Below are 72,089 nucleotides of genomic sequence, written 5' to 3'. Positions count from 1 at the left end.
TATCAGTGGGTGCTCCTAACCTCTCTCTCTCTCTGTTGTGCCTAAGTGACCACATGGTAATACCTGAACTATTCCGAAGCAATGTTTGCACTTATTTGTGGTTTTTGTATCTCACACCATCATACACCTTTATCGTAAGAGTTCGATCAGAAGAAAATATGAAGCTGGTTTTAAATTAAAAGTCATTGAAGTAGCGAAGGAAATTTGTAACTGCGCTGCTACAACAAAATTCGATGCATCTGAGAACCTGGTGCAAGATTGGAGGAGACAAGAAGATGTAAAAAAAAATATATATTGAGCGTTGCATTTTTGAACAGGCATATAAGTCGGGTTCTGATTTTATGATTGATTTTTTGTGACCCGACTTAAACATAAGCATATACAGTAGTGCTTTTGTTTTTAAATAAATTACTGGTGTTGTCTTATTCCCAATTTTAGTGACTTTCAACTTTGGTTCATGAGGTTTTTCAACGTGCTTATATACTGCATAACTATAGTGTTTCAGTTCATGGTCCTGCTACTTTTTTCACCATTTTTATTCCTCTAAAAGTAATCTGTGTCGCATTTAAAACTGTGTTTGGCTGCCTTTCTCGCCTAGAATAAGGGAGGGATTTTTTTCTATTTCATATTATAAAGGGCTATTCATTATTTCTCATTTTTCACCTTCTTCCAATAATACAAAGTCAGGACATGGAAACAAGTGCACACTTTTGTATTCTTTGTTGTGAGCAGTTATTTTTCACATTTATTTGATTTTCCCCTTCTCTTTGTTTGCACACTAATAAGACAAGTTATATTACTGAAAATGTCACTGTTTGCACTGCACGTAGCTGTACCTGTAGTGATGGTGTAAATGTCATTCTTATACATGTGTAGACATAGTAGACTTATTGGTGATGTTCAGTGTTCTAAAAGAGAAACTTATTTGGGATTTTAACTAAATGGTCAATAAAAGAGAATTTGTACACACTTATCTTACAATCATTATTTAAATTATTTTCCATATAGTAAAGTAGTTAATTTACAAGCAATTCTGTGTGATGAATTATGCATCTCTTCATGGTGAGAGCCTCTTGTGAAGGCTGTGAACTGGGTCTTGTTCTTTACAGTAGGATGGAAATAACTCTGATGGAAACCTAGTTGACTTCAAGAAATCAGATAATGTAATTAAATCCTTGTCCAATTTGAGGTTTTAATTTTCTTGCTTAATGATTCACTCATACTTTTAATTACTGTGCTCACTTTCTTCCAAAGGAAGCAATACCGCTTGCCAAGAAATGTCTTTATATATCAAGACTTCACTGCAAAGATACTAGATTTTTAGATGAATGCTGGCAAAATGTCACAGCATAAATTCTTTTATCCCAGAGAAGTATTTATTCCATATTTTTATATTTATTTCTATATTTAATTCAGTTCAGTTTTGCTTAGCACTTTACACTAAGACAGGCTCTGAGTGGTGTAACAAATTCACAGATAAATTCAGTTAAAAATGCAGTTTTACCAATTACACTTTAAATTCACATAAATAAACTTATTTACTTAAATACAAAGAAACAGCTCCAAACTGATTAACATAAATGGAACTGTGGAATGGAAAAATACAGCTTGTCTACGTGACATGTAGCAGCTACAAAATGTGTATGTGACATGTCTGTGTGTAACCTTGTGTACGGAAGTACGGGGGTGCTGGGTGAGCAGTTCAAAGGAATCTGCCCAGCAACCAGTCTTTTATTATAGTTCCTGTTAGTCTCAGAATCTGCTCAGTAACCAGTCTTTTATTATAGTTCCTGTTAGTCTCAGAATCTGCTCAGTAACCAGTCTTTTATTATAGTTCCTGTTTTTTTAGTTCCAAATAAGCTGATTTTTTTAAGAAATATGTACCGCCTCTATTTTTGGTATAATAATGTCATTTTGCTCAACTCTGTAAGCTATAAAAGAGCAAAGAATTTCCTGTATGAGGGCTTCTCTAGTCTAGGTGCAATAAAGTGTATATTACTGATTAATTTTATCTGGTGTGAGACTCCTACTCTGTCCGGGAAATAATGAATAGAAAGAAAAATCGTCCACAGTTTTTTGGCGCCCAACGTGGGGCAGGAGACGATCGGCTGACTCCTTGATCGGTACCCGCCTTATGGATCTGTCTTCTTTGAAGCAGACTGCCGCTAATGTGTGCACCGGCAGCAGAGTAAACAGCTCCGATAAAAGTTAGGACTGTCCTGTCCTAGGGCGGCTTCTGAGTGAGAAGTCCCGGTCTCCTCCTGACTCGAGTGGAGTACTCTGCGTTAGCACCAGACTAAATGCCTAGACTAGGGTAAGTACCGTCGGGGGTTTCCTTGGTAGTGGGTATAATAAGAGTGATAAATAATTGAGAAAAAAATGAAACTAGCGGCCCGGAATAGTAAGTATCTACTCGAGGTTTATTAATTAACTGTTGGGAAAGGATGTAGGAGTCCGAACTGGGATATTAGTGGGATAGGCATTGGGACGGTTACAAGGTGCGTGGCACACCTAAGGAAAAGAGCCCATTGCCCGTCAAAGGTCAGTAACGGACAACGACGGTTAACAGTTAGGAAATTCAAGAGAAAAGGAAATCGAGTAGGAAAAGAACAGTGTACACTGAATATAGTTTCAGGAAAAGAAACTAGAAAATAAAAGATATAGTTTCAGGGGAAGAAACTAGGACAATAAAAGAAAATGGGTTCCGCTAGTAGTAAAAAAGTTAAGCAGGGGTCTGATGGGTCTAAGTTTATACTGGAAGGACTGTTTTCGGAGGATCAACAGACGTCGCGGAAAAATGGGTCACCAAGGAAACTAATTGAGAAAAAGACAGGCTTAGATTTTAAAAAGGCATGTAAGAAGTGGAATAAACAGAGCGGTGGGCGTTGGCCATTAGAAGGCACCGGTGATTAGAAGGCACCTGAGATTCAGGAAATAAGGAAAATATTGGTTGTTGCAAGGGAGGTCCGTATCGCATGGATATGTTTGATAGATGGGAATTGGTTATAAAAGATCGAAATTTAGAGGCGATCACTAGACAGAATGAGGTTCTGAGAGCCAATGAAGTTAAGGCCAGAAAAGAAAAAGATGAATTGCTTTTAGTTTTACAAACAGCCCAACCACCTGACACCCATTCTAAAAAGAAAAGAAACGTCTATACCCTATATTCTATGGTTCTGGGACTCAGGCTCCCGAACCTCCACCCTATGATTCTCCAGGAGGTTCAGAAGGGGAAGAGGAGGTAGAGGAGAACCACTAGAAATAAAACCCGAGCCCCTTATCGGACACAAGGGAGTTACCACCAAGACAGGCTAAGACACAGGCACCTTTCAATCCCTTACACGATGACCGACCCCATGTGTTTAAATCCTCTGTTCCACTTTCCCCCACTGCCCCTGACCCCGAGTTCCCTCCATCTACTTCTTTCCCATTAATGCAGATCCCTAATCCCCGGCATAATCCCAATCAACCTACTGGTGACCAGAATCCCTTGACAATTTCCATTTCCCATATTTGGGACTTAAGTGAGCTAAAAGAGGTGGTCAGCTCCTTAGTTGACCCTAAAAAGGAGGGGGGACTGAAATTTATTGAACAATTAGAACAGTTGGACAGCATGTATAAACCAAACGCTGCTGAATGGACACAGGTCCTTCGTCGTAAATTGGGTCCAACTTGGGCTTCTGTTAATCATGGCACTGATAATAATGGACAACCGTGGACTTGGCGTGAGACCTTCCATCGAGGAGATGGTCAGAATGGAGATGCAGATTTTCAAACTCAGTGGCGTCTACTGAAAGCGAATTTAGATGACAAGTATAAAAAGGGCACTGACTGGGCTTTGATTTCTGCTGCAAAACAGAAAAGATGAGACTGTGGATGAGTGGGGCTTAGAATTCAAGATTTGATGGCTACCTATTCGGGCATAGAGCGGGCTGAGGACCGACTCGTGCGCCGTGCCTCCTTCGTCTCCGGTCTCCAGACATTCAATCTAAAGTCCGTATCTCATGTATTGGCTGGGAATCTGCTACCTTTGAAGAGGTCAAGCGACATGCTGAACATGCTGAAAGGCAGACCTCACAAAAGCAAGAACAGAATCAGGCTAAGTTGCTGGCTGCGCAACTAAATTACTACACTGGTGGACGAGGAGGCTTCACCGGTCCACGCGGTGCCCGGGGAGGCTCCCGAGGAAGAGGACGCGGCCGGGGTCGAGGTGGTTTTACCTCTTTGCAAGACCCTTCTCAACAACAACAGCTCCCCACTCCTTACTATTGCTATAATTGTGGTCAGCCAGGCCATTATAAAAGAGACTGTCCAAATCGTCAGATTAAGCCTCTTTTGACTACCCCCGGAGATGAATTTACACCGGTTTCCCGAAAACCAAGGCTGGCCCTAGGAATTTTCAGGGACCTCTAGCCACTCCATGTTTCCCTTCTTGACTGTGGATCCTGAGGATGATCCTCTTTTATCTCTGCATGTTAATGGACAAAAGACTATTTTTCTAGTTGACACTGGCGCTACCGCTCTACTCTTTCTCTGGCTAAGGTCCCTGCCTCGGATGACACAATTACTGTTCTGACAGCCTCTGGACAACCACATTGCCTTAAAGTTTCACTCCCACTCCCTGTCCAAAATTCTCCTTCTGGTCCATCCATACTACACCGTTTCCTCCTTAATTCACTTTGCCCTGTTAACCTCTTGGGACGTGACCTCATGACTAAACTTTCCCTATCGATTACTATGACCCCCAAAGGCTTTAACTGTTCCACCCCTATGATTCTTTTTCAATCCTCTCACCCAACACCTTCCTTTGCAGCTTGGACTCTTTCCATTTCCCCACACACCATTTTATTAAAAGCCCTTAGTTCATTCCCTTCCTGCTTGTTTCCCCATCTCCAGGTCCCTGACACCCTTCACTGTACTGCCCAATACTTCCCTGCTGAAGTTGATACCCCTTGGTTGAAATCTTTTCTTTCCTCAGCTCCCACACCGCAAATTATACTTGTTCCCTGTTTATTCCTGTCCTCCACCAAAGCTGCTACATCTGTCCATCTCACCCCTTCCCAGCAAATTTACTATTTGGGTGACTCTGTCCCTCATATTTCTCTTGCCAAATCGCATGACACCCAGTGGGTGCAAATTGGACCTTGGGTTCAACACTGTCTTGACCGGACAGATTGGCGATATGTTGCCCTGGTGTCTTCGACACCTCTGACCATTTAATTACAAAGGTTGTTCTCCAAACTGATTTTTAGTCAATCGTAGTCTCTGCACACCTTCCCGTCATGTTCTGTTTTTCCCTTACAAGTTACATTTCCTCCATTGCCTTGGCTCGCAGATATCCCATCCTGCCTATGGTCTCAGGATAAAAACGATTTTGGCAGAATAGCCCATTGTGAACCTCTGGTGATCTACCCAAAATCCTCCTTCCGTGCTTTTACTTTTCAAAACCGCCGTTGGACTTGGACTGTTATGCCTCAGGGCTACACTGAGTCTCCTTGTGTGTATGGACAAGCGCTTGCTCAAAATCTTGAGGGTTTTTGGCCAGACCGTGGTTCCACGTTAATTCAATATGTTGATGATATCATGCTCTGCAGTGATTCGCAGGAATCATGTGAAACGGACACAAAGAAATTACTTCTTTTCTTGGCTGAAAATGGCCATAAAGTGTCCAAAGCTAAATTACAATTGGTACAAACAACTGTTAAATATGTAGGTCATGACATTACTAATGGCACAAGAGCTCTCTCCACTAGTCGCATTACAACCATTCAGAATCTTCCTAGACCGGTCACTAAACAACAGGTTATGTCTGTCCTAGGCATTCTTGGATATTGTCGACAATGGATCCTTAACTTTTCGCACGTGCTCAGCCACTGCAAGATCTGGCCAACACTCCGGCCTTCCCTTATCTGGCCACGTTCCTGGACTCCTGATGCTGAGACCGCATTTTCTGACCTAAAGACTGCCCTCCTTTCTGCCCCCGCCCTCGGTTTACCTGATTATTCTCGTCCATTCACATTGTTTGTGGACGAAAAGGGGGGATATATGAATGCCGTGTTGACTCAAATACATGGAGACAAACAAAGGCCTGTTGCATATTTTTCGAAAAAATTAGACCCAGTTGCAGCTGCTCTTTCTCCCTGTCTAAGAGCAGTTGCTGCTGCCACAGAAGCAGTCTTAGCTAGCACCGATATAGTACTCATGAGTCCACTGACAGTTAAAGTTCCGCATGCAGTTCATTCCATTTTAGTACAAGCAAAAACTTCTCATCTAACCACAGCAAGAGCCATCCATTATCAGAACGTTCTTTGCACTCTCTCAAATGTCACAATTGAAAGGTGTTCTACCCTCAATCCGCTACTCTACTCCCGACTAGTGAGGAGGGAGAACCGCATGATTGTCAGGAAGTGATTGCTCGAGAAGTTAAGCGCGATTTGATTTGCAGGAAACTCCATTAGAAACAGGTGAAATCATATTTGTAGATGACTGTTCGTTAAGATTAGAAAATGGAGCTCTCGACCAGTTATGCTGTGGTCCAAGGGGACCACCTACTGGAAGCTAACCGAATTACCTCTAGCCTCAGTGCACAAGCAGCTGAACTAATAGCCCTAACTTGAGCATGTCAGCTGTCAGAAGGAAAAGACATAACTATTTACACAGACTCTCGCTATGCTTTTGGAGTCTGCCATGATCACGGGGCATTATGGAAATTAAGGGGTTTTAAGACCAGTACTGGCAAGCCCATTCAACATCAGAAGTTAATTGAATCTCTGTTGGATGCCATAACTAAACCATCTAAATTGGCTATTGTAAAGTGCCAGGCACACACTGGCAAACAGGATCCTGTTAGTAAAGGAAATGAATTGGCTGATTACTTTGCTAAAAGAGCTGCTCATAATAATGTTCCAGTTTCTCTTTTCCAACAGAGTTCGGAGTCGGTTCTAGATAACCAGATGATTTCTTTACAGAGCTCAGCAACGGATCTTGAGAAGAAGAAATGGTCCAAGGAAGGCTCCTTGATTGAAGGTGTTTGGACCCACCGTCAGACTAATAAGCCTTTTCTTCCAAAGCTTCCTTTCCAGGAATGGCGAAAATAGCCCACGGACTGGACCATGCGGAAGAGATGCTATGATTCAGGATGTTGAGAAGCATTGGGAAGCAGTAGGGTTTTCTAGTTATGCAGATCAATTCTGTAAGAGATGTGCGCTGTGCCAAAGGTTTAATGTGGGAAAAGGCACGCAGGTAAGTCCCGCCGTTACCCGAATCCAATGGGACCATTTGAGCATCTCCAAATGGATTTCATCAATTAACGCCATCAAAGGGATATCGGTACTGTTTAGTAATTGTCGATGTGTTCTCCGATGGGTAGAAGCATTCCCTTCTAAGCATAATGATGCCAAAACTGTGGCTAAAGCGTTAATAAAGGAAATTATCCACGATGGGGTATACCTCAGAAACTGCAGACTGATAATGGGACTCATTTTGTGAATTCAGTCATAAATGAACTAACCACATGGCTCCAAATTAATGTTCACCACTACTGTACGTATCACCCACAGAGTGGAGGTATAGTTGAAAGATGCAATGGCACTTTGAAGTCAAAATTAGCAAAAATTTGTGAGCAGACAAATCTTTCCTGGCCTGATGCCCTTCCACTGGCCCTGATGGGGCTACGAGGGCGACACACTGACAATTGGGGCTATCGCCGTTTGAGATTCTTACCGGTAGATCCATGCCAGTTGGTATGGTTATAGGGAATGTGAACCTACATACTGTGGACAATGATCTTCTCTCTAGTCTTTCAGGTCTCCGAGCCTCTCTGAAGGAGGTCCATGAACAAGTGAAGCAAGCCTGGAGATCCACCCCTCCCTCTGAGGATTCGCCTATCCCATTAAGAACCTGGATCCTGGTTCGTGACACCCGCAGGAAACACTGGCACCAACCCAGGTGGCGAGGACCGTTCAAGTTCTTCTGTCAACCCCTCACGCTGTGAAAGTTGAAGGACTACCTGCCTGGATCCACGCATCTCATTGTAAAGATGGCACCATTCCTCTGTCTTTTGATCCTTTTCCGTTTTGTTCTATCTATCCCTGTTCGCACCGAGAACCACAAGGATTCCGCGTTCTTCAGGGTACTACTCATTCTTTTACCCTGGACTTTTGTTCTGTTGCGTCCTGTACTGGTTCTCCACGTGATTGGACTTCCTCACAAAAATACGTTTGTGTCCCAGAATGTAGCTCATGGAGCGACGTGTTCGCTAACACCGGAAACCAGGACTGGGGGTATAACCCTAGACAAGCTACGCAACATGGTCTAAAGACTCGTTTTCAATTATAAAAGGACACCCGTATGCTGAAACCTGTAAAGGCAATAATCCTATTTTATGCAATCTTTTAGTAGTTACTATTAAGAATGCTTCTTTACATGATTCTGGCATCTACATTCTTGGTGCCTATGTCTCTGGTACAGATCTGTTGGGAAAGTTCAAGATTGAGGTGTACTCCAATTCCCCCACCTCTTCCTCTTTATCTTCTCCTGTTAACGCTTCTTCTTCTTCCAATACTACTTCTCCATTCTCCTCTCTGTCCGTCCTTTCCATAGAATCCACCTTCGAGGTTGAAACTGGGTACGGTGATCGGAACCGTTGGCTGCAATGGGTCCTGTATTCAGCTCGTCAGCTCAATCAATCCGACTGTTATGTGTGTGCCACTGCTCGTCCCCATCTCGCAACCACCCCTTCCCTTTGTCCCATAACTCCTCCAACTCTCTTCCTTGCTTACTTTCCCTTTTTAATACTCCTTCCATTTCTCAATTCCTCCTGCTCCCCTCTCTTCTGTCTTTTCCCTCCTTCTCCATTCTTGGTTCACCTCTATGTTCGGCTCCTGGGGGCAATGGTTCAGATCTATTTTTGTCTCCCTTGCTGTTGGAGTTGTTCTACTCCTTCTTGCCTCTTGCTGCTTACTTCCTCTTGTCCGCTGTCTAATTGCTCGTGTGTTCCATTCTGCTCTATCTAAAGCTTACCTCCTACGTCAAGAACAGGTTCTTCTTCTGGCCCCTGAAAGTGATTCTGAAGTTTGACCTGCCAGATTCCTTTTTCTGCTCAAAGGGGTCGAATGTGGAATGGAAAAATACAGCTTGTCCCTGTGACATGTAGCAGTTACAAAATGTGTATGTGACATTTCTATGTATACCCTTGTGTACAGAGTACGGGGTGCTGGGTGAGCAGTTCAAAGGAATCTGCCCAGCAACCAGTCTTTATTATAGTTCCTGTTAGTCTCAGAATCTGCTCAGTAACCAGTCTTTTATTATAGTTCCTGTTAGTCTCAGAATCTGCTCAGTAACCAGTCTTTTTATTATAGTTCCTGTTTTTAGTTCCAAATAAGCTGATTTTTTAAGAAATATGTACCGCCTCTATTTTTGGTATAATAATGTCATTTTGCTCAACTCTGTAAGCTATAAAAGAGCAAAGAATTTCCTGTACGAGGGCTTCTCTAGTCTAGGTGCAATAAAGTGTATATTACTGATTAATTTTATCTGGTGTGAGACTCCTACTCTGTCCGGGAAATAATGAATAGAAAGAAAAATCGTCCACAGAACCTAACAATATCTTCCCATTAACATAATTGGTGAAACGTGGCCAGTTGACATTGGAAGAGGGGGAAACAAAAATACCAGTTATCAACATCCCTGGAGAAAATAAACGTCTGGAGCGTCCAGGATTAGATAGACAGATTGATCTTCTGGTCAATGAGTTCACCAGTGTGTTCCTCTGTGATGATACAGGTCGGCTCCATGCTCCCGCTTCACCTTTGGTAGCCTCTTGAACGCGACACCATTGATAGTCATGCCCGGGGTGAGCTTGGCAGATTAGGACAAACACACACAAAGTAAGGGGATGGTGAAAATGTGCTTTAGTGCTTTTATTAAAACAATCAAACAAAACAGTTCAAACAGTGCAGTGTGAAGTCTTCAATAAACAAGTAATCTAATAAAATAAAGTGTTCTGTGGAGGTTAAAAAATTATATAAATAGAAAATCCATTAAAACGAGATTAAAACACAGGAAATTGTCTTTAAAAACATGAGCCCGAGTGTACTCCTTTAAAACAGCCGTCTCCTCAGCTTATCCTGACTGGACCTTGCAGCCAAGGAGACAGCTGTCTAACCGGCGCCTACCATTCTTCTACAAGTTTGGGTCCTTGCCACTCTATGGCTATAACAGGGCTCCCCAATCTAGACCCAGGGTTCAGGTCCCCAAAGGCCATGGTGTTCACAATGGGACTCCCAGTCCAAGGGTCACTGACACCTGCTGCCTTCATGGACTTCTGCAGTGAGCCGCCTACACCACCTGGTCACTCCAGCTCCCTGAGCTGCTCAGTTGGTGCGATCCTCCATGACAGCCCCTGAGCTGTGGCCACTCGCTCCCTGAACGGGCTGCCCTCACAGCTGCCTGCCTCCTGCTTCACTCGCTCTCCCTCTTGCTCACACTCACACTAATTATCTCTCCCATCTTCCTGTCTGCCTCTGTTTTCTTTGCTAAACCTATTCTGTCTGCTCCTATCATCTTCCCCTTGTGCTCCTCTTTTATATGCTGGGGAGTAGTTGCACATGCACTCATCTGATTGCTACCTCGGGTTGATAATGAGACAACCAGACCGGCATGCTGGCAAGGTAACACACGGCCAGCTGACCACCTTGCACCAACCCAGAGACAAGCCGTCTTATTAGACAATTCTTCACACCTGCTCCAGTCCCCAGCGCGAGTGTGTCCAGTTATTTATTTATTTAAAATCACTGCAGCACCACAGACCACATGCCACATCCTTTTCATTAAGAATGTACCAGATGGTTTATTTGACCACTACTCATGTTTCTGTTGTCTCTCTAGACCCTTTGTTTTGTTTTCTCTGGATAATGATGGACTGTTTTTACTTGCATGGACAACTCTTTGGACCTCATATTCAGAGTTCACAGTGATTGCTTCCAAATGAAATTTCCACACTTGGAGTCAATTCCAGACCTTTTAGTAGTTATAAGAAAGAATATATAGAAATAATGAGGGAATTGCATCCTTGTGGCTGTGGAAGAGCTTGTGTGTTAAATGTCTAAATAATTTTGAGCACCTGGAAATGGGGGGCTAAGCAGAACAATTTCCCTCATTCCTAAATAGCTCATACAATATTTTTGATAAACCCCTTAAATCAAAGCAGAACGTCTCATATAATGATGGCTTTATTTCAAATCCATTGTAGTGGTGAACAGTCAAAATTATGAAAATTTTGTCACTGTGTCACTGTCCAAATATGTATGGACCTAACTATATATATATATAGAGAGAGAGAGAGAGAGAGAGAGTTATATACACTACCCGCTTCATTTTGCCAGCTGACTGTAAATTTAATCAGGTTAGTGTTAGCAATGCATGTTTGAAAATGTCCCTAGACATAGATGGGTAGAGTAGCCAAAAATAGTACTCAAGTAAGAGTAGCGTTACTTCAAAATAATATTACTCAAGTAGAATTAATTAATTGTAAATTACTCCAGTAATAGTAAAAAAGTATTTAATGAAAAGACTACACAAGTACTGAGTAATTGTTTGAACATAATAAATTATTTATTTTTCAGAAATGTTGTAATAAGACAGACAAAAATATAAAGTAATGTGCAAATTCTGCTATTTCCAAATAATAAAATAAAAAAATGAGTAAAAATAAATAACATCTTTACAAAATAAAGATGCACAAATAACACAAAGTTCCAAATCTCAGTTTTTCACAACAAACCTTTTGAAGCCGATTAGGTAACATGTATGTTTGAACAGTGCAAACTACTTAACAGTGACAAGATATACTATACACTGACGGTATAATCTATACTAATAAAAGGCAAAGCCCTCACTCACTCACTCACTCATCACTAATTCTCCAACTTCCTGTGTAGGTAGAAGGCTTAAATTTGGCAGGCCCATTCCTTACAGCTTACTTACAAAAGTTGGGCAGGTTTCATTTCGAAATTCTACGCCTAATGGTCATAACTGGAAGGTATTTTTCTCCATTAACTGTAATGGAGTTGAGCTGGAAAGACGTGGGGGCGGCGGAGTTTCGTGTGACATCATCACGCCTCCCACGTAATCACGTGAACTGACTGTCAACGCAGTGCGTAGAAAACCAGGAAGACCTCCAAAAAGCGCTTAAGAAAACATGCATTATATAATTGAGAAGGAAGCGAAACAATAAGAAGCGAGCGAGTGACATATACTACCATATTCATGAGTGCTGCTACCTCGGAAAGAAAGCAAGATGTAAACCTAAACTTTAAATTAAGTTCATAGACAGGCTACCGCTGGCATTTCACATGCCCACAGGTAATGCGGGATACAAGTTTAATGAGAGGACGCAGGATATAAACGAGAGTTTGGATCACTTTGTAACTAAGTTAAAATTGTAGGTGAAGGGGTGTGCTTATGCAAAATCCAAGAGACTGTGTTTGTGGGGGATTGACAGTTAAGGCGGGTTGGGGAGTCACGTCATCATCTCCCCTCCCATTTACCTCATTTAGCTCTGAGCTGAGCTCTGCGGCTAACGCCGTCTTCCGAAGCAACTTCGTCACACTAAAACCAAATACTCACAGAAAAATCCACAAGTTAATACACACGCTGTCTCTACAGTTTCTAAACACTTAATCCTCCAGGCACTACTTACAAAAGGTTACATTGACAATCGTGTTACGTTATTTTTAAAATCTTTCCTTTTCTTAGCACAAGCACAGCTGAGAAGCTTCGATGCATGTGCTCCATAACGTAAAAAATAATGCATTTAATCACACATTGCAATAAAATCAAAGGGGAGCTTTTGTCAATGCATGATTTCCTGGTACACTGATTACTTTGATCAGTGCATCCCGATTCATTTTACCCTCGCACCACCTTAGTTTGAGAAGAAGTTTGATAAAATATGAGGTTAACACAGAAAAACAGATCACCAATTCAAGCTTTATGAATAATCGATTCGCCATCAATAATTGTTTTGGTAAAGCCATCCTCCTTCCATTTTATAATTTTTCCGCCACTAGCCATGATTAAATGAACGGTAAAAAAGTAAGAGCGAAGCGAGGGTGACTTATTTAGGCAGGAATATATATGACAGCAACACTCATGACAATGTCAATCATGTTACGTTATTATTAAAATATTTCCTTTTCTTTTTCATTACTTCTTTAACACACTACTTCTCCTCTGCGAGGCGCGGGTATTTTGCTATATATATATAATATATGAATTGCCTCCAAAGAGCGCTGAGACTTTTGATATCATGAACGTGTCTGCAAAAATTGGGGTCTCCTGTCCAGCAAAAGTCGAGCAGCCAGCGCGCGTGCATAGCTGTGCCGGCCTTTGAGACGCTGACTGTGCTTCTGCCTTAAATCAAAGTGAGCACTTTTAATTTTTTTCTTCCTCCCCCTGCGCTATAGCCCAGACAAGTGCAAACACGGGACCCCTTTTCTACACCACGGCAAAATAATATTAAGGCGATTCACACTTTCTTTTGCACGTATACGATTATCAGGTCCTCAGCTCGGATTATGAAGACACACACACGAGTGGAGGACTGACAGTGCCATCACAGCCGATTAATGGCGGGACGTCTCACCAGTCTACACAAGACCCACCGCGACTGTCCCCAAAAGGCGATCATAATGTCAGCGAACACATCTCTCTATACTATATAAAAGAAAAAGGCAACTTTCCTTTCTTTACACTTTTTTTCCTTTTATCCCAAACCAAAGCCTTTCTCTCTTAACAGTGCAGAGGACACAAAAATAATTTTCTTTAATTGCCGGTAAGGCACATTACCAGAGGCACAAATTTAAACGTTCACATAGAAAATGTAATTTCTATACCACAGCCGTCGTGTAGCGCCTTTCAAAAGGGATCTACTACCGAGGGATGATCCATATACATTTTAGCTGATGTTAGTTCTACTTGTGTTACACAGTCTTTAAAATGTAGTTTACCCGCAAACACTCCAGTAGTGCTCAATGTACCTGTACTTCTTAAAACGTTAATGTTTTACTGTTTAATAACTTATAGACTATATTTTATTATTTTTCCCTTGCACTCAGTGACCAAAGCTATACACACACATATAGACACATACAAACATACACACAAGTATATGTATGTGTATATATATGTATGTATGTGTAAATATATATTGTCAGGGATGCCAGGGGCCATGACCCGGCCGGGACGCCAGGAGGGACCGGAAGAGGGTCAGAGCCCTGCCTGGACCACGTGGGGTTTGCCTTCCGGGTTGCTTTGGGGGCCACGGGTCAAGGGCATGGAAGCCCTTCCCTGTAGGGGCCCGTGGTCACCGCCAGGAGGCGCCCAATGCCTTGGGACTTGTTTCCCCAGCACTCCCGCCACACCAGGAAGTGCTGGGGAAGACTTTGGAGGATACCCGGAGAGCTGCGGAGAACAGCGGCACTTCCGCCACGCTGGGCGTGGCTAGAGGAGGAATGCCGGGAACACCTGGGGCTCATCCGGGTCCTGTATAAAAGGGGCCGTCTCCCTTCATTCGAAGCTAGAGTCGGGTGGAAGAAGGACGAGGCAAGAGGAGTTGTGGAGGCGGCCCGAGAAGAAGGCATTGTGGCCAGGACTGAGTGACTGTTTTGGGGTTTGTGCACGTGACTGGGTCGGTGTGACCTAAGTATTGTAAATATTGTGGTTAATAAACGTGTGGTGGTTTGATAACAACATGTCCGCCTGTCTGTGCCCGGGTGCCGTTCACATCTGGCGTAGCCGGCAGGATGCTCCGCCTGTTTCAAGGCGGAGACCTGTATATAACAAATTTGTTGTGGACGGCCCGGCGCAGCGGGACCCCACCACGCCGTGGGGCTGCGTGCACACAGCACCGCGGGGTAAAGGAACCCCACGGACCGCCAGGGGTCCGCAGGAAGGCCGTTATTCCCTGATGCGGGCAGGCGGCGTGCAGGGAGTGCAGCGGTCTCCAACGAGCGCCGCCGTTGCTGGAGGCGCCTGGGGCGGCATGGCGTCCAAGAAAGGCCACGCCGAGGAGGTGTCCTCGGTTTGGCGAGTCCGGGGAGGTGAGTTCCCTGCCTAGCGGCAGCGGCCCATGGGGCGGGCGTGTTTTCTTTATTGCAGACAGGGACTTCCCGGATCCACGTCAGTGGCAGGCGCATGCTGGTCTGCGGGGCTCCGGCAGCACAGCGGCAGCCGCGAGGGCTGCGGAGGAGGAGACGCTGCAGCTCAAAAGGTGCCGGCAACAACAAGGCTGCCGGCAAGCCCGTCGCCGCCGCAGAAGGGGAGCCAAGATGGCCGCGGACCAGAAGTCCCTCCCCCTGACAGGCACGCGATTGGGCGGTGTGTCTTGTGTGCCCGCCGATGACTGCAGAGGCGGGACCAAGGAATGTCCATCACGGGCAGGGGAGACCCGATTGGGCGGAGGAAAAGGCCCACAGGAAGTGGCGGCGTCGGAGGCTGACAGACAGGTAGGCTCCGCGTCGGTTAACTTCCTGTCTTTGCCGGCTGCTCTGGCGGAGCTGGAGGCGTCCCTTCAGCCCGTGGAGCAGCGTGTCTTACAGATGCTACGTGCCCTCCGGGCTGAGGTGCTGGAACTGGAGAGGAAGGCGCTCGCGGCGCTGCAAACGTTTCGATCGACAACGGGACGGGCGCGCGCTGGAATCTCCAGCCGGAGAGGTACGGCGGAGGCGGTGAGTACAGCCGACTCCGTACAGCATGCGGGAGGGTCTGTTGAAAAAGGCTGTGATGATAACGATCAGTTCGAGTAAGCAGCCCTCCGACAGGAGTGCGGCGCCGCGGCTGTATCGCGGCGAGGGGAGTCCGAGGGCGCTGACTGGACACGGGCTGCTAAGTGCCCGGGTCCTAGCGCCCTCCGCCCGAGTGGCTGCGGTCTTGCGCCGCACTATAGGGGCGCAGAGCGGAAAGAGGCGCTTCATTTCCATAAGGAGTCTCAAACCGTCATGGCGTCCCAGAGTGAACGGAGGAATAAGAGGCTGGGTGCCGATACCTCCGATATGTTGCGGACGCAGAGCGGAAAGGGGCTCGTGTTGCTTAATCACGAGTCGCATATCGTCAAAGGCGTCCGAGCGAAGGAGAGGATTAAGCGGCTGGGTGCCGCCTCCTCCAATACAGTGAGACAGCGTTGCTGGGTGCACGCGTGCGGCTGGCCGCCCTCTGAGGGAGCAGAGGGAATCCCTGAGGCCGGCGGTGAGAGAGCAGGCGGTGCCGACAGTTCCACTATCGAGAGGACACGGAAGCGCGGAGAGGGTGCCGATCAGGCAAGTGCGGGGTGCGGTTGGAGGGGAACGCTGCCCGTCGTGGCACGAGCTGGGTGCTTTGGCAGCGGTTCTGCCCCTGTATTCTCTTTTGTAGGGACGGACCCCGGGCGAGTTGAAGGAACCTCTTCGTGGTGGAATAGCCCTCTGATGTCGGGCCGTCTGCGGAATGATCTCTCTGCTGGTGCGCAGGTGCGCTCACAGCTGGAGGAGCCTACGGGGGAACGAGTGGCTCGGGACAAAGGCGTGGAGGTCTCGGAGGGTGCCGATCGAGGAGGCCCCGGGGTGCCGGTAAAAGGGGGGAGCACAACCTGTGCGAGGCACAGGGATGCACCATGGGTTGGTGCTCAGATTGTGTCTCCGCCCCTGTCCCTGCTAGGAGTGCGGGGCCGGACCCCGGCTATCCTCGAGTGGGACCCGTTTCGGGGCTCTGCTGCCCTCGCGGGCGGGTCGCTCTTACCCACGAGTGGTCTTCGCTGGCTGTGGGGCACTGTCAGGGATGCCAGGGGCCATGACCCGGCCGGGGCGCCAGGAGGGACGGAAGAGGGTCAGAGCCCTGCCTGGACCACGTGGGGTTTGCCTTCCGGGTTGCTTTGGGGGCCACGGGTCAAGGGCATGGAAGCCCTTCCCTGTAGGGGCCCGTGGTCACCGCCAGGAGGCGCCCCAATGCCTTGGGGACTTGTTTCCCCAGCACTCCCGCCACACCAGGAAGTGCTGGGGAAGACTTTGAGGATCCCGGAGAGCTGCCGGGAGAACAGCCGGCACTTCCGCCACGCTGGGGCGTGGCTAGAGGAGGAATGCCGGGAACACCTGGGGCTCATCCGGGTCCTGTATAAAAGGGGCCGTCTCCCTTCATTCGAAGCTAGAGTCGGGTGGAAGAAGGACGAGGCAAGAGGAGTTGTGGAGGCGGCCCGAGAAGAAGGCATTGTGGCCAGGACTGAGTGACTGTTTTGGGGTTTGTGCACGTGACTGGGTCGGTGTGACCTAAGTATTGTAAATATTGTGGTTAATAAACGTGTGGTGGTTTGATAACAACATGTCCGCCTGTCTGTGCCCGGGTGCCGTTCACAATATATACACACACACACACCCCTATCTAGATTATATATATATATATATATATATATATATATATATATATATACACACACATACATACATACATACATACATACATACATACACACATATATATAATTTGTGTGTGTGTATGTATGTATGTATGTGTGTGTATATATGATGTAGATAGATATGTATATATATATGTGTGTGTATATGTAGATATGTATATAGATATGTAGATATGAAGATATGTATGTGTATATATATATGTATATATATATATATGTATGTATGTGTGTGTGTGTGTGTGTGTGTGTGTGTATATATGACAGCAGCAATCCAAGCTGTGAGAAAACAGTAAAAAGGAGGCGTGTCAGACGTCGTGGTACATTTTCTGATGCAGCTACCGAAAACAACTTTGTGACGCTGCCGCCAAATACACAAAACAATTACTTTGACAATCATGTTACGTTATTTTCAAAATGTTTCCTTTTCTTTCTCTTTCCTTCTTTAACACACTACTTCTCCGCTGCCAAGCGCGGGTATTTTGCTATATAGATATATATATATATATATAGATAGATATGAGAACAACATATATATATATAGATAGATAGAGATATATATATATATATATAGATAGATAGATAGAGATATATATATATATAGATAGATCTGAGAACAACATTCATATCAATGACAAAACAATTACATTAACAATCATGTTACGTTATTTTTAAAATTTTTCCTTTTCTTTTTCGTACTTTCTTTAACACACTACTTCTCCGCTGCGAAGCGCGGGTATTCTGCTAGTACTGTATATTCACTTTGTGGTGTAGCGGATCCGTGGCTTCAAAAAAAAAAAAAGGCCAGTTTCAAATCCATAAAGCAATTTCATGACAGCAGGGAGTTAATGAGGTAGTTGGAGCAAGTCGCACTTGCACATGTGGGTGCAATCATTTTCAATTGGTTCATTGGCTTCCTATGTGATGAAGGCCCACGGAGATGGGAGTGTATATATACGGGTCGGCACAAAAAAAAGAAGGGGAATCAAAGAAAAGGAGAAAAGAGTTTAAAAAACATGAAAGGAAGTCTTTCGAATGACAATCCACCTCCACCTCGAAGGAGGAAGCAGTGCGAGCTAGGACCCCATGAATAAGGGTTAGCTGTGGCGCTCTAGGGGCTAATTCGCCCCATTGAACATTCGGGTGGAGTGTGGCAAGCAAGGAAGGTGCCCTCACTAGGCTTCCGAGGTGCGACCACGTGAGTGCGAAGGAAGAAGGGAGGAGAGCCGACCTCGGACAGTCTGGCTGTGATGCCTGGAGGCAGCCAAGACGGAGATGGGCCGAAAGGATCTCGTGGCTGAGTCTCGACTGTGTCGTAGGAGGGGTGTATGGGCTTTCCCATCAGTGTCATATTTCAGTTGGTATTTTGCTTTTGGCTGGGAATCGCAGTTATGTTTTTTTTGTTTACAATGTCTAATTTCATGTCATTTATTTGTATTTATGTTTCTTCTGTTTATTATTTACATTTTTCTTTGTGTTCATTTTAAATGAATGTGGCCTTCGGTTGTGTTCATTGTGTGTTGCGGGTGGCTTCCCAAAGGGCAGGACCACCTGCAAATCACCGCCAGGAATGGCCCTCCACCCTATTTAAGGGAGGGCCTCCTATAGTTCATTGAGAATGAACTGTGTGGAGTGTTATAATATTTTTTTGTGGTTTGTGTTTTTGCTTCTTGATTTTCTGGTATTTCAACCCTGGTGCTCTGTGTTTCAACTTTGTCTTTGGATTCTGTTTTTGAACTGTGATTACTGATATTTTGAATCCCTGCTCTGTTTTGACCACCATATTTGTTTTCTGTGTTGGGGCCTTTGTTCACTGTGGATTGCCTTGCTTTTCAGGCAATGCCTTGTGTATTTTAGAACCTTTTGGAAAGAAAAAAATATATATATTTTTATAAATATTTGTTTTAGGCGCTTTCGAGTTGGGGTTTTCATCGGTGCTTTCTCCCACTAGTGGCCAACATTTCAAAGTGTTTTTTGAACTGGTGCTTTAGGGACTCCCTCAGTTTCATAACAGAATGAACCACCTACAAAATTAAGTCTGCTTAGCAACTGTAATGTGCAGATAGAGCTCCAGCATCTCAAGGTTTCACTAACCATAGTAGATCAGCATTTTCACTCTTATTATGAGGCCCGGAGTACAGGCCTATCACCATTACTTTGGCTCAGAAAATATAATGAAATAAAGGAAATAGAAGATCAATTGTCAGAGGCCGTGACATTCTTAGCTAGACTTAACATTTTGGAGGAGGACAATGTTTTTTATGATCTGAACAATGGTGTGGCTTACGCTTAGGATAAATTGTTTGCCTGCTAAATTGGTAGACTATCCATACTGTGGAGAGCCACAGAAACGCAGCAGTTGCAAATGCTAAGCATGCCGCCATTACCTTCCCCGGTAGCTCAAGTCAAGCCTGTGGTCAGAGCAGAGCATATATCCCAGGAAGAAACAAACGTCAAGGTCCATGTTTTTACCATTGAATGCTTTCAGCCATCTACTCCTGTTTTTTTTTTTTTTTTGCTGAGATTTTTGAATTTCCTAAGCCACAGAACACCACTTCTATAATCAAGCCCTCAGTGGTTTTGTACAAAGTTTTGGCAAGTCATCATGTACCTTTTATGTCCCCAGTCTTCACTATAGAATGTTTTGAGCCTGCTACTCCTGTTTTTGTTTTTTTTTTTTTGCAGAGGTTTTTGAATTGCCTTAGCCACACCATACCAGTTTTTCAAATGAGCCACCCGTGATTTTGTCTAAAGCTCAGACTAGTCATCCTGCACCTGTTTAGTGCCCTGTATTTGCTATTTAATGTTTTGAGCCTCTCATTCCAATATTTGTTGCAGAGTTTTTTGAATCGCCTGTCTCAATGCTTTGCGTTAAAGAGCCAATTATCTCAACAAGCATCGCTTACTGCGCCAAAGTCCCTTTGGAGCACACAAGGAGCTCAGAGGCTGTCAAGCGGTGTCTTGAGGAGGATGAAGGTAGTGAAGCTGAAAACGTTTAGTGGACTCCTTCAACAGAAAATGAAAGCATGGATTGGGCAGCTATGAATGTAAAAGAGGATGCTGCTGCCTGTAACCTACTCCAGACGATGTTGCTCCTAGAGTTCAGCAAGGAGGAGATCAGCATTTCATTACAGTCTGGTATTTCAGAAACATTAGAGGCAAGTAAAACCCGCAAACACTCATCTCTTAGCCTTTGTGTTTTAGTTAAGTCATCCCTGCCTGGAGATGTCCAGCTTCCTGTGATAACCCCAGGAAAAGCTACCCTACTCGTGTTGCTGACCGCGATGACCCCTGGAGGAGTCACCCTGCCAGTATTACTATCACAGGATAGCAATACCATCACAGGAGATGGAACTACACTCTGGTTATGGTCAAGAACTTGTTATCCTAGTTAACAGATGTCCCACTGTTGCTGCTGAGACCAGCTGTCCTGTCTGCTCTGCTGAGACCACCAGAAGGTGCTGTACAGCTGCCAATCACTTCTGTCCATTTGAGACCAACAGGAGATGGTGCCTGCTGCCTATCCCATACCCGCCTATCCTGTCAGTCCTTCAGAGATCACCAGAGGGTTGTACCCAGCCAGCTGTCCTGTCTGCCCTGCTGAAACCACCAGAAGGTGGTGCCCAACAAGTTGTTTTGCCTGCCTTGCTGAGATCACAAGGCTGTTTGAATCACTCAGTCAGTTTATTCCCAGTTTCTGTAGGGTTGTTTGTTACTCATTTACCTCATTCTAACCTTGGAAAATTTAGTCTGTAGTTTCTGTAAGATGAGGCAACAACCTTTTGTACTTTCAGCTCTAAGTTACATTTAGTCAACCCTTAAGTTACATTCGGTCCTTTTTCTTGTGTTTAATAATTCATTCTGTTATGGCTTTCTATATATATATATACAGTATATATATACACTTGTAATAAATTGTAAAAGATGACTATATATTAACTAAAAATTTCATAATGATATCTTTTTCTCAACTACTCTTACCTTTTCTCCTATTCTCCTGACTTTGTTCTTCCTCTTATACATGTTACCTGCTCTTTCCTTTTCATTTGCACACACGATGAAGGCAATACAGGCAAAATATTGTGTCTTCAACCTTCTTTTTGAGCATCGAAATAATCGTTAAAATAATCTTTAAAGGCAGCATGGTGGCGCAGTGGGTAGCGCTGCTGCCTTGCAGTTAGGAGACCCGGGTTCACTTCCCGGGTCCTCCCTGCATAGAGTTTGCATGTTCTCCCCGTGTCTGCGTGGGTTTCCTTCGGGTACTCCGGTTTCCTCCCACAATCCAAAGACATGCAGGTTAGGTGCATTGGTGATTCTAAATGTCCTTGGTGTGTGTGTTTGCCCTGCAGTGTGCTGGCGACCTGCCTGGGGTTTGTTTCCTGTGTTGGCCGGGATTGGCTCCAGCAGACCCCCGTGACCCTGTAGTTAGGATATAGCTGGATGGATGGATAATCTTTAAATTTTCAAAATAATCTTTAAAACTTTTTTCTTTTGCAGATACACACTGACACAACCCTGCATTCCAAAACAATATAATGAATGTTCAATCAAATCATTGCAAATTAATTGGCTATCTTTGGATCCTTAGAATGCAACTTCAAAAAAGGAAAGAATAGAAATCTATTAACTAAACATCCCAATTTTCTTTGTACAATAGACTCTGGTTTCAGTAATTGCCAGTTTAAATAAAGTCCTTCTAATGGACTTTTTACACTGATGCTAAAACAGTGTGCTGTTCTCCTGCAGAAAGGGACAGCTAAATACTACTAGCTTTGACAAAACAATACAACATATACAATGAACAGTAAATTCTGCAGCAACATTACGTTAATTTGTTCCATTTTTCATGAAGTATTTAGCATAAATGTTTTTGCTTCTTTTTAGGCACATTTCTGTTATTCACAGTCATTGGCAATTTATTTAAAAATTAAAGAAAATTACTAGCAAAATCAGAAAATGATATGAATTGGGGGTGAAAAAACAAGCTAACATAAATGAAAATTAAAGCCGTTGAACCATAGCCACATATGTTCCATCCACACGGTTATACCATTTTCCTGTCTAATCACATATTTATTGATCCTAACATAAATTAAAGGGATTACAGTGCATTGTCCAGATTTCCTCCTCCCTGTGACAAAAACCATCCTTCCTCTGGCAAAACTCTATTCTACCTCTGCTAGAACAACATCTATTCTTCAACAAAGTCTTCCATCATTTTCTGGCTCCAATTAAAAGCCATTTACTTTTTTTTGTGCCATTAAACAAAATGGTACCCTCCTACCTCAGATGCAGAATGTGACAAATGCAATCGGAAGACAGTTTTCAATCATTTTTACCATCCAACTTGCTACTACTGTCTAAGCATTAGAGCAAAGATAAGCAACTATTAATCTTTATTTCATGCTACACATTTGACTGCATTTATGTGGGTTGCAATGCATATTAGACAGCTAATCACATTCATCCACTGTAACGGTTTTCTTTGAAAAACCCTACAACATCATTACTTTTTATGACATTCTGAATACATAACTTTATTTTTAATCTGTATTTTTAAAGTGTACTTTTTTGTATGCATCATAAATTATGTAAAGTTTTAAACAATGATTTTTACCTCCTAGACATTTAAAGTATTGCCCATTTTCCTTTTAATGTCATTTAAAAGTGGGGTAGAATATTGCACATTTTAGTTTTCTACTATTTTAATCATTTTCAAAAACTTTTGAGTTATTGATTGATATTCATTGTAATAGAATAAACAAATACCTCAGGAAAGAAAAGTTTTTTTCAGATTTTACCAATTATTCCTAAACATTAAGTATTGTATGTTAGACATTATTTACAATATTTATTACATACGTCAGAAACTAACAGACTGCACTTCGTACATGTTATCGCAGTAGGGGGCAGTAGTGCTCCCTTGAACCCTCAGGTACCACGCCAAACACCTGGTAAAAGTGCTACAATTATTCTTTTTATTATAATAATGTGCACCAAGCACCCTCCACTCCACTATATTCATGAACCACAATAACAATAATAAATCAACAATCCTCCACTCCCAGACGCGTTGCCCTCCTACCACCCAGCTCAGCTCGCCGTCTGGGAGTTCCCTCAGTCCTTTTATATTCCCTGACCCGGAAGTATTCCCAGTCCCCAGTCCATGTGATCTTGTATCACTTCCGGGTCAGGTAAAAAGTACTTTTCTTCATCCCGGAAGTCCGTCGCTCTTCCTATGATGAACTTCCGGGTCATAGTGTACAAATAAGTCTTTGGTCCTCCCTGCAGCTCCCTCTTGCGGCCCCTGTGGTATCCAGCAGGGCTGAGAATAAAAACTACATAGTCCATGACTCCCTGCTGGTCTTAGGGGCACCTCCATACTGCAGGGAGGGCTCCATCTGGCGGCTTGGGGGACTTGGCCGGGATAAACTGCCGGGCACAGTCCACAATACTTCTGCCCCAGCGAAAAATTATAATTTTGAGCGTCCTGCTCCGCGAGGGAAGTCTACCTCCAGGAAGATCCGAAGGTCGGGTCCTGGCAATGTTGTCTAGCCTCCCTGGAGAACCTTGGGGGAACGTTATAACGGGCATGCCTCTGATCCCTTGTCCTCCAAGGACAGCATCGCCACACATGACCCCTCCGACGACAGTTATAGCAGATCCGCTGTCCTCCTGGTCGCCCTCCTCCGTGATACTGGAAGCACCTTGGTACTCCTGGCTCACTCCATCTCTCCGCTGGGACGGGATTATCAGCCGCTCTTACATTTTCCAACTTGCCAGGAGACCCCCGTTTTATTTTAGGGATCTCCTTTTTATTCTTGGGCTTATCTGCAGTTTGAGTCTCTCTATGGGAAAGAGAGACCCCTTTCACTGCTTTCTCGCCCTTTAATTTATTTATTGACGGAGGTGGCATCTTTAGCACCGCAGCGTCGCGAGAGACAGCACTTTTCAGCTGCTCCGTTCCGATCGGCGCTTCCTCCCCTCCTTCGGTCATCACGCAACAATCCCTTGTTGGGTTTGCAGTGACTTGGCACCCGGTACTTATTAGACGCGGGGCCAGTTCGCACTGCATCCCTTTATACTCTACGATACGGGAGGGACTTACCTGCGCTCCCGCATCGATCATCTCTGGAGCTTCTCGGCGCAGCCGCTGCACGAATCCCATCAGAGCCTCCAACGGTGCTGCTGCCGTTGCTCCCAACTCATCCATCTGTTTCTTAACATCTGCCAATGTCTGTAAGAAAACATATGCGGGCTCGAGCAAATTCTCGAGATCCCGCAGTCCCACAATGTCATTTATTTCGGCCAAAGGCAAGCTACTTTCATTATTCATCTTACCTTTCGGCCGGGAGCCAATGAGCACGTCCGCTCCTGGGACGTGCTCGGCTGGGTCTTGCAAAGGCTCTTGGGAATTGGAGTTTCTTTTAGAGGGCCGGGGTGGCGCTACTGGCCGACTGCGATCCGCCTTTTCTATTTTATCGTCGGATCGTTCAGTCACATCCCGTCCCTCTTTACTTTCCCGAATAGCTGGCGCTGCTTCGCCTGCCTCCCCCTTCCCCTTCAGGGAGCTTAAATCCATCGCGGAAATGCTGACCTCACCTCTGGACTGTTGCCGACCTTCTCCTTCCCATAATCCGTTTGGATAAATCACGTGCCCCTTTTCGGCAAATGAAAGGTGACCCTCCTGGTCATATGATCGACTGTAGTCCTTTAGTTGCACCCAGCCAGCTCCGGGATAGATCACATGACTTTTTTCGTCAAATAGGATCCCTTGTTGTCGACTCCTAGATGGGCTAGCCACTTCGTCATCGTGGCCATCTTGCCTAGGTGGGAAGTATTTCTCCGACTCATCGTCAGAAACGAAAAGACAGGCCTCTGAAAAACAGGAATAAATCCCCGGCGCAGTGGGCGTTTCTTCAGCACCTACCTCTGAACCTTGACTACGGTTTTTCAGTTCATATAGGTAGTCCTTTGTGTCCGATGTCCAGCAGCCATCCCGCTGCCGTAACGCACGTGCCCTTTCGGCTTCAATCATTGCCCGGTCTTCCTCGCTTCCCGTCAGGTAGGTCCACGTACTCGCGGCATCATCTAGGGGCTGTTCTTTTGGGCGATCCTCATTCTTCCTCCCAGATTTTTTCCCCATGGCGTACCGAGGTCTAGACAGGCTTTCTAATGCAGTGCTCTTTGTAGAGGGTAGCGTTTCTACCGTCGGACGTTCGAGCGGGACCTTCTTAGGGTCGTCTGCGTACACAAAATTTGTTTTAAATGCAGGTCCCCTGCCAACGGACGGCCAGAGAATCCTGCCGGCTACGCCAGTGTCGCAGTAGGGGGCAGTAGTGCTCCCTTGAACCCTCAGGTACCACGCCAAACACCTGGTAAAAGTGCTACAATTATTCTTTTTATTATAATAATGTGCACCAAGCACCCTCCACTCCACTATATTCATGAACCACAATAACAATAATAAATCAACAATCCTCCACTCCCAGACGCGTTGCCCTCCTACCACCCAGCTCAGCTCGCCGTCTGGGAGTTCCCTCAGTCCTTTTATATTCCCTGACCCGGAAGTATTCCCAGTCCCCAGTCCATGTGATCTTGTATCTCTTCCGGGTCAGGTAAAAAGTACTTTTCTTCATCCCGGAAGTCCGCCACTCTTCCTATGACGAACTTCCGGGTCATAGTGTACAAATAAGTCTTTGGTCCTCCCTGCAGCTCCCTCTTGCAGCCCCTGTGGTATCCAGCAGGGCTGAGAATAAAAACTACATAGTCCATGACTCCCTGCTGGTCTTAGGGGCACCTCCATACTGCAGGGAGGGCTCCATCTGGCAGCTTGGGGGACTTGGCCGGGATAAACTGCCGGGCACAGTCCACAATACTACAAAAACATTTATGTTTATGTCAGGATTTGAACTACAGTGTAATGCCTACAATGTTTTCAAACGTGCTCCCACATTTGATTGCATTAAAATGTTTATTTTATCTCAAAAATGTCTTTAGGAACATATATCTGTTTATCTGAGACAGTCAAAAACCAACTGACAATACAGCAAATGGGATGCTGGATTTTTCATAAAATATATGATTTAGTTTGCTGCAGGAAAGTTAGCAAAGCCAGGATAAGTAAGTATTATTGCCACACACAGATCTGTAGAAATGTAACTGAGTCTAAATGTATCAGTTTGAAATTTAGTGATATAAGCACTTCAGAAGAGTTGCAGATAAAATAGAATAAACTCCCAAGAATACTCACTCAGGTGTTGAATAGCAAAACAAAATATAAATTGCATTTTGCTGGATCTTGGAATAAACTGACAAGTTGCCTTCTATTTGGACCAAATTCATTTATTTCTCCCCTTCAGTTTCCTCGCCAAATTTAAGGCTTGTTTCTCTACAAGCATAATGGCAGATGACAAGAAAATCAAATTCCATTTCATGGTCAGCATCTTTTGGAGCCTTTTATAAGCTTTCAGGTCTCATGCACTCTTGTAGTGAACATGGGGGCTGAATGAAAATGCAAATACTGTAGAGCAGTTCTCAACAATTTGAAACCAGTTAAACTAAAGCTAAGGTTGTAAGTTTCTATATACAGTGTATATATAAATGTGAGTAGCCGGATTCCCGCTACATGCTGTGTTGAAAACAACTAAAGCAGGAGATTTTGACTTTCCTTTGGTTAAGATGAAAATATTCATATTCATAAATATTTGTTATAGTATAATTAATGTGCCTTGTGACAGAATGGTGTCCTATCCAGAGGTGATTCTTAACTTGGAACAAGTGCTACTGGGATATGCTGTGAACATGATGCCTTGAATTAATTTAAACTGTCTTGAGGATTCTATGATATACTATGCTATAAAGTTAATGTAATGTGTGATAGACGGCTGCACAATCAGGATGCCTGGGATGTGGAAGGACCAGGAGAGTGCTAATACCTTCCCCGGGACGCAAAAGGGAGGCCACCCTGGGGTGCAGGGGAGTCACAAGATCAGAGCTGGGATGCTCTACCCTGTTGGGGATGTAGCCAGGGGGCGCCCTAACATTCCAGGAAACATGGACTGCAGCACTTCCACCACAACTGGAAGTGCTGCCAAACCTGAAGACAGATACACCCGGTGTGTTTCCGGGTGCTCATACAGCATCTAGAGCACATCCGGGTACTGTATAAAAGGGGCCGCTTCACTCTATTCCGGGCACCAGAGTCAGGAGGAGGAGGAGGACAAAGCTGCCTTAAGGGAGTGGAGGAGAAAGAAAAGTGTTTTGTTATGTAGTTTTTGTTTTGTGTGTGGTTTTGAAGAAAAGGTGAAAAAATACATTTTTTTGTTATTTTTTATGTGCCTCTGGTGTCAGTCTGTGTTGGGTCAGCGTCTGCGAGTGTTTGTTCCACACATGTTAATCAACATCATATATACAAGAAGAAGTTCAGTGCCTATGAAAAGTCCAGGCTCAAATTTTTAATTGGATTGAGATTTGGATTTGGACTTAGTAGCTCCAGAATGTTGATATTGTTGTTTCTAAGCCATTCCAGTGTAGCTTTGATTTTATACCTAGGGTTGCTGTTTTGCTACAGAAACAAATCTTCCAAAATGCAAGTTGCATCAGGTTTTAATCCAGGATTTGACTGCATTTTTCAGCATTTATTTTACCATCTACAAGACTTTCAAGATCTGCTGCAGAGAAGCAACCCCAAAGTATGATGCTGCCACCCCATGCTTCATGGTGGGAATGGTGAGTTTTTCATAATGCACTATGTTTAACCCGAGTCAGAAACATAAATTTTGGTCTGATCCTGATCAGACCATAGAAACTTCTGAACCTTCCAGCTCATTCATGAGTACCTCATGCTCTTTCTGGCAAACTCTAGCTGAGATGTCATGTACTGTATGTGTTTTTTTACAGAGACTTTCTCTTTGCCATTCCCATAAAGCTTCCACAGGTGAAACACCCTGGCAACAGTATTTATATGCATAGTCTCTCTAATCTCAGCCACTATAGCTTGTACCTTCTTCAGAGTTGTCATCAATCCCTTGGTAGCCTCCCTGATTTATTGTGGAAGGGTTTTGGGGTGACTCTGTCCTACTTTTGTTGTGTACAGTTCTACAGATACAGTATATTACCAAAACTATTGGGATGTCAGCCTTTACACACACATGAACTTTAATGACATTCCATTCTTTATACATAGGCTTTATTATGGGGTTGGCCCACCCTTTGCAGCTATAACAGCTTCTTCTCTTCTGGGAAGGCTTTCAACAAGGTTTAGCAGTGTGTTTGTAGGGATTTTTAACCATTCTTCCAGGAGAGCATTTGTGAGGTCAGGCACTGATATCTGACAAGAAGGCCTGGCTCTCAGTCTCCTCGCTAATTCATCCCAAAGGTGTTCTATCTGGTTAAGGTTAGGGCTCTGGGAGGGCCAGTCAAGTTTCTCCACACCAAACTCGCTCATCCATTTCTTTATAGACCTTGCTTTTTGTACTGGTGCGCAGTCATGTTGGAACAGTAAGGGGCCATCCCCAAACTGTTTGCACAGAGTTGCAGCATGAAATTGTCCAAAATTGCTTTGTATGCTGAAGTGTTAAGAGTTCCTTTCACTGGAACTATGGTGCCAAGCCCAACCCCAGAAAAACAACCCCATACCATAATCCCCCCTCTACCAAACTTTACATTTGTGTTGACACAATGCAGTCAGGCAAGTATCCTTCTCCAGGCAACCACCAAACCCAGACTCATCCATCGGATTGCCAGACAGAGAAGTGTGATTTGTCACTCCAGAGGACACATCTCCACTGCTCTAGAGTCCAGTGGCAGTGTGCTTTACACCACTGCATCTGACGCTTTGCATTGCACTTGGTGGTGTAAGGTTTGGATGCAGCTGCTCGGCCATGGCAACCCATTTCATGAAGCTCTCTATGCGCTATTCTTGACCTAATCTGAAAGCCATATGACGTTTGGAGGACTGTAGACATTGACTGTACAGAAAGTTGATGACTTCTGCACACTGTGCACCTCAGTATGCGCAGTATGTACCCGCTCTGTGATTTTATTTGGAGGGGTGTCCCAGTACTTTTGGCAATGTTGTGTATGTCCTACTCCCTAACTCTTAGTCTTTAAACATTGTGTTTACCTGGCCTGGAAAGAGACACAGCCACAGTCCATTTGGAACTGGGACTAATGGGTCCATTCTGCATTAGTGCCTCACTAATGTACTTCGCTTATCTTATTAGAGGACATCTTCTCTTTATTCATTTATACCCCAGGAAGCAGGATAGAGCAAATATTAAATGCAAGCTAGGGGGGTTGGTAATAAACTCTTATTCAGTCATTATAGTATTTAACATTTTAAATATTCCTAATGTTAAAGCAAATCACCATACAATCTGATTATTTCTGGAGCTGTCATACTGCAGATGATTCTGGCTTGCACAACCATATGTGTCTGGTGTTCAGGCTGTTAAGGTTACATTGTTGAGTCTTCTTAGTGACTATGATCTCCTTGGTTCTCCCTCTTTTCAATTCAATATACACTTTAAGCTGGTCCAATGTCATTTTGAAAGACAACTTGAAGTTCTCATTATTTTCATCTTGTTACACTGCTGTTTTTAAAGTTACATTTTTGCTAGTTTCTGCAGTCTGCTGCTGTCTCTACTAACATTTTCTTTTTCTGTGGTTAGACAAGCTGCTGAAGAGATTAGAAGTTCAAGTAAAGAGAAGAACTTCCAGTTTACAACGTAAAGAAGTATTATCGATATTCCTTGTTAATAATTTAAAGAATTTGCAATATAGCATTATAAAATGACATTCCTCTAAACTCTCTCACTAGTCCTCTTGAACCATCACTCAGTTTATGTTCCTTTATCTTCATTGTTTAGGTTAGTCCCCAATACTGACTCACCAGAATTTGGACCTTCCAGATCAGGTCCATTTATACTACAGTCAATGGAAACCCCTAAACTAGAGACAAGTGATCACCATTTAACTAATTATGTGTCTCCTAAAGCCAATAGGCTGCAGCAGTAATGATTTAGGTATGTCATATTGAATACTAATGCAATGATTTATTTTGTGTTTAGTACTTGTACTTAATTTAGAAGACTTTACAAAGATCTTTTTTCACTTTGATAATAAATAGTCCTATTTTGTTGATCAGTATGAAAAGATGCAAATTAAATCCACTGTGATTCAATGTTGTATAACAATTAAATGTAAAACTTCTAAGGGGTGAACACTGTTCATAGACATTGCAGGTACAGATGTAGAACAATAAATTTCAAGCAGTCCTGGATGGGTTAACATTTAAAAAAGAGATCACATTCACCGCCCTGTTGTTGTTTGCTAGGATCTAATGGCATTGTCAGGGTACTATTTTTAGTTTACACTTACTATTTTTTCAAAGAATTATTTTGCTTTTTGTTTATATTTTGCTTTCTGGGCATTACTTTGATGACTGTTAGATGGGTCACAATTGCAGCTAAGACATGAGCACTAATGCATTTTGTGTGAGACATTATTTTAGCCATTTTATATTAAGGTGCACTTAATGTACAGTATGTGTTTCAACTCAGATGGAATGTTGAAAAACCTAAAGGGCTCTGTCTCGAGCATTGACATCTATGGAAAAATTTGGTGTTTAATTTTCTAATAATTAAGCATTTCTCTGCTTTTCTTTCCCTCTGATAGGGTGCCAGTTCAATATCTCATAGTGCATTAGACTTTTCCTGTAAAAAAACATGAGTGTGCCTTCTGTTTAAAGAAATCTCTGCCATCCCAATATTTAATCAATCTGATATTAGGACGGCTACTTTATTGTCAAATCTGTAAGATTGAGTATCAGGGATGTTTGGTAAATGACCAAGACATGAAAAACTTGTCAGTCTGAGCAAGACTTGTATTGCCAGTCTGTTTTCAGATTCATGCAGGCTTTGGTCCCCATGAAATTCGACCCTGAGCTTGTGATATTGTTTTCCCATGTTTTGAGATCACTTAATTGGGACAAGAAGTGGGGTGAGGCCTCCTTTTGTTAAATGTTTTTCAAAAAGAGTCAGAAAAAGTTTCTCAGTTGACTTTTTAATTTAGTTTTAGCTCAGTTGGTGTTTTGTTGCCTAGTAATTTCCATTTTTTTCAAATTTGAGGTTTTTTTAATCCAGAAAAGTTACTAGGTCTTTCTTGATCTTAGAAGATAGTGATGATGGCGAAATATGTCTTTATTCCGGTGATAGCATGATGGAAGAATCTAGTTTGTACAAAATATTTTACATACTGCAAGACAAAAACCTAGCAACTCCACTGATCAATGAGGAAAGACTGCCTACCAATGAAAATGTTGGATTATGATCATGTGATTTAAATACTGCTGCTGTGTGATTTAAATGGCAGGTGCTGTTAATTCATGAAAAAGAACAATATTGTGTACATGAAGCTCAGGAAAAATGAAATCTAGAGATTGTTAATTATAGGGGCAACATCATTTTCTCAATTTGCCAAAAACTTGAAAGATGTGACAAACTAGGTTTTTGCCTGTTTGCAAAGGGTATCACACATTATCAGTGGTCCCTGTTCGAATAATATAGAGGGCGGCCTCATCTTAGAGGAATTACCAAAGTAATTACTAAGGTTAAAATGAAGTAAATGAGTAATGAACACCCCCTTAAAAAGTGAGAACAAACTAGTGAGAAATTCCAAACACCTCTATTATGAAGCAGAGATAAGATCAATGGGAAAACCCATAGGACACCCCTATTAACGAAGTGACGTTAATGGAAGAATCAACATGTATATGAAGTTACTGGTAGCTGTAGTCGATTGGCTAAGATGATAGAATTCTGCATATTAAGAGTCAAATGACGTGATGTGTTAGATAAGGTAATGGTAATAGAAATGTATAAAAGGGAATGAATGGTATTATTGATTGCTCACTCCATGAATTGAGACATTTGTGGATATCTATGTGCATATAGGGAATTGTTCTGCATTTTCATCTGATCTCTGAGAATGACTTCTTTGAAAATAGAGGGAAGTTTTTTTCACAACAACGACAAGGAGGCCAAAGTTATAAAAAAGGGTGTTATTATTAAAAAAGTAAAGATCACAAAGAACTGCTACCTCTGTGTGTTAGTTTCTATTTGTATTGGATTTTCGTCTATGAATATTATTTTTATTAAATTTTATTGCTTCATTGTGCTGATTGTGTTAGTTCTATGTTTTATGTACCTTGTTTTGTTTATGTTGAATGTAAGGTGGCATGGCCACTAGACATTGCTGCTGTGGGACCATCCCATAGGGCCTGTTTATGTTTGGTGAAACTCATGAGCTGCACTGTGGTGTTAGTTTTGCTTTTGTTGTTTTGCTCTCCCTTGATATATTTGATTTGGACTTTTCTTTTGTGTCTGTTATCCTTTGGTTTAAGGTCATAATTGGGTTATAATTAGCATTTCCTCCAAAGCCAGAAAATACAGAGATCTAGCAATAGAACAATAAAAGGAGAACTCACCAACACCAAGTGCATAAAATGTGTTGCAAGGGAGTTCAATTTCCATGAGGCTTTAAAGTGCTTGGAGATTGACAGGTTGGCCTGCTTCTTGGGAAATCACTCACAAAACACAAGGAACAAGACAGAACAAGCCACCTTAAGTTGATGATGGTTATTTGAATTGATTGAGGATGATCATGCACCCAAAGGGGGTCAATGCTCCTGTTCCACGTTGCCACTAATTATGATTTAGTCAGAGTCAAGTAAGGAGAATATATACTTTGTATTTATTGCATGAGGTGGTTCTCAGAATATTGGCATTTCAGGAGAAATGTTATGCAATGAGTATCATAGCATGAATGATACAGCCAGACACTACTACTCATATTAGAACTACAATACCTATATTTACTAATGCAACTGACAATAGGACTACCAGGGTAACTAGTGCACAAGAATATATTTATGGTACAGTCAAATCCACACACATAACATAATTACAATCCACAGGGCGTTTCAGAATTACAGTTGTCATGAAAAATACAGTACATTGCAAAAACATGTAGTGTTATAACTGAAACACTAAACAATTATTATGCAAATAACAAAGTTTTTATTAGCTCTCCATTTACATTGTTCATGGTATTGAATATCAAATATTACTTTAGATGGGCGGCACAGTTTTGTAGTTGTAGCGCTGCTGCCTCACAGTAAGGAGACCTGGGTTCGCTTCCCGGGTCCTACCTGTGTGGAGTTTGCATGTTCTCCCTGTGTCTGCGTGGGTTTCCTCTGGGTGCTCCGGTTTCCCCCACAGTTCAAAGACATGCAGGTTAGGTGCATTGCCGATTCTAAATTGTGCTTGGTGTGTGGATGTGTGTGTGCCCTGCCTGGGGTTTGTTTCCTGCCTTGCACCCTGTGTTGGCTGAGATTGGCTCCAGCAGACCCCCATGACCCTGTAGTTAGGATATAGCGGGTTGGATAATGGATGGATGGAGATTACTTTAGTAGCATTATGTCATTATGTTTTATGTTTACAAATTTATTTATTGATATTTGTTTTGTTTATGTGTGCAGCCATTTTGGGGTTTTCATTGTTAGGACACAACTTCTAGTTGCTTTATTAGCCAGTATCATAGAAAGAGAATCATCCAAGATTGTAGAAAGTGATTTGTGCATGTGATTATTCTCTGGTACTGAAAACTTTAGGGATCTCTTCTGGCTATGATTTTTGGTTAGTTTTTATGTTTATTTTAACTTTGTGGTCATTGACATTTTTGTGGATTTAGACCTTTAATCATCTACTGGTCTGTGTGAAAACAAAAAACCTAGAACTGTTTTCATTTCTGGCAATACCTTGTTGTGCTGAGTAGCAAAGAAAACCATCTGAGAAAATACTACAGATTGACTTAGTGTGAAAAAAATAAACAAATTTTACTCTATTGTTTGTAAAGACTTGCTTTGATATTTGGTCTTGGTTATCTGGCTTCTAAACTAATCTATCCCACTACAAGAGTTTTACTTCTCCCTTAAAGAGGAGAAGAATATTGGCAGCATTATCTGACTTTATCAATTAATGTCACAGAGCTCACTGCTGGACGACCTTAGGCAATGCAGGAAAGAGATGTCGCAATTAATGTCTTAGACAAGGAGTTGAAGTCAATAATTCACAAAATTCATTCTTATTCCATTTGTGCACAAAAACACTGTAATTCACAAACACGCCTACTGTAAATAAAATTATCTAAAATATATCTGGGATTGACTCCTGATTGTGAATAATACTAGGTAACCCGAGCCTTGCTTAAGCTATGCTTTGAGGCTGTCCAAAAGTAAAACACTTTCTAGAAAGGATTTTTTCTTATCCATTAGATAGTATAGGCTGTACAACCACTACAAATCCTTTTCCAGCAGTCTTCTGAGTGTTTTCAGATGAACATAGACTATCTGATGGTAAACTTACCACTATTTTATTTACTACGTTGTTAATGCATTGACTAATTCTGTTCAATTAGAGGAATGTGAATGCACCCTCCATACCTCAATAGGAAAATTATATATTATTTTATCTGAAACTAGTTAAAAAATAAAATTTCTCTGCCATGGAACTGTGCAGAGCTTCTTTAGAATTAGGCAAGATTTCATTAATGGTATCCTAAAATTAGTTTACTGAACTCCTATCTAGGTGTCTGCCAAATTCCTATGGTTTTACCTTATAAGAGCTTGTACAGTAAACCACAGTGCGCTTCTTTTTTAATTTCTAATTAGCTCCCTGTTGTGTGTGTGGTGAGAGTAGGGATTTTAGCACAGTTTCTGTGATATGCGGGATGAATTGCATGACTTCTTTAAATCTTTTATTTTACTGAAACCTTTGTTTGATTATCAGATAAGATAACTTCATCTATAATACTTTGTTTTGGAACAAATTAAAAAAGAATCAACAGTGCACTGTGTTGTATTGTCAAAGGCATTAGACTGAAAACAAGGCTGCTGGTTCTGTTCCCACTGGTGCTTCAAGTGCATAGAAATATCTGCAAAGAGCTGCAACTTGTGTAGAACTTGCAAGTTGCCTTGGGATAGCATCCAAAAAATTTACAGTATTTATAATAAAAAACTAAGACTATAATTTCACTAGAGTGCATTGCCATTCATTCCACCAAATGCTAAGCATATACATGAGAATTATGAGATTCTGGTTATAATTATGGTTAGTGGGTTAGCATAGTGGCACAGCTGTTAAACATACTACTTTGTGTGACTGGTTTCATTTCCTAGCTCAGTCAGTATACATGTGTAGTTTCACAATCTCAGCATTCAAGTATGTTTTCTCAGGGTGCTCCAATTTCCCTAAATTTAACTGCCATTTCTAGTTTGCCCTGCTGTAGTTAGTGTGAGTGTGTCCTGTGATAATCTAGGATCACATCCACAGCTGATTTCTATCTTGATCCTCTTATGTAGGTGCTAGCCGTCCAGTACCCTGTAAAAAAAACTGCTTCAGGAAATGAATGAATATAGTTAGTAAAGAGTTAATCAGTTGATTGGTTGCTTGCATGCAATGAAAAAAAAAAACTTGATTAATTTCACAATTTGGCACAAGACTAAGACTTGTCAACTTTTTTTCTCTTTTAAAAGTGGAATATTTTTACATATTTATTTTGCATAAATTGTTTTATGCTTTGCTAGATTCTTATGTATCTAATTGGACCTTTTATAATTTTTAAATATTGGCTCCTGTAATCATTTATATCAAGCTGAAAAACAGAACAATATGGAGTGTTGTAACCTTGCTATTTTTAAACAGCGAAGAATGGTGTGGAAATAACTCAGTCCCCCGCGACTCAGAATTGGACTAATTGGGCTTGAGAACGTTATATTATGTAAAGAACGCTATCTCCTGATGGCTTTTAAATGCTAAGTGGTTTAAACAGTTTTATAAAACTTTATGCAATCATTAATTATTTTTGCTTAAACTTTTTACATTTTTTCTTTTAGAAATGAATGTGTTGGAATTGACTCCACAGATTAACAAAACATAAGGAGAACTGAATGGGTTAAAAAAAAGTGTCAATGAACACTGCACAGAAATATGCATATTCGATATTTAATAAGGAGAACAATAACCAGTGAACATAATATAATACACCAGTTACTAGTAAAGCAAATAAAAAATCAGCCTCCTGTAAACCTCAGTTTCCATCAATATCAGAATGTCATTCTGTTCTTTACAGTGTCTAAACAAAGTATTCACCCCTTTGGAAGTTTTCACATATTATTATTACACAGTATTGAATCATTTTTTTTATACTAATCAACAGAAAAATACTCTTTAATATCAAAGTGGTCTAAATTAATTACAATTACAAAATACAAAATACTTGGTTGCATAAATATTCACATTATTTGCATTAATATGACACACCTGATCATCGCTGGTGCAGCCAACTGCTTTTAGAAGTCATATAACTAGTACCTTATCAAGGGGTTTCATTTAATAGTATTAATGCACCTCTATGTGGAAGGTCCTGCTTGTGGTGAGTCTGTATCATAGTAAAAATAGATCTCTGTAAAGCCATCTAAACTAAATATGTAATCAATTACAACTATAAAACTAAATAAATTATCTCAATAGTATTCACCCCCTTCAAGTTAGCATTTAGTTGATTTACCTTTGGCAGCCATGATAGCCTTGAAGCCTCATCTGAACACTTAAATTTTTCCTCATTCTTCTCTGCAAAACTGCACAAACTCTGTCAGGTTGCACAGGGATAGTAAGTGAACAGCATTTTAAGTCCAGCCACAATATCCCATTGGATTGAGATCTTTTCCTGTATTTATCAAGCATCTTAGATTAGGAAAATGGCGCTAACTCAGGTCAGGTCAGATTGCGGAACATGCACTTTTACAGTGCATTGCTGCACCCACCACACAACAAGACAGATCGGGATCCTGATTGGCAACCCCCAAGACAGACCCAATCCACCCTCCCGAAATTACCTTCTATCTGCCACAGCCAGGTAGTAAGTGAGCGTCCCCTTGGCCTGGTCCAGCCGCTCAGGTCCTCAACAATAAGGAACCAGTAAGACGAATCACCCTTTTGGAATCACAACACATGACCATAGTGCCGTATCTGATGCGTCCTCACAATGCAGGTAATGTGTTTCATTTGAGACTCCATCAGCAACCGCTTGCTCCACACAAAGTCAAACCAGCTGTACCTCCAAAGAGATGCAGTACCAAAGGAGTTCAGTCTTCACCTCAGATCACTGAATAGCATCTATAGTATGTCTCACAGCCATATAGCAAAACAGAAAGCACCAATACTCTGAAGACTTTGACCTTTGTCTTTTTGCACAGAAATCAACAGCACTACGCACCCCTTTCCAGGAACCTCATGACACCCCATGCTCTCCCAATCTGTCTACTGACTTCATAGGAAGAGTTACCAGAGACATGAATGTCACTGCCGAGGTATGTAAACCTCTCAACGAGGTCAACACTCTCTTCACAGACATACACACTGCTGACAGCTGTGCCCAGGAGGTCATTGAAGGCCTGGATCTTGTTGTTTATCTAGGACACTAGCAAGCCCACACACTCAGACTCCTCGCTCACCTCAAGAGCCCCAGTCAGAGCTTCTATTGACTCCTCAAAAATCACAACATTGTCGGCAAAGTCAAGATCAGTGAATCCTTCTTCACTAACAGATGTCCCACAGCTGCTAGACCCCACGACTCTGTCCACCAATCAGTCCATTCAAGCACTGAAATGAGTAGGGGCCAGAACACACCTCTGACGAAATCCAGCAATCCGCATCCACTGAGCCAATTTCACCACAGTCGCCAGACCCATGGAGCCCAACACAATCCTCATAGCCAGCCCTGTCAGTGCCAGTGGCCGCATTGAAGTCACCTATGTCCCTCACCGAGACATCACTCACCGCATTCAGAGCACACACTGAGACACCCAGAGAGTGCCTTAATCTGAGTCTCATAATACGCTCATTGAAAAGACTGACATCAAGCACCATTGCAAGGAGCCGATCTGCCACAGCAATAGCTACTCCCTGAGTATGACAGCAATCAGAGCGACCAGGCCAAAAAAAGGTGTGCCCACCTACAGAGATCTGGCCAAACCCAGGTCTGGCACCTCAGAGAATTCTGCCACTGAAACGCAGAGTTTACGAAGATCCTCCGACTACAAAGGAAGATGATCATCATGGCAGAGAGACAAGACATTCCAAAGTTCTCAGTGATGCAAACTTGGTTCTACTTTTAGGAGTAGGAGTAAAAAATGTTTTATCAATCTTTCTAATTTGGGAAACTCTTCGTAATTTCACCAGGATTTAAGAGATTGTGTGAGCTGTTCTAACTCGCTAAGAGCAGCCAAAAGATGGTATTCAGGCAGAAATGGGAATGTACATGTTAGAAAAAACAGAATGTTTTGAAAAAGCTGGACAATAATGAACACAATAAAAATATTGATTTGACAGAGATGGAATAATATTTGTAACAAATCTTGTATATTACTTGATCACCCCATCTATGTGGAGAAGCCATGTGCTGTGAACCAAAATGTGTGTTGGTAACATGGTGTGTAAAATGCAGCTTTACCATAGTGATGATTTCGATGTATCAAATTGTGGTAGAAATTTAACATCTCATTAAAAAAAGAAACATCTCCTAATAGGAAAAACCAGTTTTCAGGCAGGAGAAAACCTATTTATGGTATCTTTTAATGACTCCTTGGCAAAATGCCATAGAGGGTGCATTCTTCTTGAGAGATGCTCTGGACACAGTGGCTCCCCTTAAAACAAAAGTGATCAAAGCACATAGAAACTCTCCTTGGTTTAATGAAAACACTCAAGCTCTTAAATTAGAGTGTCGAAAACTGGAGGGCAGATGGAGAACAACAAAGCTACATGTCTTTCAAATTGCATGGACAGAGAGTGTTAATAAATATAAAAAAAACCCTCTTTAAAGCTCACTCAGAATACTATTCTACATTAATAAATAGCAATACAGTAATCCCTCGCTATATCGCGCTTCGACTTTCGCGGCTTCAATCTATCGCGGATTTTAAATGTAAGCATATCTAAATATATATCACGGATTTTTTGCTGGTTCGCGGATTTCTGTGGACAATGGGTCTTTTAATTTATGGTACATGCTTCCACAGTTTGTTTGCCCAGTTGATTTCATACAAGGGACGCTATTGGCGGATGGCTTAGAAGCTACCCAATCAGAGCATGTATTACATATTAACTAAAACTCCTCAATGATATAAGATATGCTTCCCGCGCGGTGCTTGATTGCTTTTCTCTCTCTCTCACCCTCTCTGACATTCTCAGCGCCTGACGGAGGAGTGTGAGCAGAGGGGCTGTTTACACAGAGGCTGTTTGCTTAGAAGATACTGACGCTCCTAAAAAATGCCGCTTTATCGCGGTGCTTCGGCAAACTTAAAAGCCCAAAAACACATATTGATGTTTTGATTGTTTGCTTTTCTGTCACCCGCTCTCTCTCTCTCTGACATTCTCTGCTCCTGACACGCATTCTTTGAAGAGGAAGATATGTTTGCATTCTTTTAATTGTGAGAAACAACTGTCATCTCTGTCTTGTCATGGAGCACAGTTTAAACTTTTGACTAAAGGGTGTTATTTCATGTCTAGAGGGCTCTAATAATGTTAACAGTGTGGGAGAGTTTATAAGGGCTTAAAATATATAAAAATAAACAAACATATGGTTTCTACTTTGCGGATTTTCATCTATCGCACATTTTAGTATTATTCTGTGTTGGAAAAGTGGCAACGATTACATGTAGCTTAGTACAATGTACTACCTTACTATATTTTCCTTCATCTTCTTATAACTACTTTGAATATTCTTCTTCTTATTATTATTATTACTACTATTATTATTATTATTATTTGTGGGGCAGCCATAGCATTAGTATCAAAACTAGAAATCGTCATAATTAGCTACAATTGGTGACATGAAGGGATGACATCTTTCATTCTCAAACAGAAGGTTTCAGTCCTAGCTGAGTCTAGGATTTGGACACTTTGTCAATAATTTTATGCCCTACTCTGACATAGGACAAATTATATTCTTTGTGTGATTTTTAGTGTAATTAATAGGAATAATTCTGAGATGCTTGATAAATACGAACTCTGGACTGTGGCTAAGCCACACCAGGACATTAACATTGTTGTTTTTAAGATTTTCTTATGTAGCTTTGGCTTTATGTTTAGGGTCATTGTCTGGCTGGAAAAATATTTTCTCCCAAGCTGCAGGTTTGGTACAAACTACATCAGGTTTTTTTCCAGGATTTTCCAGCATTTTGCTGCATTCATTTTAACGTCTACTCTTACAAGCCTTTCAGGGTCTGCTGCAGAGAAGCATCCCCACAGCATGATGCTGCCACTACCATGCTTTATGATGGAGATGGTGTGTTTTTGATAACGTGCTCTTTGGTGTTTAGTCTGACACACAAAAAGCTCAATTTTGGCATTATCGGACCATGGACTCCCTCTTCCAGCTGAGTCTCATATGTTCCTTCTGCTGAGATGTTATGTTTATCATTTTTAATAGTGGCTTTTCCTTTGCCACTCTCCCACAAAGCTGCAAATGGTGAAGCACCCAGGCAACTCCTTCAGAGTTCTCATAGGTAGTTGGCGACCTCAGCTAATGATTACAGGCACATAATGTCTCACATCATGAAAACCTTTGAGAGACAGGTCCTAGACTATGTGAATCCTCTTGTGTTAGACCACCCAGACCCAATGCAGTTTGCCTATTGGACAAAGACTGGAGTGGAGGATACAATTGTCTATCTGCTCCACAAGGCTTATTCTCACCTGGACAAAGCTGACAGCACTGTGAGGATTATGTTTTTTGATTTCTTTATTGCCTTCGGTACCATCCAACCATTCCTGTTAAGGGTAAACTCAGAGATATGCAGGTGGGTGAGCCTGTGGTGTCCTAGATAATAGATTGCCTGTCTTACAGCCTGCTGTTTGTGAGACATGAGGACTGTGTTTCTGAGCAACACTGGAGCACCACAAGGAACGGTCCTCCTTTTCTCTTCACTCTTCAGACTATAAATCTAGCAGGAGGTCATGTCATTTGCAGAAATTCTCAGGTGATTATGGACTTACGGGGTGTATTGATTAGCGGCTAAGATGGAGTATAGGAGTCAAGTGGAGAAGTTTGTTTCTTGGTGCAAAGAGAATTGTCTACAATTTAACTTCAGTAAATCCAAGGAACTGGTTATTGACTTTCACCACACCAAAGAGCCTCTTTGTCCATTCACTTATTCAGGGAGTTAATGCAGAGGTGGTCCACTCCTACAAGTACTTGGGGGTCCACATTAATGACAGGTTGGACTGGTGTCAGGACACCAAGGAAGTATATAAGGGCAGAGCAGGTTCTTTTTACTTAGGAGACTGCATTCCTTTATTGTGAGAAGTAACATCCTTCACATTTTCTATAACTCTGTGAAATTGTAGTGTACTAGGCTGGTACATCACTCCAAGAGCAGCCAACTGAATCAACAGACTAATTAAAAGGGCAGACTCAGTTATAGGACACACTGTGGACACCCTAGAGGTAGAAGCAAAGGAGAGATGTAGAAGGGCAGGTTCACGGCTTAAGATTTAGGAACCCATTGTAAATAAATACTCATTTACACTTGTGTCTTCAGGTGGGACGTGGTTAGTGTGGTAGGAGCGGTTCCAGCACGGGATGTGGGCGCATTCGGCCCTGCACTTTGTGCACATGTGTAGGAGCGCCCGCAACTATAATTAGTGCTGGAGCTGTGATTGCCGTAGCTGTGCCTCAGCCGTGCTTTGAAAAAGGAGGTTAAATGAAGAAGAGTAAAGCAGGCAGGAAATGAGCAAGTGGGAGAGAGCAACCTCAAGTTGCAGAGGAAGCAGGCAACCGGGAAGGAGAGCTCTTGGGCAAGCATGCGGTCTTTGCTCGGGCCTGAAGTGGATCTCTCCATCTGAGCCTCACAGGAAGCTGGACTGACCAAGTGCTTGCTTAGTCCAGGAAGGCAGTGGGATATGGACAGAGTCGAGGCTCTGTCTGGGAGACCATTTGTGTGCACCATGGCCAATGGGGGACCTAAGCCTTGGGTCCAGATTGGGAGGCCTACTGTAGCCATGGAACCAGCAGGGACCAGCACCTATGGAAGAGTGCTGGCCATGACTCTCAGTAGGCATCTCCTTAGCTGCAAGGTCTGGTCATGAGAAGCTGAGGAGACATCAGTCTGAGTGGATTGCACCAGGGCTCGTGTTTTAATGGACTGTTTCCTGAACAGTTATTTTTTTAACCTTGTTTTCAAGGATTTATTTATCGGGTTTTAAACCTCCACTACCACTTTTTATTTTAATAGATTATTTATTTATTGAACATGTTGCACTGCACTATTTATATGGACACTGTTTGCTGACTTGTTTTAAATAAAAGCACTTTTTGCACCTACCCGTCAGACATTTTCTTTCTTTTTAATTGTCTTCCTTTTAGTCATTCTGGTGTGTGTTCAGACTTTATTGTGTGTGTTTATTTATTTACTTATTTATGTATTTATCTATTTAAAGAGTGACCCCCGTGACCCTGTATTCGGATTCAGCGGGTTAGAAAATGGATGGATGGATGGATGGATGGATAAAGAGCTTCTGTAAAAAGCCACATTTCTCTCTGGGGACAAATAAAGTTCTATCTACTGTATCTTCTTGCACAATCACTCAGTTTTTTTCTGAATGGTCTGTACTAGACAGATATACAGCTCTGCCACACTCTCCATTTTGTAATGACCGATTTAACTTTAATCTAAGGGCTATTTATTGACTTATTTGCTTTTCCAGCTCCTGACTTGTGCTTTTTAGTAGATTTTCATGGAATTGCTTGGAGTGTTCTTTTGTTTTCATTGTATAGATCAGGCACCAAAAGTAGGACATTGTACTACAATTAATTGAAAATCTTTGAATACAGACAGGTGATTACCATTTCACTAATTATGTGACTTCTAAAACCAAATGGCTGTCCCAGTGATGATTTAGGTGAGTCATATTATATTATTATTATAATGTTATTTATGCAAACAATTATTTTCTGTTTTATATGTGTAATTCATTTGAATTATTTTGCTGGGATCTGATTTCATTTAGATATTAAAAAGTCTTTTTCAGTGTGAAAACAGTCAAATTAAATCCACTTTGATTCAATGTTGCATAACAATAAAATATGAAAACTTCCAAAGGGGCGAATATTGTTTATAGACACCCTTGAACATATTTAAAGAACAGAATAAAATATCTGAAAATTATATAGCACTTGCAAAAAGCATAGTTCCACCATTTCCACAGTCCACACTTACCTGTCTTTGTTACAGCTATGCCTGTACATTGTGATCATCCTGTTTTTCACAGTATCTATTTATAAATGTTCAAAGCTAACAATACAATAAGGCTGCAACATGTAGTCATCATTTATCACTAAAAATAAAGCAGCTGCTTAAGTTTCAGCTTGGCAGGTACTAATTCAGTGACTCCTTCAACAATGATAAAAAAGGCAAGCATTAACAGTTAACATAAAATGTATGTATCATTCTGTCTAGACTGAACCTGCTTTTTTATATAATTTCCATATTGTTAGTTTTTGTAGTTTTGTTTTTATTAGGTTTGTGTCAACTTTTCTTTAGCTACATTGATTATTTTCTTAGTAGAAATTACAATGTACCTGTTTGTCAACATACTGAGCCAAAACCAATTTCCAAATGACAGATAGTGCATCGTGGAAGGCTTCCACATGGCACTAGTTTTGGCTAGCTTTGGTGGATATGTTCTCTGGTACAGTTATTGGTCCTATTTCACAGAAGAGTTACTGCGGAAAAAACGTAATGCTGGCCATGACAGAAAGATGTCTGAACACACGGTTCAGTCAAAGTGCCCATTCTGACCCCTGCCCACCCCTGAAAACACCCACATTGAGCATGCGAACGTCAGAACTTGACCATGGAGTGATTGAAGAAGGTGGTTTGGTCTGATGAATCACGTTTTCTTTTATATCATGTAGATGGCCAAGTCTGTGTACATCGTGCACCTGGGGAAGAGATGGCAGCAGGATGCGCTGTGGGAAGAAGGCAAGCCAATGGAATCAGTGTGATGCTCTAGGCAATGTCCTGCTGTGAAACATTGGGTCCTAGCATTCATTTGGATGATATTTTGACACGTACCAACTACCTAAAGATTGTTGCAAACCACGCACAACACAGTATTCCCTGCCAAGCAGTTGCCTCTTGCAGCCGGATAACACGTCCTACTACACTGCAAAAATGTAAAATAAGCATTTAAATTGAGGAAGCGGATTCTCCCCCCTCTTTTTTATTCTATTTATTTTTATTCATTTATTAATTTATCTATTTACTTATTTTTACTAGTTTAAAGTTTTACTATTTCTCATTGGTAGGGGTTGATTTGTTTTAAACCTAGTTTTGTTAAACTTGACGTGCTTGTATGGAATGTTATTTCATTTTAATAAAATCAATAAAATGTTTTTTTTAAAAAAAGACATGCTAGAGTCAAAGATAGCTCCTAAATTGCAGGCTGATTCAGTAAAATTAATGGCGATTCCAACTGAGTTAAATGATGACAAAATATTGTTGCAATCAGCATCATTCCCTCAAATAATTATCATTTCTGTTTTGTTGTGTTTAAAGATAGGTAGTTCTCATCCTTCCACTCCTTTAATTCATTAACGCAACTAAAGACAACATCAGTGAAACTTTGCTTGGTCTAAAAGAAAGATATAACTGGGCTTCTGTCAAAAGCCACATTTCATCCCTGGGGACAAATAAAGTTCTATCTACTGTATCTTCTTGCAAAATCAAACTTTGCTTGGTCTAAAAAAAAGGTATAAATGGGTGTCATCTGCATATCAGTGAAAATTAACATGTTTTTTAAAAATAGTTCCAAGTGAAAGCATGTAAAGTGAAAACAGTCCCTTGCGGGACATATCTCAATTCTGTGTATAATGATGGAGTACTGTCAGCACATTTCTGGAATCGATTTGATACATAAGAACTAATGTAAGTGCTGTTTCAGTAATATGACCAATGCAGAAACCAAACTGGAATTTCTCAAATAAATTGTGATGCATAAGGTGTGACTGAAGCTGATTGGCAACTACTATTTCAAGTATTTTAGAGAGAAAGGGTAAATTGAATTGGGTCTATAATTATTAATTACACAGGGATCTAGGTGTGATTTTTTAAGTAATGGTTGTTGACTGAAAATTTGAGTGCATTAGGTACTGTGCCATGCAATAATGAACTATTAACATTAGAATTTCCAGAGCCCACGAAAAAACTTGTAGATCCGTCCAACCTTAAATCGCTTCTTAAAACCGTTCTCACCTCTCCAGCAGCGTCTTTTGTTCATCTAAATGTGCTGATAAACACAAGCTGCAAGCAGCCGGCTATTCCATCCCCCCACCGACTTAGAATGTGCACAAACTTCTCCCAGCTCATGCCTTGATTGATTATTTGGGAGTGAAGTGGAGTTTTAGAGTGGAAATAATAGATTGTTATTTGGAACACACTTATTTCATGTGTGTTCCGTTTCTACAGTAATCTGTGTAAACACATTGTTAAAACAGAAACTTTTTCATATTTTAGTAATAAAGGTTACAAAATGTAGGCATAAACTATAAAATGAGCAAAGCCTGAAGGCCAAAGATCAAATAAACATTTTCACAAAAGGTTCAAGAATGTCACAACAGATTTCATCACTCAGAGCGCAGTAGACTTGCCGTACCTCAGAGACCCGAGTCTGATTCCCCACTTAGGAGAAAATGTTTTTTTTTTTAACCTTCGCCATTCTGCCTGCCTGAACTCCCTGTCTATCTATATAGTAATAACAGTAATTTTATTATTATATAGTAGCTTCCCTGTCTGCCTATCATATAGTGCCTTTCCTTCCTATCTATCTATATATCTATCCCCTTAGCTGTTTTTTTATATATCTATTATACAGTGCCATATGGAGTGCCAAGCAGACAATTACAATGATTTTTGGAATATATAAAGTCATTCCTGAATATATAAAATCGTCATCAGAATATATAAAGTCATTTCTGAATATATAAAGTCAGAGTTAGAATATATAAAGTCACTCCCGAATATGTAAAGTCAAAGACTGATTGTATAAAGTCAGTGTCAGAATATATAAAGTCATTACCGAATATATAAAGTCAGCGTCAGAATATATAACCTCATTCCTGAATATATAAATTTAAAGTCAGATTATATTGATATTGATTGAAAGGACTCAGGCACATTTTTAGTAAACTCAATGAGTTCCTACTACAACGTAATGAAGTAAGTTAACAAAAACATCTTCAGAAAAATATGTAAAAAAAAAAAACACTGTTCAGTTAATTCATTCAAAATGAATTTACGCTGTAGGAAGTAAGTATACAGGTGCCGGTCATAAAATTAGAATATCTTGACAAAGTTTATTTATTTCAGTAATTCCATTCAAAAAGTGAAACTTGTATATTAGATTCATTCATTACACACAGACTGATGTATTTCAAATGTTTATTTCTTTTAATTTTGATGATTATAACTGACAACTAATAAAAGTCCCAAATTCAGTATCGCGGAAAATTAGAATATCAATTAAGACCAATGCAAAAAAAGGATTTTTAGAATTTTGGCCAACTGAAAGGTATTGACATGAAAAGTATGAGCATGTACAGCACTCAATATTTAGTTGGGGCTCCTTTGGCCTGGATTACTGCAGCAATGCGGCGTGGGATGGAGTCGATCAGTCTGTGGCACTGCTCAGGTGTTATGAGAGCCCATGTTGCTCTGATAGTGGCCTTCAGCTCTTCTGAATTGTTGGATCTGGCATATTGCATCTTCCTCTTCACAATACCCGATAGATTTTCTATGGGGTTAAGGTCAGACTAGTTTGCTGGCCAATCAAGAACAGGGATACCATGGTCCTTAAACCAGGTACTGGTAGTTTTGGCACTTTGTGCAGGTGCGAGGTCCTGCTGAAAAATTAAATCTGCATCTCCATAAAGTTTTTCTGCAGTTATATTCTTGAATGGAAGTGCATTTGTTCTGTTATATGTGTACCTTTTGTGAAAGTGTTTATTTGCTATTTGGAATTCAGGCTTCACATATTACTTCATATCTACAAGTTTTTTCGTAGGCTCTGGTAATTCTAGTGTTACTATAATATCACTTACCAAAATAGCTTTACTTTCAAGAGAGCGAATGTTCAATAAGTTGCATTTAAAACTGCATACTTCTTTTTGAACTGGTGATATATTTTTTGTTTTAATTTGAACTAAGTTTCTATTAGAGGTCTCCCTGGTGAAGGGTCTGGTTTTATCTCTTGGTCTAATTATACACCTTATTTTTTGGTTATCAAGTAATTTAAGATCTGCATCATGACTAAATTTACTGCATTCCCCACAACAGAGTTTATGTGTAACAGCTTCAGGATAATAACAGGTGGGATAAACAACAGCCTGTGATTTAAGATCACATGACTGTGGCCTGGATGGAGCTGTAATCAGTCAGCCAGGCAGTTTTGCTGCCATATTTTTGGATAATACAAAAGATCCCCTCCAATTAGGATGAAGACCATCTCTCTTGAAAAATACAGGCCTTTCCCAAAAAAGGCCATGCTTTTATTTGCACACCAGGTTTCTAGCCAGCAGTGAAGGGAATGTAATCTCTTATAAATCACATCCCCTCTATATTATTTTGGTAAGAGGCCAGGTACAATTAAATTCTGACATATTCTTTTAGCTTTGGTGCATAGAGAGATTAAGTTCCTCTTTAATACCTCAGATTGTTGTAGATAAATATCATTAGTGCTGACATGCAACAATAAAGTAGATACTTCATCGTTGGTAATATGATCCAATGCGGTCTCTATGTCAGACATCTTCACTGCTGGGAGGCATTAAACATTAACTGCTGGTTTAACATAGTTTGAAATTCTAACATTCCGCACTATGGAATTGACAATTTTGAGCACTTTTTTGTTCTCAGGATGCACAGGCGCACTGCAGAGTGCTGAGAATCTGTTCTGGGTCCGAATTGGTGACCAGGGTGCCGAAGGACTGTTTTGGTTTCTAAAACCCCCATCTTACTGTTACCCTCTCACCCTGTGGCTGAATTGATGCTGCTAATTTTGCCGCACACTGACTACAGTAAGACCTGGAAAGACTGAAGCCGAATAAGAAGTGGTTGAATTATCTAAACAAACCGAGTCAATCCAATTTTTAGTTTGCATAATTGCCATTAGGTTCCTAATGCGGACCTCCAATTTGTGTATTTTCCTGACCAACTCTAAATTAACTAAACACTTTTGGGTGGTAACGCTGTCTACATTTTTGGCTGGAAAACCTGAACTGTACATCCTACAGGACACACAACATATAAACATGCCCTCGACGGGCAGAGAACAGATGGAGTTTTCGTTTAGCGCTGATATCATCTACTCTGTTTCTGCAGTAAATTCGATGCTGTCGGTGCTTTCTATATTCAGCTGAATCACTAGGAGACCGTCGCCTTTGACTTCTCCTTGTCAGATGTCAGCTTTACTCTAGTTGGACTTACTCGGGTGTTTGTGAAGAGCTATGTGTGTTTGGGAGACACCACTGCTCTGTGCTTCTGTTTGATGCTGCTCAGAAGAGGTGGGGCCTGAAAGAGAGAAAAAATTTCTCTTGTCTTTTTCTAGAGCCATTGTGTGGTCAGTGCTTACTCGCTAGATGACTGTCTACATTCCGCCAAGCCGGCGGCACATAAAATAAAATAAATGTTTTTTTTACTTATGAACACATATGCCCTCACTTTCTATTAGCATTAATGCTTAACTGTACAAGTACTATATTGTGCTCTATTTAGTTATTCTTTATATGCCTTGACTTTTTCCTGCTAAGGAATCACTGTTACCTTTTAACTATTTTTTGCTGTGATGCCAAATATTTACTTACAGACTTGCTAGTTTTAGCTACCACTTACTGCCTCACCTCGCTGATACTGATGCTAATACTGATGCTGAATACAAATGACAAGAACAAGTATAAGGAAGTACAAGTAACAAATGACTTTTGAAAAAAAGTTCATCATAGAGTTTAGTGTCAGACTTACCATCTCAGTAATAAGAGGAGAATGCAGTTTCTCAAAGCTAAAACTGGCTAAAGAAAGACACACACACACCTCACACCTACCTCTCCAAAGCACAATACCCAGTGCTTTAATGGGGTTGGTACTCACCATACGCTGTTCTGTCATCTCTTTCAGTTTTAACATGGAGTATCGACATGCCTTCATTTATTTTTATGTGGAACCCTACTCTCATTGTATTGTAAGGATTCAACAATCTAAGTTTAACCAATCTGGCAACTTTTCTTAGGGTACCAGTGAGTACCAACACCTCTTGAAGAATCTTCACCAGGGACCCCCACCTCTGCACTTCGAATGACTGCCATTGTGTTTTGATGATCAACATTTCACCAAACTGACAACTTTTCTTATTGAACCAGTGAGTACCAGCACCTCTTCAGGAATCGAATGTCACTGTATCGCCATAACAAGAGTACCACACTAATTTGCTTAAACTTCAAGTAATGATGACTCCAGACAGTCTTAATAGACTGGCAACAACTGGCACCAGACATTTCAATAGTAGATGCAATAAAGATCTATACAGTTGTGAAGATCTGCATTCTCGTAAAAGGCAAACGTATATATATAGTTCTGCCTCACAGAATTGCTGTTTGTTATTCAAAGGAATGTTGACATAACTTTATGAATATTCATGTAAATATTGTAAGGAAGTGGAAATAGAAGTACAGGAAGTAGGTAGTTAGACAGCAAGTTTCACGATTAGTCAGTGTTTGTTAATCCCTTTGAAGCAAATCCTGTAAGTATTATTTTAAGTTAATTGGATAGATAGATAGATAGATAGATAAATAGATAGATAGATAGATAGATAGATAGATAGATAGATAGATAGATAGATAGATAGATAGATAGATAGATAGATAGATAGATAGATTCTTTATTAATCTCAAGGGGTAATTCACATAATCCAGCAGCCGCATACTGTTACAAAAAAAACAATATTAAATTAAAGAGTAATAAAAATGCAGGTATAACAGACAATAACTTTGTATAATATTATCGTTTACCCCCTTAAGGATAAGTATATAGTGAAGTTATATTGTTTATTTTATTTTAAATTGGTAATTATTTGTAATTAGCTTCTTTTCAGTTTCACTATAAGTTCATAAAATTGAAATAAAATTTTAGCAGGGCACTATCACCTGTGAATCTTTTGTGAAATAGAGTTTGGCTGCTGTTTAGTTTCTGGTTCAAACGCCAAAGACGAGAACAGTACATCATATATATTGTGATGGATGGCCAGGATGCCTGGAAGAGCAGAGGACTGAGAAAAAGGGCAAGCCATTCCCTGGGATGTGAAAGGACATTCACGTCGGCTTGCATCGGGGTTACGGGCATGAGGCTTTGAAGCTCAAGCCTGTTGGGGTCTGTGGCCACCACCAGGGGGCGATTGGACAATTCCAGAGCCATGGTCTGCAGCATTTTCACCTCACCTGGGACTGCTGCCAGAAGAGGAGCCAGATTCCAATGCAGCACTTCCACCAAACTTGATTCAGGAACACCTGGAGTACTTCCGAGTGTGGTATAAAAATGGCCGCCTCACTCCCCTGGGGAGCCAGAGTCGGGTGGAAGAAGATGGAGCTTGTAGGAGAGGAGCAGAGGCGGTGAAGAAAAAAGAAAGACAAAAAGATAAGCAATGAGTTATTGAGGAGATTTGTATTGGTATTGTGTGCGCAGAAAAAAAAATAAAAAGTGTGAGTTTGGGGACATTCTGGGTCTGTCTGTCTGTGTCCAGGGCATCCTTCCACTATATATATATATATTATATTATAAATTTTGCTGTTTAAGTATGCAGCCAGTCTTTTTCATGCAGAATTTTTTTCTCTTTAGACTTGTAGATTTTGTCTGTTGTTGCACATGTGAGAGAAGGAAATTACAGATTTACCTTGTTTCTCTCAACAATGGCCACTATGTCTTCCGTTCTTGGCACCACTTCCACATTCCCTTTATCGTGCCCTATACATTCTAAATCTTGCTACAATAGATAGCTTCCTGATACTTAATAAGAATTAATTAGGAATCTGTACACTACTAATGAAGATATTGTCTCTAAAAATTGACAAACTAGTTGGTTTTTATATATATTTAGAACAATAGCACACTATTTTACAGCATACATTCTAAACAAAAGGCTTATTTGTATTTGCTAAAAATAAGTTAGACATGTTGCTGAGTAAGATTAAAATCTAATGTATTGGTTTTTTACAAGTCTTCTTGATTTATACCAGTAGGTGATTAATAAATGCACTATGGTAGCCCTAAACTAAAGTGCTATCCAAAAAAGTGTTACAGTCACTTTTTTATATTCTGTTGTGGCTTCTTATAAAAATAAGGCTGAAGAATACGTATATATATAATTGTTTTGGTGGATTTGTGAAACAAGACGTTAAACACATTTGTTTTTTGACTGAACTATTAATTTAAGACCTTTTGATTTGTCATAAGATAAATTAAACCTGAAATATGTGTTAAAATAGAATTATGGATAACATTAATTGTCAATCTCAGAAACAATGCAGGAGAAAGGTCTCTAGAGTCATAAAAACAGGGAGGCACATCATAATGTAGCATCCATTTAATTACACTTTACTAAAATAAACATTGTGAAATAACATGATATAGCATATCTTGCAACCTAAAGAATTACAATGAAGGCAGACTTCCTGATTTTCATAAGGTGACTTGATGCTTAGAAATCACACAATTTACTTTTATAAAATATTTTAAACTGGACCTTCCTAACCATTTTTTCAAGATCAAACAGTACATGTCATTTTCCAGTAATAATAAAGGTCTACAATTAAAATGTCTACCTGTTAATCACGTGAACCAATAACCTAAGCCTTTCTCCCAGGATGGCATTATTGTTCAGCATTGAAAGAAATGTAACCAAATAAACAAGGCACAATGACATTACTGCAGGTCAACACAGACCAAAATTCAAAACAATGTTGAAACACGTCTGTGAGCTAAAGGCATTTCACTCTTTATCTCATAATATCTGTAACAAAGACAACTTCTTTTTAACACTGATGGCTTGGCAAAGATCACTTTAACAACTTCTCAAACTTCCCAAGTACAAATTTCCTTGAAATCGATTGCCTAAAGTTAGCATGGACATCTTACCAGATGTCCCTTGGGTGTTGGTGTAAGAGGACATTTCTCCTGTGGTATTGCAAGCAGAATCAAAAGTCCACATCACAAATTAACAGGAAAACAAACCTTAAGGGCTCCATTAGTTTGCAATGTACTCCTCTGCAAAAAAAGGCCATGGCACCCTTAGGGATATATATCACAGTAATTACAGATAAGAACTTACCTATCAGTTTTGAAAAGTAGGGCAGCGTTTCTCATTTCTACAATAAATAAATCTGTATTCCTTTTGGGAGACAGAGTTGGATATATAGTGTCTTCAATTGCAAAAGTAAAAAAAAAAATCTATGAATAAGATTAAGCTTTTATTAACCCTTTTTCCAGACAGAGAATGCAGAAAACTTGAGATGAACAGCTTTTGAATTGCGATATCCATCTTATCACACCATGTGTTTCTTGTTCAGGTTCATCCAATAATTTATAACATTTATACACAGATAGTGTGATAAACATAAGTTTAACATTTAAGACTATGATTGAGTAAGGAAAGGTTTTAAAGATTACATTGCAATGAATTTTTTAAAACTTTATCTGAAGTAGAAATGCAGTTTACTTCATGATCCAACCAAAAACAGATACAGCACAGAAAAAAAACAATTTCCCTACTATGTTCAGGATACTGTATTTCTGTATTTCAGGCCATTTTCAAGCTATTTTAGTCATTTATTTTTTTGAACCTACTTAAACAGGTTTTTCACATGAACAGAGACTATCCTGGTAGCAACAGGAGAAATAACAGGAGCTAATCCTAGATGTGGCATTGTCACTGGGCACACTCACTCACACTTGTCTAAATTTGGTTTGCCAGTCAATTCAAGCTTTTGTTTGAAATACCAGAAACAAATCTGTGTACAGATGGAGAGAACTTTTAAACTCCACACAGTCAATAGCTTGGCCAGAAATCAAAATTAGTTGAGGTAGCCATGCCAATCACTGTACCACTATACCACACAATTTTCACAGCAGTAAACAGAACACAAGGACAATTTTTCTTTAGATTTTTTGTATTTCTTGTTTCACTAAGAATGACACACACACACATATGTGTGTGTATGTGTATCATATGAGAGCAACAGCTTGACCTAGGATGGCAAGAGCAAAGACCCTGAGCGAGGAAAAACATAAGGTTATAATGATTCAAAACTCGCCAGCCTTGATCACTTCTTAAGCTTAATGCTATGGCGAGTTTAGGTATTTAGGTTTTTTAAATACGGCAGAGAATCAATTTAAACCTAATATTTCAGATGCTATTTAATGCTGGACAAGTTACAGCTGACTTATGTAAACAAGATATGCTAAAAACACAAACACATTACAATTAAAGTTTAAATGGACGATCCAGACTTTAAAATACAGTCTGAATTCATCCTTATGTACACCTGTGGTCCATCTGGTCTCCCCATTTTACTGCCATCTGCAAGCATGTTATTGATAGCTAGCTGTAGGTCTTCATTATCCCAGCCAAAAGTTCTTATGTGTGTTTGGTGGGAATGGTGTTGTTTTTGTTTAATATTTACTATACACACACATACACAAGGGTAAATCTAAAAGTAATGGCAATTTCAAAATTATACAGTATCCACATTGGATAGAAGCTGACGCAATACAACACATTCGTAATGGCTTATGGGTAATTTGAACATGCACAGCCCAGTACACTACCATTAGTCTAATTGAAGCCAAAATTAAATAAACATGGACAATCCACTATGGGATAGCACAATTTTTGAACAACATGTCATAGTGAGAGCAGAGGGAATGAAACCGACTGAAATTCACTGAAGGATATTGGGTTGTGTAGATCAGTAATCTCTTTGGGTACCCATCTTGCACAGACTTTATGATATCCCAAGTCATAATGTACGTACAGATCCATACCTACTATTTGAATGAGCAGCAACCATGGACCACATAAGCATTCACCAAGTCAATGTGAGCTTGTGTGGTAGATGTTGATGGTTGACCAGATCAGGCTTCATCAGTGGCACTTGTTCTTCCTGCTTTTCTACCCATTCATAAACTTTTCATTGATTCTTGATGTTTTCACTTTACTACTGAGCCAACATCCTTCATTGAATTTCAGCAGGTTTCACAACCTCTGCTCAAATAAATCCTCTTAGAATTTTAGACATTCTTGCAAATTTCTTGAAAATAAGTGAAATATCACATTGACACAAGCATTAAAAGCCCTTAAGTATAACATTTGAAGCTTGGATCAGGTACATTCCATTGAATTTATTATTAGGATATTTCTACACCTTGTTTGGAGTCTACCTGGGGTCACTTTACTGCTTGGATTATAGAAGTTCCCAGAGATGACAATGTGTATCAGAGCAAAAACCAAGTCATGAGTTCAAAGGAACATCAGAGCTTAGAGACAGGATTGTTTCAAGGCTCAGATCTAGGAAAGACTACAAAAATCCTCCAGCAGTGAAGGTTACCAAGAGCATGTATGCCTTCATAATATTTAAATGGAAGAAGTCTGAAACAACCATGACTCTTCTTATAACTGGAAACCCAGCCATACTTGAATAATTCTGGGAGATAGGCCATGGTAAGAGCAGTTACCAAGGTCTCGATGGTCACTCTGGCTGAGCTCCAGAGAACCTGTGTGGACATGGTAGAAACTTCCAGAAAGACAACCATCACTGCAACATTGCATCAATCTGGGGTTCTTAAAAAGTGACTACACAGAAGCCTCTCCTCTGTAAAAGAGGCATAGAAGCCCATTTGAAGTTTTTAGCAATGCACCTAAAGGACTCTTAGACTGTGAGAAATAAGACTGTTTTTTCTGATGAAACCAAAATTAATATCATGTCTGAAGAAAACCTGGCACTGCTTGCCACCTGCTCGATAACAATCCAGTGGTGATGTACGGTAGTGGCAGCATCATGCAGTGGGGTTATTTTTCAGCAGTAGGGACTGGGAGACTAGACAGGGTTGAGGATAAGCCGAATGGAGCAAAGTACTGAGATATCATTAATGAAAACCTGCACCAAAATGCTCTGCACCTCACACTGGGTCATATGTTCATCTTCCAACAAGACAATGTCGCTAAGTAGAACACAGGAGTTGATTACATATAACTCTATGAATGTTCCTGAGTAGCACAGCTAGAGCCCAGGCTTAAACCCTACCAAACATTACTGGAGAGACATTCAAATAGCTGTCAACTGACAGTTTCCATCCAAACTGCCAGAACTTAAAAGGATCTGCAGAGATGAATCACAGAAAATCCCCAAATCCAACCAAATGATGTCTTTCTTAGGTAGTCCTGTAAGTAGTGCATTACAGTAATCTATTTCAGTGTCTTGTAAAGTTACAAGAGGTCTAACCTTTGCTATATTTATTAAGTGAAAAAATGCAGTCCTTATAATCTGGTTAATATGTGATTTCAACTTTAAGTCAGAGTTAATGAATACCCATAAATTTTTTACCTCTAGATGAGATTTTTAAACCTAAGGGATCGAGTTTATTTCTAACACCGTTACAATACCCATGTTTACCAATCAATAAGATTTATTTTTTTTTCCTTATTCAGTTTGAGAAAGTTAGTACTTATCAATTCGGAAATACTGCTAAGAAATTGGATCAGAGGGCCAAGAGCATCAGGGTCATCAGGCGTTATAGATAAATAAATCTGTGTGTCGTCTCCATGGCTGTGGTAACTCACCTTGTGCTTTGCAATGATCTGAACTAACGGAGGCATATAGATTGAAAAGAGCAGTGGAACCAGAAGAGGTCCTTGTGGAACATCATATACAATATCATGTGTCTCTGAAGTACAATCATCACAACTATCAAAGAGTTTTCTAACTGTTAAGTAAGACCGAAACCAATTTAAGACACTGCCAGAGAGGCCAACCCATTGACTAGAACATTAGAACAATCAAGATGAGAACAGGCCATTCAGCCCAACAAAACTCACCAGTCCTATCCACATATTTCTTCCAACAAAACATCAAGTCCAATTTTAAAAGTCCCTGAAATCTTACTGTCTACCACACTACTGGGTAGAATATTCCAATTGTGTATCGTTCCTTGTGGAAAGAAAAACTTCTTAAAATTTGTGCTTGATTTAACCTTAACAAGTTTCCAACTGTGTCCATGTGTTCTTGATGAACTAATTTTAAAATAACAGTCTCGATCCACTGTACTAATTCCCTTAAACACTTCAATCATGTCACCTCTTAATCTTCTTTTGCTTAAACTGTATAGGCTCAGCTCTTTTAATCTTTCCTTATAATTCAACCCCTGTAGTCCTGGAATCACCTTAGTCAATCTTTAATTGACATTTTCTAGTGCTGCTATGTCCTTTTTGTAGCCTGGAGACCAAAACTGCTCACAGTACTTAAGATGAGGCCTCACCAGTGCATTATAAAGCTTGAGCAGAACCTCCTTGGACTTGTACTCCACACATAGTGCTATATAACCTAACACTAACGACTGCCCATTGTGTATTCAAACCTAACATTTTTACTTCCTATGTGTAATACTTTACATTTACTGACATTAAATTTCATTTGCCACAAATCTGCCCAAGCCTGTATGCTATCCAAGTCCTTCTGTAATGATATAACAGATTTCAAATTATCTGCTAATCCAACTATCTTGGTATCATCTGCAAACATAACCAGCTTGTTACTTATATTCCTATCTAAGTCATTTATATATATTAAAAATAGCAGCGGCCCTAGCACTGACCCCTGTGGAACACCACTCTTAACATCAGCCAATTCTGATGAGGTTCCTCGCACCATCACTCTCTGATTCCTTTGTCTGAGCCAATTCTGCACCCATCTAAAAACATCACCCTGAACTCCCACTTCATTTAATTTGATGCCCAACCTGACATGTGGCACCTTATCAAATGCATTCTGAAAGTCAAGATAAATAATATGATATGCTCCACTTTGATCATATCCTTTTGTTGCCTCCTCATTGAATTCCAGCATGTTAGTAAAACACGACCTTTCTCTTCTGAACCCATGCTGACTGTTTCTAATAACTCCTGTCCTTGCCAGGTGTTGCTCAATCTTATCCTTCATAATTCCTTCCATTAATTTTCCTGTGATGCATGTTAAGCTTACTGGACTATAGCTGCTTGGATCTGCCCGGTCATCCTTTTTATATAATGGGATGATATTCACCATTTTCCACTCCTTCGGAATCTCTCCAGAGTGAAGTGACTTTCTAAAAATATATGTCAAGGGTTTATATATGTACTAACTAGCCTCCTTAAGAACTCAAGGGTAAATATCATCTGTCCTGGTGATTTGTTTAATCTGAGCAGTACTTCTCCCTCTACAATTTCCAAATCCCTCAGTTCCTTTTTATTAATCCCATCCCAGTAATCCCATGGAGGTTATGCATTTTGCTCACTTGTTAAGATCTCAGAAAAATGTAAGTTTATGGCATCCACTATTTCATTGTCTGTATCTTGTAATTCCCCTTTACAATTTCTAATGCACTTCACCTCTTCTTTGACTGTTCTTTTGCTACTAAGGCCTTTGCCTTTGTCTAAGGCAAATATTCTGGTCCATGGTGGCAAATTCTGCACTCAAGTTGAGAACAAGAAAAGATATGGCCTCTGTCTTCATTAACATACATGTCATTTACTACTTTAACCAGAACAGTTTCTGTACTATGGTTTGTTCTAAAACCTGACTGAAATCTTATCAAGAATAGAATGCTTGTTCAAGTAATCATTAAGCTGCTTAATAGCTGCCTAGTATTTTACTTAAGAAAGGTAAGTTAGAAATTGGTCTAAAATTGTCAAACATAGAAGAGTCAAGATTATTTCTCTTGAGCAGGAGGTTAACAGTCTTTAAATAGTCAGGGTAGACCTTCTTATCTAATGATGAGTTCACTATGTCAGGTAAAGTTTCAATTAGCATTGGAGACTTCTTTAAAAAAGCCTGTTGCTACTTAGTCAAGGATGCAGATGGATGGTTTCAGGTTAGAAATTATTCTACGTGGTTCAGGTCGACCTTAAGCACATTGGTATGATAATTGTTTAGTTATCTCTTTACTTACAAATATGTAGAACACCAGCTTTAAATATAATTGTTATCTATTACTAACATAAATATTTAGAATATATGGAAACCACAAATAATTTTCATTTAGTGGCACATTTATTATGCCTCTGCCTCAAAACACATCAGTTCTAGGTTCAGATCTTGACCTAAGCACTGCCTGTGAATCAGTAGTTTTTCCTCCAACATTTTAAAAACATGCCAGTTTGTTACTTAGCTACTCTAAATTGTCCTGCTATGTTGTGGGTGTGTTGTATGTAAAAGTATGCTAAATGATAGGCTGGCATTTCAACTCTGATTGGTTCCTATCTTGTGCCCAATATTATGTTCCATCCCCTGATATTCAGAACTGAATTAGGCAGGTTCAATTATGCATGGATGGGTAATTCTTATCATGTTACTTTCACAACAACACCCAATACTCTCATTACTTAGGAGCATTCATTACAACCTGAGGCTAATTTCAGTTAATTGGAATAATTATTTAAAATGGATTCTGATGCTTGTTCAATACACTGTCATTGAGTAAGTTTCTACTTACCCTAGCTAAGACTGAATTTAGGATCTTTTTTTTTTTGTACTCTCTCATATTTATAATCTATTACTGTATATTTTCAATACTGATTTCAGCTCTACTCTTTACTTTTGGTACTGACTTATGAGCATCTTATGAATACACATAATTTTAATGATTTTGATTATGTTGTACAGACTTTTGATGCTATACTTTAGGGTTTTGGCTTAATACACACCTTTTTAATTTTATTTTTCAATGACAGTTTTACTTACAACGATCATATTATTTTTATGTAAATGTCTTCAACAGGAGCCACTTTTACTTTGCTATTAGAGCCTACTTCTGTATATGGGAATTTATGTTAAGAATGAAATTTGGAACAAATCAAGAAATAAGGTAAAGAGTATAGATCATGAGATGGGTTGCAGCATTGGTGCCAGGGTCGGATTTCCCATAAGGCCAACCTAGGCCATGGCCTAGGGCGCAGCAGTCAGGGGGGTGTATATACAGAAGAAATAACAACCAAATATTTACAAATTTTTCTGTATTATTTTGAAAGGGCCATATAAAATGCTGTTTTTTAAATTTACACTCACCTAAAGGATTATTAGGAACACCTGTTCAATTTCTCATTAATGCAATTATCTAATCAACCAATCACATGGCAGTTGCTTCAATGCATTTAGGGGTGTGGTCCTGGTCATGACAATCTCCTGAACTCCAAACTGAATGTCAGAATGGGAAAGAAAGGTGATTTAAGCAATTTTGAGCGTGGCATGGTTGTTGGTGCCAGAAGGGCCGGTCTGAGTATTTCACAATCTCCTCAGTTACTAGGATTTTCACACACAACCATTTCTAGGGTTTACAAAGAATGGTGTAAAAAGGGAAAAACATCCAGTATGCGGCAGTCCTGTGGGCGAAAATGCCTTGTTGATGCTAGAGGTCAGAGGAGAATGGGCCGACTGATTCAAGCTGACAGAAGAGCAACTTTGACTGAAATAACCACTCGTTACAACCGAGGTATGCAGCAAAGCATTTTGTGAAGCCACAACACGCACAACCTTGAGGCGGATGGGCTACAACAGCAGAAGACCCCACCGGGTACCACTCATCTCCACTACAAATAGGAAAAAGAGGCTACAATTTGCACAAGCTCACCAAAATTGGACAGTTGAAGACTGGAAAAATGTTGCCTGGTCTGATCAGTCTCGATTTCTATTGAGACATTCAAATGGTAGAGTCAGAATTTGGAGTAAACAGAATGAGAACATGGATCCATAATGCCTTGATACCACTGTGCAGGCTGGTGGTGATGGTGTAATGGTGTGGGGGATGTTTTCTTGGCACACTTTAGGCCCCTTAGTGCCAATTGGGCATCGTTTAAATGCCAGGGGCTACCTGAGCATTGTTTCTGACCATGTCCATCCCTTCATGACCACCATGTTCCCATCCTCTGATGGCTACTTCCAGCAGGATAATGCACCATGTCACAAAGCTCGAATCATTTCAAATTGGTTTCTTGAACATGACAATCAGTTCACTGTACTAAAATGGCCCCCACAGTCACCAGATCTCAACCCAATAGAGATGTGGGATGTGGTGGAACGGGAGCTTCGTGCCCTGGATGTGCATCCCACAAATCTCCATCAACTGCAAGATGCTATCCTATCAATATGGGCCAACATTTCTAAAGAATGCTTTCAGCACCTTGTTGAATCAATGCCATGTAGAATTAAGGCAGTTCTGAAGGCGAAGGGGGGTCAAACACCGTATTAGTATGGTGTTCCTAATAATCCTTTAGGTGAGTGTACATCCATATACATTAAATAAATTGAGCAGTATGTTGCCCATCTCTACAGCTTGCGCTGTCTTGCTCAGTCACAGGCAAAAAGCATTTGCTATTTCTCTCTCACACACTCAGCGTAAACCACATGTTAAAGGAAAATTCCAGATTTGGACTTGCAAGAATAGTTTAAGTTATATGAGGAAAAGCTCTCCACAGTTCTGAAAAGAAAGTATATGAGCGTGATGAAAAGTATTTGATTCTCAGGAAACCTCAATCTGATGAGACACGTGATGGTGAAGTTCATTTAAGCTGGCGTGACAACTTCCGAATCAATACATTTCTAATGATAGCTGACAACCTTAAAGTAGAACATGAGAAAAGGTCAGTTGCTTACAAAGAGATTGGCGAAAGATTTGGTGCTATTACAAAATTCTGGTCGCTGACTTCTCCTGAACTTGATGAAGAGGGAAGAAAACTGCTTTTGATTTTCAAAGATGATCTGGAACTCGCTCTATGTGATGAACTTGTCCATCTGAAATCTCACATAACTGATTGCAACATTGGGACTAAAAACCCCTTAGCACTTTGCAAGTGGCTATGAGAAAAAGGACTACAAACAGTTTATCCAAACGTTGACATTTTATGCCATATCTACGATGCAGCAAAATAAGCTGAATGGCCTTGCATTTCTTTGCATTGAAGCAGATTTAACAAGATCTGTTGACTTCAATGAAAAGCGTGAAGGAAGAAATTCTAGTAGGTATTTAAGACGACCTGAACAATTTGATGGAAAGTTTTTTTGTAGGTGTTAATGTTATGCAATTTCATAAGTAGAGTAGTAGTGTAGTTTTGAATTAAAAATATAATGTGGTTCAAATATTATAAAGATTATACTAAGTGCTTATATGTTTCAAAAATAAACTACAGGGTGGGTCATTTATATGGATACACCTTAATAAAATGGGAATGGTTGGTGATATTAACTTCCTGTTTGTGGCACATTAGTATATGTGAGGAAGAAAACTTTTCAAGATGGGTGGTGATCATGGTGGCCATTTTGAAGTCGGCCATTTTGGATCCAACTTTTGTTTTTTCAATAGGAAGAGGGTCATGTGACACATCAAACTTATTGGGAATTTCACAAGAATAACAATGGTGGTTTTAACGTAATTTTATTCTTTCGTGAGTTATTTACAAGTTTCTGACCACTTATAAAATGTGTTCAATGTGCTGCCCATTGTGTTGGATTGTCTTCTCCCACTCTTCACACACTGATAGCAACACCGCAGGAGAAATGCTAGCACAGGCTTCCAGTATCCGTAGTTTCAGGTGCTGCACATCTTGTATCTTCACAGCATAGACAGTTGCCTTCAGATGACCCCAAAGATAAAAGTCTAAGGGGGTCAGATCGGGAGACTTTGGCGGCCATTCAACTGGCCCACGACGACCAATCCACTTTCCAGGAAACTGTTCATCTAGGAATGCTCGGACCTGACACCCATAATGTGGTGGTGCACCATCTTGCTGGAAAAACTCAGGGAACGTGCCAGCTTCAGTGCATAAAGAGGGAAACACATCATCATGTAGCAATTTTGCATATCCAGTGGCCTTGAGGTTTCCATTGATGAAGAATGGCCCCACTATCTTTGTACCCCATATACCACACCATACCATCAATTTTTTGTTCCAACAGTCTTGGAGGGATCTATCCAATGTGGGTTAGTGTCAGACCAATAGCGGTGGTTTTGTTTGTTAACTTCACCATTCACATAAAAGTTTGCCTCATCACTGAACAAAATCTTTTGTGTAAACTGAGGGTCCTGTTCCAATTTTGTTTTGCCCATTCTGCAAATTCAGTGTGCCGATCTGGGTCATCCTCGTTGAGATGCTGCAGTAGCTGGAGTTTGTAAGGGTGCCATTTGTGAGTAGCTAATATCCGCTGAAGGGATGTTCGACTAATGCCACTCTCCAGTGACATGCGGCGAGTGCTACGCTGTGGGCTCTTGCTGAATGAAGCTAGGACAGCCACTGATGTTTCTTCATTAGTGACAGTTTTCATGCGTCCACATTTTGGCAAATCCAACACTGAACCAGTTTCACGAAACTTAGCAAGCAGTTTGCTAACTGTAGCATGGGAGATGGGTGGTCTCGTAGGGTGTCTTGCATTGAAATCTGCTGCAATGACCCGGTTACTGCATTCACCAGACATCAACACAATTTCTATCCGCTCCTCACGTGTTAACCTCTGCGACATGTCAATGGCTGTAAACAAAGAGAAACTTGTAAATAACTCATGAAAGAATAAAGTTACGTTAAAACCAAGCACACCATTGTTTTTCTTGTGAAATTCCCAATAAGTTTGATGTGTCACATGACCCTCTTCCTATTGAAAAAACAAAAGTTGGATCCAAAATGGCCGACTTCAAATGGCCACCATGGTCACCACCCATCTTGAAAAGTTTCCCCCCTCACATATACTAATGTGCCACAAACAGGAAGTTAATATCACCAACCATTCCCATTTTATTAAGGTGTATCCATATAAATGGCCCACCCTGTATTACATCCATCCATCCATCCATCCATTTTCTAACCCGCTGAATCCGAATACAGGGTCACGGGGGTCTGCTGGAGCCAATCCCAGCCAACACAGGGCACAAGGCAGGAACCAATCCTGGGCAGGGTGCCAACCCACCGCAGCCCTGTATTACATATTGAATTGAAAATTATAAATCAACTTTTTGAGAGGGGGGAGGGGGCACAGAATTATGTGCTTTGGCCTAGGTCATAGAAATGGTGCAGCTCTCCAGGGTAGTACAGAAGCCGTTCAGACAGGGAGAAAAGTGTCTACTGTGTTTTGTATTGTTTTTTATGGGTAAAGAGCAGGAAGCAACAGGAAGATGCTGAAACAGATTTCATAGCAATAGTCCATTACGATAGATAGGATTTTAGAGAGGGAATTACGTTGGGGTTGGAGTTCCTGACTGTTTTTCCCAAGTGAGGTTTGAGCCCCTGTCTGATTGAGGTAAAATAAAACATAATAGATTCTTGTCTGCCTAAAAGAGAGCTTACACCATCTTAGGAATTCACCATGACACACCAGAGGTTACTGGTGAGTACAAAAAAGTACCAAGTGGCTCCTCACTATGTGGCATTTGGACCATAGAATTGACCTTGAAATGATAAGATTTGGGTGGTCGTCTGGGAGAGTTATCCCTACCTGTCTGTTGCTTTGCCTAAGATTCATGACCATGGCCTCTTCTAGGCCTGTATGCCAGCACTGTGTGAAGACACTGCTTTTGGGAAAATTGCAGGGAGCACCTGTGTGTTTTGTTACCATCACTAAACCCAGGACTCACTGGTTAGTGGGCACTATTGTCCAGGACAGTGGTCTCCTGTTATCGTCTAAGAGCTCTACTATGGTATCAGGTTTTCATTTTAACCCTTTATTTGCCGCTAATTGCCTCTTTTGCTTTAATTTTAATCAACTTGCTATTTAAGATTTAGACCACTATGTTCCTGTGTTCCTTTATTAGCAGCCAAACAATAATAATATACTGGACAAAACTCACTAACACATGATCAGCTAACTTGTGTCCATCATACAATATCTAAAAACAAAGAAAGGTGAAGGTCTCAGTAATGTTGATCAGCTCAGGTCCACAAAACACTTTGACAGTGCTTTTAGAAAAAAGAAAATCAACAGTTTTAAAAATGTCTGCTGTGGCATAATGACAGCACCAGCACGGCAATTAAATAATGGGTTTAATTAACAACAGGAATTGGCTTCTAATTAAAAAACTGGTTTGAGTGAATTTGTTTGGAGTTTGAGGCTCCAGCTTAACTGGTCATCTGTTGGCTCCCTTTATATCTCATTTTGCCTGGGTGCTGTTAAAGGGAAAAAATAAGCAATCCAGAGATCAGAGTGTTAACAAAAAAGTCAATTAAAATGAAGGGAAAAAAGTTAATTAGTAGCAAAAACTGGTCATTAATTAAGAAAAGGGTTGAATGAAAACCCACAACCACACTAATGCTCCAGAACTGATCTAGGAGAACCTCCAAGATGTCACTTTGGGCTAAGCATAAAAGGCCTCAGTAGTAAGGAAGTGGCAGATGTTTCACCTCTGAAAAACAACCAGTGCAGAGTACTCACAAAGGAAAAAAAAAGAAAACAAATGCAGTATACTATTTTGCTTCTAATTCTTTACTTACTGCTTCCTAAAAATGATAAAAAAAGAGGAGGATGGACACCCCAGTAAAATACAAAGACCGAAAATATGCTTTAAAATTATAAAGGCAAGACAAGAAAAAAATAAAAGAGTAGAGGGTTAGACCTTCTACCAGTAGTGCACTGAGGGTGGCTAAAGAGTTGCAGAGATGGACTTTTAAAATTAAAAATAAATGATAAAAGAAATTTGGTCTTATTATAGGCTAAGGTAGGAGAGTGTGACTCTCAAAGACTGCAGCTGTGTCTTCCAAGTTATTACTACCCTTCTCATAATTGAAATGGATTCTGTTTCATATTTGTTATAACACACATTATTTTTAATAGTTGTTATTGCTTGGAACTTGTTTGGAAATTATTTTAATTTATTTTTACTTTTCCTGCTTATTTGCACAACGCGAATTACAGTTCAAGTGGCTGCGATTGTTTCACTTGTAATGTAACTAAAAGTTCCACTATAAATATGGATATGGCACAAGTTGAGATTATCTTTCAAGTGAATACAAAATAAATAACAATCTTTAGTGACAGTTGCAGTTCTAATTAGGCGAAGTGCTAGGCTTGTCTCAGTTTCAATTTATTCTTTGCCTTTGAGTTTTGGTCTGCCGGAGTGCTTTGGTTGCACAATATATTTTTGATCTCCTGGGGCCTCATGTATAAATGGTGCATATGCACAAAAATGTTGCGTACTCCTGTTTCCACACTCAAATCGCAATGTATAAAACCTAAACTTGCCATAAAGCCATGCACATTTTTACAATAGTTCAAACTCTGGCATATGCAAGTTCTCTGCTTGGTTTTGCAAACTGGCGGCACCCAGCGTCAAAGCAGTGCTTTTGTTCCAGTGTGGTTTCCTTTTCTTTTTTAGATGCACATCCCTGACTCGGCTTTATCATATACACTGAAATTAACCGCATATTGTTTATTAGTTTAAGGCATTTTATTGTAATTAACCTGTAACAATACAGTATAATGGTCCACAGAATAGCCAAACTATTCCAAATACCATAGCTGCTTTAGCATTGCTACTCTCACTGCACCTTCTTCTTTTCCTTTCAGCTGCTCCTGTTAGGGGTTGCCACATTGGATCATCTTTTTCCATATTTTTCTCACTGCACCACTTGGAGTATTTATATCACTGTACCTGAGTGTGGAATCACAGCTCTACAGCAGCTGATTGGAAAGAGAATTATCAGTATACAGCATCTAGCACATGCTGCCTCAGCCATGCTGCCTATTTGAACTGCTCTCATGCGACAAAAGCTTCATAGCCTTTCCTGTACTGACCTCGTGGTTCAGAAACAGTTTCATCCCAAGAACTCTAAACACACTTAATCTGTCCATCAAGTGCTCATTGTAGAACTGTTTGTACTTATAAGTACAATTACCTCAGTGTAAACTTGCGATATAGTTATAATATTGCACAACCTGAGCTGGGGCGGCATGGTGGCACAGTGGTAGCGCTGCTACCTCACAGTAAGGAGACCTGGGTTTGCTTCCCGGGTCCTCCCTGCGTGGAGTTTGTATGTTCTCCCCGTGTCTGTGTCCAAAGACATGCAGGTTAGGTGCATTGGCGATCCTAAATTTTCCCTAGTGTGTGCTAGATGTGTGGGTGCGTGGGGATGGCACCCTGCCCAGGATTTGTTCCTGCCTTGCGCCCTGTGTTGGCTGGGATTGGCTCCAGCAGACCCCCGTGACCCTGTGTTAAGATATAGCGGGTTGGATAATGGATGGATGGACAACCTGAGCCACTTTATAAAGCACGTATTTACATATGATGATGATATCATTTTTAAGATGAAATGGAGTAAAATATGTTTATTATATTATACAGATAAAACTTTAACTTCATTTAAATAATCTATATTGTTAAAAATTAAACATGTGAGGAGACGGTGTCGCAGTGCTAGCAAGGAGCTGGCGTTCCATTCACAGATTGTTCCTGCCTCGCGCTGTATTCTTACTGGGGCTGGCATGACACTGGAAGGATAGATGGACAGAATAATTAAACATGTGCTACAAAGATATTTCAATGTTCCTTCAAAGTTTTGAAGAATCTTACATACTGTATTCTTACATCAGCTTACAGATGGCTTAACATCTATTACAGAGCTGATTGTGTGGTGACTGGGTATTTGGAGAAAGAAAAGCAAGGACAGGAATTGGGGGTTAGTGTGTTTGAAAAAGACAGTACTGCTGCAATAAAATATTTCATCGAAGGTCGCACATGGTGCAGCAAGCATCTTGCATGAGGCATGAACAATCACTGCGCCACTGTGTTCCCATGTTTAATAAAATGCTTTAATTCCTATCATCATGCAAATGATATCAAGTATACATTTAGGTATTTAAATTATTCAGAGAGCTGTAATATCATGAATGTAATGGATTCTGTGTGCTGTTGAAGGAAGAGAAAGCCCATTTAAGAAGCACATAGTGATTCACACACATAGAGCACATAGAAGAACACATACAAAACAAAGCATTTAACATGCTACTTCTGTTACGATGGGATTTGAGAAACTAGTAAATTAAAAGATTTTAACATGAAGTTTATGATGTTCTTCTTTAATGACAAAATAAACTACGTGATTAAAGTGGAAATTAAAGTGGAGATTAAAGTTAACATTTTGAGTTTTTTTCCCACTGTGTCCCTATTTTTTTTCTTTTCTCTGTACCCTAAGAAGCTTTCATATGACACTCAGACGGTGGGCTACGACTCACTTTTTCATGGCGACTTTGACATCTGACAACTTCTTTTTTATTTTGGGCACTATGTGACTTTGTGAACTTGACCTTTCGAGTTTCTCCGACACTCTATGTCACTCAATCAACTTCCTTTTGATGTTTATACTACTATTTAAATCAACAAATAGTAAGTTTTTCCTTGACTCCACTTGGTGTTTCCTGAAATTCTTCTATTTTCCCCCATGCTTTTGCCATTGCCTTTTCACAGAACACTGAGTTTAAGGGCTATTTATATTGATTTGCATATTCAAAGAGGCATAATTCTGGGAGGAGTTTGGGGAGTGGCAGCAGGCATGTGCGTTACTTTTCACGCTGACTGTGATTTATGGAGCGTAAGAATGTGGAAGCTGGCAAACACACAGATTTATGCATCTGGATTTTTTCTGTGTACGAACATTTCCGCTTTTGTCCATACACCATGTTTTAGTGTGAATTCTATGCACGGCGTTATGCATGAGGCCCCTGGTCTTGACCTTGCCTGGCAATGACTCTGAATCTGGTTCATATTATTATCTTTGGGTCCTTTCACCACTCACAATCAACCCAGTTACTCAGTCTCATCACAATGTGGGCAGTTAGAATTGCTTTTGCCAGCTGTCATTAGGTGAAATAATAAAATTAATTAAAAAAGCAACAAGGAAGCTGAACTAACATGAAGGTGATGGTGGCATGTGTGTGTTTTGTTAAGTAAAATAAGCAATTATAGGAAATAGCAGTTCCTTTATAAAGATCTCTATTGCACTCAGTGAAGTATCCAACACAACTTGCTAAGCACTTTATATACAGCGAGAACACATGGGCAAATGAGACTGAGAGAAAGTTTGAAAGGATAAAATGCTGCTTTCATTGTTTTACAAGGTAGAATTTCTGAAGGAAAATGTTGCAAGTGATTAAAGGGGTTCAAAGAAATCTGAGTATGAGAATGTTTTTTTATGCTGTAATGTGACCAATGAGAAACCAGTGTACTCCAAAAAATGGTTGGGATTGGAGTGGAACTGCTTACTTCTTCAGAGCAAGGAAGATGGTTCCCAAATGTAAATGCTTGACACTTCCCCTCCCTCAGCTCGACCACCATTGGCCGGGCAGACATAGCTGTGTCATTGTGAACCTGAGAGAGGGCAAAATCGATGTTGAATTATAAATTTATGGGGCTGCAAGGTCAAGAACCAGTGCATCACCCTGAGCTTGGAGTTCCTATTCAAACACAACCATTGGAGAGGTGCATGGTCTGTGATCAAAATGAACTGCCTCCCCAGTAGGCAGTACCAGAGCTGAATTATTGCCCATGTCATGGTGAAGACCATCTGCTCCATCAGCGCATACCTTGCAGCACAGTCCAGCAGTTTATGGCTGAGGTGCTTGACTGGGTTTTTGACTCAGTTGATCACTTGGCTCAATACGACACCCATGTCAGTGTCTGAAGCATCTCTCTGGAAGAGAAAAGGAAGGGAAAAGTTATCACTGATGCATTCAGGAGTGGACATTAGGGCCATTTTGAGGTCATGAAATGCAAAAGGGGGACTCCATGCCACTGTGCACTCGGAGCATTCTGCCTAGTAAAGTTTGGTAAAGGATCAGCCCTTTCAAAGAAGCAGTGTACAAACCTTAGCTAACGGCCTGAAATGCTTATAAAGGTTTGTATTTGCCTTTTGGTTTGTTGCTTGGTCCAGCCTCAAATGGCATCAACTTTCAAACACTGGGGTTTCACCTGTCCTCCTGCAACTGCATAGTCCAAGTACCCCCATCCCACCCCCACTTCTTGAGGTTGATCTGGAAGTCGTTTTTTCAGTTGGTGCAGAGAACTTCAAAAAAATATTGTACATAGTCATTCAACATATTGGAATAACTAATTGCAGCTTCCAAGTAGGTAGCACTATAGGCGTTGTGGGGTTTGAACAGACAAAAGGATAGGATGCAATACTGCCAGTGTACACTGAGAGTGCTATACGCTGTTTTCGCTTAGGCTGATTCTGCCAACGGAATCTGCCAATGCCCTTTCATCATGCTCAGGGTGGCCAGGTACTGGGTGTTGCCTTTGTGCTCTAGGATATCATCCTCCCTGGGCATGGGATAGACAGCAAAACTGGAAACCAGATCAAACTGATGGAAGTCATTGCAAATGCACCAACATCTGTTGGATTTTATGACCAGGATGAATTGACTTGACCAAGGGTTATGACTTTCTTCAATAACATCAAGGTCCAAAGTCTACCTGATCTTGTACTTAGTTTCGGCCTGCTTCAATTCTAGGAGGTGACTAGGCTGCTCACGAACCACAGGTCCAAGTGGAGTGATTATATTGTGTGCTAATAATGCTGTGTGCCCAGGTTTGGCATCAAGGTGATGCCTCAGCTCGCATTTCCACTGGGGGAGCTGGGTCCTAGCAAAGTTAAGTTCAAATGATGACTGTGAAGGGTGTCTCTCCTGAGGCTGGAAAGGAGATGACATTAGTCTGATCTATCCAGGGCCTAAGAAGAATGACATGACAGACACGATCCCGAAGGGGGTTGGCTATGCTAAGATACTAAATAGTCCACAACCACATCTGCTGTAGAGAGATATAACATAGTAGTTATGAGTTTAGAAAATATGGTTAGCAAAATAACATGGCCAACACTTTGGGCAAAAACAATATGTAAGAGTAAATATTTATAGAATATTCTAAGCTCACTGACACTTGAAGTGAGTGGACTACAATGTTTCTTTTATCAATAAATGGTTGTATGTAATGTGATCTATGCCCACTACCCACCTTTTATGGTTAATCAGAATGTAACACATGGCAATTACTACATGTAGTACTACATTAATGACTATTAATGAAATTAGCACATTATCAAGGGAAGCTCCTTCATTTAATGTCAGAATTATAAGACACTAGCAGATCTATATACCAGTTAAGGCCAGTCCAATCAAAGCATTAGTGGTTGTTGATTTTAATATTACAGAGTATAGTGTAGAATATTAAGAACACAAAATTAAGAGAAATTTGATAACTAAGTGGAGTGATAGCAAACTTATCAGATGGTAAATAATAGTGTTTTGGGAATAGGGGCACACAGGACCTAGTTTCTAATTTCATTAATATAAATAAATACTGTATATATAATTTAATTTAACAGCTGTTTGTAGCAATACACAATTGATAATTAATGTTAGGGTTTCTTGGGCCTAAGTATTATAGAAAGTAGCCAAACAAAGTAATAATTGGGCAAAAGATAAACAGAGTGACTTATGCAAAGAATGGTTGTGAGTCTGCAGTGTGTGAATAGAAAACCCAGATACAAACCAATGATCCCAGCTGGTGGCAGACGTTTTTTAACATTGGTAAGGAGCTTGAGCTGTTTCAATTCAAAAATGACTGAAAAGTCTTTGAGGGCTGAATATTTTTTTTCCAAACAACTCAGTTTACTGAAAAGCACACAAAACAATGGTTTCACACATAAATCAACATAATGCTTTGTTCTGAGGCAGCTGTTGCCGCCTATTCGCTGTTATATGCTGCCTGGCTGTTTTCACATGGTGGTAGCAGCCACAGTGTATCGCAATCTGGTTTGTAACTCTTGTCATTGTAAGTGACGGTCCTCCCAGGTGAATGTTGCCATAGGCGCATTAGCTACACGAGCATGTTCAGCACCACAATCAGCTGAGGACAGATCAGTTGATGCCACTACCTCAGTTTCATTTTTGATCTCCATTACCAGATCACTTGCATCAAAATCGGAGTCCTACAAGTCAGAGTCCAATTCAACGGCAATATGCAAAATGTCGTCCACAGAGTATTTTGCTTTGTGCGTTCACTTTGGTCTTTTGCCAGATGTCAATGCCATTTCAGAGTTTCTTTGCTCTTTGCTTCTCATTCATGTGCAGGTAATCGAGGTCAAATCAACCAAACCATCTTTCCTTCTAGCAATGAGAGTCGAATTAAAACATAACAGCGAGTTTTGTCGCCATTTACAGCCAATTATCATCTTCTACCACTGAATTTCTTTGACATCCTCCCTAA

The sequence above is a fragment of the Polypterus senegalus genome, chromosome 11 (genome assembly GCF_016835505.1).
Source record: "Polypterus senegalus isolate Bchr_013 chromosome 11, ASM1683550v1, whole genome shotgun sequence".
In the NCBI taxonomy this organism is placed as follows: domain Eukaryota; kingdom Metazoa; phylum Chordata; class Cladistia; order Polypteriformes; family Polypteridae; genus Polypterus; species Polypterus senegalus.
Note: the sequence above shows the minus strand (reverse complement) of the source record.